This window comes from Arachis ipaensis, chromosome B07 (assembly GCF_000816755.2).
Source record: "Arachis ipaensis cultivar K30076 chromosome B07, Araip1.1, whole genome shotgun sequence".
NCBI lineage: Eukaryota > Viridiplantae > Streptophyta > Magnoliopsida > Fabales > Fabaceae > Arachis > Arachis ipaensis.
The window spans coordinates 27,735,108-27,799,577 of record NC_029791.2 but is presented as its reverse complement, the minus strand read 5'-3'; the positions used below and the strand labels follow the sequence as shown (position 1 = coordinate 27,799,577).

At 37.9% G+C, this 64,470-nt stretch overlaps 1 long non-coding RNA gene across 1 annotated transcript; it reads right to left on the bottom strand.

Moving 5' to 3' along the window:
- On the bottom strand, positions 32,369 to 51,767 carry LOC110264540. The gene is made up of 3 exons (XR_002350718.1): positions 51,758 to 51,767; positions 48,856 to 48,868; positions 32,369 to 32,444 (listed from the first exon to the last, which is right to left on the bottom strand). It is a non-coding gene; the product is annotated as an uncharacterized LOC110264540 (long non-coding RNA).

Below are 64,470 nucleotides of genomic sequence, written 5' to 3'. Positions count from 1 at the left end.
TATGCTGACTTGGAACGCCGGTTTGGGCCATCTAAACTTGGGCAAAGTATGGACTATTATATATTGCTAGAAAGCCTAGGATGTCTACTTTTCAACGCAATTGAGAGAGCACTAATTGAGATTTTATAGCTCCTGAAAATCCACTTCGAATGCAGGGAGGTCAGAATCCAACAGCATCTGCAGTCCTTTTTCAGCCTCTAAATCATATTTTTGCTCAGGTCCCTCAATTTCAGCCAGAAAATACCTGAAATCACAGAAAAACACACAAACTCATAGTAAAGTCCAGAAATGTGATTTTTAAATAAAAACTAATAAAAACATAATAAAAACTAACTAAAATATACTAAAAACAATGCCAAAAAGCATATAAATTATCCGCTCATCACAACACCAAACTTAAATTGTTGCTTGTCCCCAAGCAACTGAAAATCAAATAGGATAAAAAGATGAGAATATACTATAAATTCCAAATTATCAATGAAACTTAGCTCCAATTAGATGAGCGGGACTAGTAGCTTTTTGCCTCTGAACAGTTTTGGCATCTTACTTTATCCCTTGAAGTTTAGAATGATTGGCATCTTTAGGAATTCATAATTTAGATAGTGTTATTGATTCTCCTAGTTCAGTATTGTTGATTATTGAACACAGTTACTTTATGAGTCTTGGCCGTGACCCTAAGCATTTTGTTTTCCAGTGTTACCACCGGATACATAAATGCCACAGACACATAACTGGGTGAACCTCTTCAGATTGTGACTCAGCTTTGCTAGAGTCCCCAATTAGAGGTGTCCAGAGCTCTTAAGCACACTCTTTTTGCTTTGGACCACGACTTTAACCGCTCAGTCTCAAGTTTTTTTACTTGACACCTTCACGCCACAAGCACATGGTTAAGGACAGCTTGGTTTAGCCGCTTAGGCCAGGATTTTATTCCTGTGGGCCCTCCTTTCCACTGATGCTCAAAGCCTTGGATCCTTTTTATTACCCTTTCCTTTTGGTTTAAAGGGCTATTGCTAGAGTCCCCAATTAGAGGTGTCCAGAGCTCTTAAGCACACTCTTTTTGCTTTGGACCACGACTTTAACCGCTCAGTCTCAAGTTTTTTTACTTGACACCTTCACGCCACAAGCACATGATTAGGGACAGCTTGGTTTAGCCGCTTGGGCCAGGAGTTTATTCCTGTGGGCCCTCCTTTCCACTGATGCTCAAAGCCTTGGATCCTTTTTATTACCCTTGCCTTTTGGTTTAAAGGGTTATTGGCTTTTTCTGCTTGCTTTTTTCCTTTTTCTTTCTTTTTCTTTTATTTTTTTCGCCATTTTTTCCGCAAGCTTTTCACTGCTTTTTCTTGCTTCAAGAATCAATTTTATGATTTTTCAGATTATCAATAACATTTCTCCTTTTCCATCATTCTTTCAAGAGCCAACAATTTTAACATTCATAAACAACAAATTCAAAAGACACATGCACTATTCAAGCATTCATTAAGAAAACAAAAAGTATTGTCACCACATCAAAATAATTAAACTAATTTCAAGGATGAATTCAAAATCATGTACTTCTTGTTCTTTTGTGATTTAAAACATTTTTCCTTTAAGAAAGGTGATGGATTTATAGGACATTCATAGCTTTAAGACATAAACTTTAAATTTTATTAATCATGGAATAAAAATAAGACTAAAAAATAAATATAAGAGCAAACCAATAATAATAGAAGACAGAAAATTAAAAACAGAAAAATAAATGACTCTTAAAATAGATTCCTAATAATAAAGGTTATCAAAGAGTTAGGACTCAACAACCTTGATTTTGAGAAGTGGATGCTCCTTCAATCTGTGGGGTGTTTGGTCCTTCAAGGGAGAGCTTCTGGCGCTTCAGCTCCTGTAGCTCACGCCCCTGCTTCTCCTGTTCCTTAAGCAGCTTGCAGAGCATGCAGTTTTGATTCTGCTGTTCTTCCTTAAGTTGATCCACAGCTTCTTGCAGCTTGGTGACAGATGCTTTTAGGCGGGTCCAGTAGTCAATTTTAGAGATTTCTGGGAGGAACTCCTACGCCCTCCTTTTGATGGAGTTATCTTGCACTTGTGTTCCTTCCATTGACTTCTTGGTGATTGGGTGTTCGATTGGGATGAATTCATCTACTCCCATCCTCACCCCAGCATCTTTACATAGCAGAGAAATTAAGATTAGGTATGCCAGTTTGGCTTCAGTGTAGTTCTTGTTTGCAATTGTGTAAATCTCACAAGAAATCAGATGATGAATCTCCACTTTGTTTTCCAGCATAATACAATGAATCATCGCTGCTCTTTTGACAGTGACCTCAGAGCGGTTGCTAGTGGGCAGTATAGAACGCCCAATGAAGTCCAACCAGCCTCTTGCGACTGGTTTGAGATCTCCTTTCTTGAGTTGGTTTGGGACACCTTTTGAATTGGTTATCCACTTAGTTTCAGGGAGGCATATGTCCTCTAGAACTTGGTCCAACCCCTTATCTACTCTCACCATTCTCCTATTAAAAGATTCTGGATCATCTTGTAGTTGAGGCAGTTTGAAGACCTCTCTTATTTTGTCCAGGTGGAAGTAAATAATCCTCCCTCTGACCATAGTTCGGTAGGTATGAAAGGCGGTTCCAGTTATTCTCTGCTTATCTGTCAGCCATAGATTTAAGTAGAATTCCTGAACCATGTTTCTTCCAACCTTTGTCTCAGGATTAGCTAGAATTTTCCATCATCTATTTCGAATTTGCTCTTGGATCTCCGGATATTCGTCTTCTTTCAGATCGAATTTAACTTCTAGGATTATTGACCTCAGACCCATTATTTTGTGGTAATGGTCTGCATGTTCTTTGGTGAAGAACCTCTCTTGATTCCAAAGACTCTTTGGAGTATTCTCTTTCTTGCCTCTTGAATTGGTTTGTTTTCCCTTAGGGGCCATGATCTTAATGAGTCTTAGCTTGGTGATCATGGAAAAACACACCAAACTTAGAGGTTTGCTTGCCCTCAAGCAAAAGAAAGGAAATGAGAGAGATAGGAGGAGAGGTAAATTTGAATGGTGGAGAGGTGGGGATGGCCGAATGTGTATTTATAAGTGGAGGGGAGGGATTTTGAAAATTTGAAAAAGATATGACATAAAGATATGATTGGTGAAAAAATAGAACCATGATATGAAAAAGATGAGATTTTTAAATGGAGAAGATATAAAGAGGTTAAATCTGAAAATTTGTTGATGCATCTAAGAATTAAGAGATGATATGATGAGTTTGGAAAAGATTTGGAAAGAAATTGAGAAGATACTTGAGTTTTTGAAGAAGATTTGGGAAAGATTTGAAAGAAATTTGAAAAGGGATTTGGAAAATTGTTGAATTTTTGAAAATTGAAGGTGAATGATGAAAATTTGTAACATGTTTATGCAGAAAATTATGAGTCAAAACATGAAAATTTGAAAAATTTTGAAGTGGAAAACAAAATCCTCTCCCCCTACCTTTCTGGCGTTTAACGCCCATATATTGGCCATTGTGGGCATTTAACGCCCAGCCAGGGTACCTGGCTGGCATTAAACGTCAGAAATCTTTTGTTACTGGGCGTTTTTCTGAACGCCCAGGATGCTGCAATTCTGGCATTAAACGCCCAGAATGGTACCCATTCTGGCGTTTAACGCCCAAAATGGTATCTATACTGGCATTAAACGCCCAGAATGGTATCCATTTTGGTGTTTAATGCCCAAAATGCCCCTCACTAGCGTTTTCTTGGCAGTGAGCTCCTTTTCTCGGCTTTTTGCGCTGAATCCTTCTGTAACTCTGTGAATTCCTACAATTTGATGATTAATCTTGAAGAAAATTTACATCAAACTTCTATAAGTATTAATTAAAACAAATAACTTGCTAATGGCTGGGTTGCCTCCCAGCAAGCGCTTCTTTCTTGTCTTTAGCTGGACCTTGACTGAGCTTTATTCTAGTCTCAGTTTTGAGCATTCTTGCTCAAAATTGCTTTTAAGATAATGTTTGATTCTCTGTCCATTAACAATGAACTTTTTGTCAGAGTCAATATCCTGAAGCTCAATATATCCATATGGTGACACACTTGTAATCACATATGGTCCCCTCCATCGGGATTTTAATTTCCCGGGGAATAGTCTGAGCCTAGAGTTAAACAGCAGAACCTTCTGTCCTGGTTCAAAGACTCTAGATGACAGTTTCTTGTCATGCCACCTTTTTGCTTTCTCCTTATAAATTTTTGCATTTTCAAAAGCATTGAGTCTGAATTCCTCTAGCTCATTCAGCTGGAGCAATCTTTTCTCTCTAGCTAACTTAGCATCCAGATTTAGGAATTTGGTTGCCCAGTAGGCCTTATGTTCCAGTTCCACAGGCAGATGATAGGCCTTGCCATACACAAGCTGGTATGGAGAGGTTCCTATAGGAGTCTTGAATGCTGTTCTGTATGCCCACAGAGCATCATCCAAGCTTTTTGCCCAATCCCTTCTACGGGCAATTACAGTCCGTTCCAGGATTCTTTTTAGTTCTCTATTAGAGACCTCAGCCTGCCCATTTGTCTGTGGATGATATGGAGTTGCTACTTTATGGCTAATTCCATATCGGACCATAGCAGAGTAGAGCTGTTTATTGCAGAAATGAGTGCCTCCGTCACTGATCAGTACTCTGGGGACACCAAATCTGCTGAAAATATGTTTCTAGAGGAACTTTAGCACTGTCTTAGTATCATTAGTGGATGTGGCAATTGCTTCCACCCATTTAGATACGTAGTCTACTGCCACCAGAATGTAAGTGTTTGAGTATGATGGTGGGAAAAGACCCATGAAGTCAATGCCCCATACATCAAACAACTCAATCTCTAAGATCCCTTGTTGAGGCATGGCATAACCATGAGGTAAGTTACCAGCTCTCTGGCAACTGTCACAGTTACGCACAAACTCTTGGGCATCTCTATAGAGAGTAGGCCAGTAGAAGCCACATTGGAAGACCTTAGTGGCTGTTCACTCACCTCCGAAATGTCCTCCATACTGTGATCCATGGCAATACCATAGGATCTTTTGTGCCTCTTCTCTGGGCACACATCTGCGGATCATTCCATCTTCACATCTCTTAAAGAGATATGGTTCATCCCATAAGTAGTACTTTGCATCAGAAATTAGTTTTTTCGTTTGCACTCTGCTGTACTTCTTGGGTATGAACCTCACAGCTTTATAATTTGCGATGTCTGCAAACCATGGAGCTTCCTGAATGGCGAAGAGTTGCTCATTCGGAAAGGTCTCAGAGATCTCAGTAGGAGGGAGGGACGCCCCTGCTACTGGTTCTATCCGGGACAGGTGATCAGCTACCTGGTTTTCTGTCCATTTTCTGTCTCTTATTTCTATATCAAACTCTTGCAGAAGCAACACCCATCTTATGAGCCTGGGTTTTGAATCCTGATTTGTGAGTAGGTATTTAAGAGCAGCATGGTCAGTGTACACAATCACCTTTGAACCTACTAAATAGGATCTAAACTTGTCAATGGCATAAACCACTGCAAGCAACTCTTTCTCTATGGTTGTGTAGTTTTTTTTGCGTCATTTAGAACATGGCTAGCATAGTAAATGATGTGCAGAAGCTTGTTATGCCTCTATTCCAGCACTGCACTAATGGCATGGTCACTGGCATCACACATTAGTTCGAATGGTAATGTCTAGTCTGGTGCAGAGATGATTGGTGCTGTGACCAGCTTAGCTTTCAGGGTTTCAAATGCCTGCAGACACTCTGTGTCAAAGACAAATGGCATGTCAGCAGCTAGCAGGTTGCTTAGAGGTTTTGCAATTTTTGAAAAATCTTTTATAAACCTCCTATAGAATCCTGCATGCCCCAGAAAGCTTCTGATTGCTTTAACATTGGCAGGTGGTGGTAATTTTTTAATTACCTCCACTTGAGCTTGATCCACCTCTATTCCCTTGTTTGAAATTTTATGCCCAAGGCCAATTCCTTTAGTCACCATAAAGTGACATTTTCCCCAGTTTAGAACTAGGTTGGTCTCTTGGCGTCTTTTCAGAACAAGTGCTAAATGGTCAAGGCAGGAGTTGAATGAGTCTCCAAATACTGAAAAGTCATCCATGAAGACTTCCAAAAATTTATCTACCATATCAGAGAAGATAGAGAGCATGCACCTCTGAAAGGTTGCAGGTGCATTGCACAGACCAAAAGGCATCCTTCTGTAGGCAAATACTCCAGAAGGACATGTGAATGCCATTTTCTCTTGGTCCTGAGGATCTACTGCAATTTGGTTATAACTTGAATAGCCATCCAAAAAGCAGTAATAGTCATGACCTGCTAGTCTCTCTAGCATCTGGTATATGAATGGTAAAGGAAGATGATCCTTTCTGGTGGCTGTATTGAGCCTTCTGTAGTCGATACATATACGCCACCCTGTAAATGTTCTTGTAGGAACCAGTTCATTCTTTTCATTGTGAACCACTGTCATGCCTCCCTTTTTGGGTACAACTTGGACAGGACTTACCCAGGGGCTATCAGAAATAGGATAAATAATTCCAGCCTCTAGTAACTTAGTGACCTCTTTCTGCACTACCTCCTTCATGGCTGGATTTAGCCGCCTCTATGGTTGAACTACTGGCTTAGCATCATCCTCTAATAGGATCTTGTGCATGCATCTTGCTGGGCTAATGCCCTTAAGATCACTTATGGACCACCCAAGAGCTGTCTTGTGTGTCCTTAGCACTTGAATTAGTGCTTTCTCTTCCTGTGGATTTAAAGCAGAGCTTATGATCATTGGAAAAGTGTCACCCTCTCCTAGAAATGCATATTACAGGGATGGTGGTAGTGGTTTGAGCTCGGGTTTAGGAGGTTTCTCCTTTTCCTGAGGAATTTTCAGAGGTTCTTTTATTTCCTCTGATTCCTCCAGATAAGGCTGAACATCTTTAAAGATGTCCTCTAGCTCTGATTCGAGACTTTCAGTCATATTGATCTCTTCCACCAAGGACTCAATAACATCAGCGCTCATGCAGTCATTTGATGTATCTGGATGCTGCATAGCTTTGACAGCATTTAACTTGAACTCATCCTCATTGACTCTCAGGGTCACTTCCTCTTTTTGCACATCAATAAGAGTTCGTCCAGTTGCTAAGAAAGGTCTTCCTAGAATGAGAGTTGCACTCTTGTGCTCCTCCATTTCCAGCACTACAAAGTCAGTAGGAAAGGCAAATGGCCCAACCTTGACAATCATGTGCTCAATTATGCCTGATGGATATTTAATGGAGCCATCAGTAAGTTAAAGACATATCCGGGTTGGTTTGACTTCTTCAATCAAGCCAAGCTTTCTGATAATGGATGCAGATATTAGGTTGATACTTGCTCCAAGGTCACACAGAGTTGTCTTGGTGCAAGCACCCTCTAATGTGCATGGTATCATAAAGCTTCCTGGATCTTTAAGCTTCTCTGGTAAGCTTTTCAGAATGACTGCACTGCATTCTTCAGTAAGAAACACTTTTTCAGTTTCTCTCCAATCCTTCTTATGACTTAAGATCTCTTTCATGAACTTAGCATAAGAGGGTATTTGCTCAAGTGCCTCTGCAAACGGGATCTTTATCTCAAGAGTCCTGAGATAGTCTGCAAAGCGGGCAAACTGTTTATCCTGTTCTGCTTGGCGGAGTTTCTGAGGATAAGGCATCTTGGCTTTATATTCTTCAACCTTAGTTGCTGCAGTTTTATTCCCTACAGAGGTGGTTGGAGAAGCCTTCTTAGAGGGGTTGCTATCAGCACTTGCAGGTGTCTGATCCCTCATTGGTGTTTGAACGCCAGGATTGGGTGCTGGATAGGCATTTAACACCAGTTTCCCACCTTTTTCTGGCGTTTGAACGCCAGAACTGGGCAAGGAATGGGCGTTTAACGCCAACTTTTCTCCCTTTTCTGGCGTTTGAACGCCAGAAGTGGGCATCCACTGGGCGTTTGACGCCAATCTTTCACCCCTTTCTGGCGTTTGAACGCTAGAATTATTCCTCTCTGGGCTCTTGCTATCCTCAGAGGGATTTTGGGCAGTGGTTTGGTCATCCTCTGTCAGTTGTTCCTTTCTTGGCTTTCTGTTACTTTGAGCTGAATTATTCAATGTCTTCCCGCTCCTTAGTTGAACAGCTTGGCATTCTTCTGTTATCTGTTTAGATAGCTACTGTCTTGTCTGATTCAATTGTGCTTCTATATTCTTGTTAGCATTTTTAGTGTCTTAGAGCATCTCTTTAAATTCTGCTAATTGTTTTTTCATAAGGAGTAATTGCTGATTAAGTTCAATAATCTGTTCTTGAGGATTAGGATCAGTAGTTACTGCCATAGCATCTTCTTTTATAGAGGACTCACTGCTTGAGTACAGATGTTGATTTCTAGCAACCGTATCTATGAGTTCTTGAGCCTCTTCAATCGTCTTTTTCATGTGTATAGATCCACCAGCTGAGTAGTCTAGGTACATTTGAGCTCTTTCTGTAAGCCCATAGTAGAAGATGTCTAACTGTACCCACTCTGAAAATATTTCAGAGGGGCATTTCCTTAGCATCCCTCTGTACCTCTCCCAGGCATTATAAAGGGATTCATGATCCTCTTGTTTAAAGCCTAGGATGTCCAGCCTCAGCTGTGTCATCCTTCTTGAAGGGTAAAATTGATTCAGAAATTTGTCTGATAACTGTTTCCATGTTTTTATGCTTGCTGTGGGTTGGTTATTTAACCACCTCTTAGCTTGATCTTTTACAGCAAATGGAAACAGTAATAATCTGTAGACATTCTGATCCACTTCTTTAACACGTACTGTGTCAGCAATTTGTAAGAACTGTGCCAGAAACTCAGTAGGTTCTTCTTGTGGCAGATCGGAATACTGAAAATTTTGTTGCACCATGATAATGAGCTGAGGATTTAGCTCAAAACTGCTTGCTTTGATGGGAGGTATACAGATGCTACTCCCATATGCAGCTGTAATGAGGTTAGCATATGACCCCAGAGTCCTTCTGGACTGTTTATTTCCATTTATGTCCATGATGGAGAAAAGGAAATTGATATGAATTGCAATTAAATTATATTTTTAATTTTTACTTTATTTTATTTAATTTAAAGTAACCGAAAAAATAAAACAAAATAAATAGAAGATAAAATAAAACTTTCAAAAATTAGAAGAAAATGAAATAAAAGCAAATTGAAAACTAAATTAATTAATTAATTAAAAAGATTTTGGAAAAAGAATGCTTAGTTAATTTCGAAATATGAAAGAGAAAAGTAGTTAGGTGATTTTTTTGAAAAAGATTTTGAAATTAGCTATAAAAAAGATATGATTGAAAATTATTTTGAAAAAGATATGATTGAAGAAATTAAAAAGATTTAATTTTTGAAAAAGATTTGAAAAGATCAAGTTTTGAAATTAGAATTTTGACTTGACTAAAAAAAGATATGATTTTGAAAATCTTTGACTAATTTAATGCAAAATTTCGAAATTTATGAGTAAAATAAGGAAAAGATATTTTTTTTTATTTTTGAATTTTAATGAGGAAAGAGAAAAACAACAAAATGATACTAAACTTAGAAATTTTAAATCAAAACAAGAGAACAAACAAGAAAACTTTGAATGTCAAGATGAACACCAAGGACAAATTTTTTTGAAAAATTTTTAAGTAAGTAAAAGCACAAGGGACACCAAACTTAAAATTTTTAGAAAATCAAACACAAATTTTCGAAAATTTAAAGGAAAACACAAAGAGGACACCAAACTTAGAATTTTTAAAGATCAAGAAAGAACTAAGAACATGCAAATTCGAAAAATTGAAAGAAAATAAAAGCATGCAATGGACACCAAACTTAAAATATGAAACTAAACTCAGATAAAAAGACTCAAATTTAGTGACTCTAAACCAACAAAAATAAATTATTCCTAATCTAAGCAATAAGATAAACCGTCAGTTGTCCAAACTCGAACAATCCCCGGCAACGGCACCAAAAACTTGGTGCATGAAATCACAATCACACTTTTACAATTCCGCACAACTAACCAGCAAGTGCACTGGGTCGTCCAAGTAATACCTTACGTGAGAAAGGGTCGATCCCACGGAGATTGTCGGCTTGAAGCAAGCTATGGTTATCTTGTAACTCTTAGTGAGGATATCAATAATTCTCAGATTTAATTGTAAAAAGTAAAAGAACATGAAATAAATACTTGTTATGCAGTAATGGAGAACAGGTTGAGGTTTTGGAGATGCTTTGTCTTCTGAATCTCTGCTTTCTTACTGTCTTCTTCTTCACGCACGCAAGACTCCTTCCATGGCAAGCTGTATGTTGGTGGAACACCGTTGTCAATGGCTACCATCCGTCCTCTCAGTGAAAATGGTCCAAATGCATTGTCACCGTACGGCTAATTATCTGTCGGTTCTCACTCATGTTGGAATAGAATCTATTGATCCTTTTGCGTCTGTCACTACGCCCAGCACTCGCGAGTTTGAAGCTCGTCATAGTCATCCCTTCCCAGATCCTACTCGGAATACCACAGACAAGGTTTAGACTTTCCAGATCTCAAGGATGGCTACCAATAATTCTAGCCTATACCACGAAGACTCTGATCTGAATCAGGAGGCTAAGAGATATGCACTCAGTCTAAGGTAGAACGGAGGTGGTTGTCAGGCACGCGTTCATAGGTTGAGAATGGTGACGAGTGTCATGGATCATCACATTCATCAAGTTGAAGTGCGAGTGAATATCTTAGAATAGAGACAAGCGTGATTGAATGGAAAACAGTAGTAATTGCATTAATTCATCAAAACACAGCAGAGTTCCTCACCCCCAACCATAGGGTTTAGAGACTCATGCCGTAGAAGATACAAAATATAGATGTAAGAATGTCATGAGGTACCCAATGAATTACTAAAAGTAGTTTTTATAATAAACTAGTGACCTAGGGTTACAGAAAATGAGTAAGCTAGAATAGTTAGTGTAGAAATCCACTTCCAGGGCCCACTTGATGTGTGTTTGGGCTGAGCATTGAAGCTTTCACATGTAGATACTTTTCTTGGACTTAAACGCCAACTTTTGTGCCAGTTTGGGCGTTTAACTCTAGCTTTTATGCCAGTTCTGGCGTTTTGACGCCAGAATTTTTATGCTGACTTGAAACGCCAGTTTAGGCCATCAAATCTAGGACAAAGTATGGACTATTATATATTTCTGGAAAGCCCAGGATGTCTACTTTCCAACGCAATTGAGAGAGTGCCAATTGGGCTTTTGTAGCTCCAGAAAATCCACTTTGAATGCAGGGAGGTCAGAATCCAACAGCATCTGCAGTCCTTTTTCAGCCTCTAAATAAGATTTTTGCTCAGGTCCCTCAATTTCAGCCAGAAAATACCTGAAATCATAGAAAAATAGAAAAACTCATAGTAAAGTCCAAAAATGTGATTTTTAAATAAAAACTAATAAAAACTAACTAAAATATACTAAAAACATACTAAAAACAATGCCAAAAAGCGTATAAATTATCCGCTCATTAGTCACCTTATGATCCAACCACTTAGACTACATATATTGAAATCAACTAATTAAATAAATCAAGAAACAACTAATTCAAGTAATAATTAACAAACATAGTGAACTACTTGCTAGCCTGCTCTTAGTCTTCTTGAAGGTCGCCGACCCACCCATATACTTTGACGACCTCGGCAAAGCCCTATTAGTGACGTTCGTTACACGGCGATGCTTGAACCCTCATTAGTTTTAAAATGGGCTTCAAGTTCCTTTTTGATAGATGGACGGATCCAGGTCGTTAGGTGGTTGTGCCCCTGATGTACGTCGCTCATCATCTGTTGAAGTCGTTTAGCTGCTCAGTGGTTGTAGATATTCCTGATCATGAGATTATGTTCCGTATCCCATATGAATTTAAACTGCACAAAGTAATTCAACAACATTAGTTAGTTGAAATAAAATACAGTTCAAATACAGTTAATTCAACAACATTGAATTCTTACCGCCTAGTTCTGAAACCATTTCTCTCTTGTCTTAGCAGGGATCTTCGTGTAACTCGGCCATGAGTGGTCGTACATTCACTTAATCACCTCGGACATCTCCTGTATATATGCATTATTGTTCGGTGCAAACCTATCAAGAAAAAAATTTAAGATTAATAAACACATAAAAACACATAAACCTTATCCGTATAAAAGACATTAAAATATTAATAACTCACGCCTACATACCATCAGGCCAAATCCAAATCCGTATGACGGGCGTTGGTAGAGGGGCATCTTGTTGGGACACATTAGAAAAATCACCCACCGCGGACTCTATCGCTGGATCTGTAGGGGGTGTAGCTGAAGGAGACACGTAGTTTGAGTTCGGGACCATGATGAACTATTGGTCCACTGGACCCACCTGTGACATCATAGGGGTCGACGGAGTAGTCGGGGTAGAAGACAATGACTGAGCAATCCCGGAGGATTTGGTGGAAACCCTCCCTCTACCATGACCACGAGACCCACTCGATCTACCTCTGCTACCTGTCATCATGTCTGTATATTATTAAAAATAATCAGCATATATACTGCACAAATCCTTCAACATTTATATTATTTTAAAAAACATTTGACACAACCTCTCCTAAAATTAGACATGTATCCACCTTTATGTTTTCCACAAATCCAACCAACCTTATTCCACAGCATCACTCAACAAAAATTAATTAAGTTCACAACATATCCAGCAAAATATATTAACTTGTTTATACATTGAAAAGGCAACATTCTCATTAATTCATAGAAGTTATTACATATAAATAAGAGTATACAATATAGCACACATTTTTACTTAGCATATACATATATCTATCTCTATTTGGAACCATAGTGCTAAATTTGAAGTTCGATTAATGGTCATGCAAATTTACTTGAAAGTGTATCTTAATTATTGATATCAAGCTTAACTTACTCCTAGATCCTAAAGTAGCATATGATAATCAAATCCTAAATCCTAAATTAATAGATAACTAAATCCTAAATTAGCAATTAACTTAACCCTAAATCCTAAATTAGCATATAATAATCAAATCCTAAATCCTAAACTAACATATAACTAAATCCTAAATTAACTTAAACAAAGAAAAAGAGTGACCATGGAACCTGATGCGGGATTTTTGAATACCCACAAACTAACCGACAAGTACACCGGGTCGTATCAAGTAATACCTCAGGTGAGTGTGGATCGATCCCACGAGGATTGAAGGACTGAGCAACAATGGTCGAATGACTCACTTAGTTAGGCAAGTAGAAAGTTGTGTTTTGAGAGTTGTAAAACACATTAAACAGTAAATCAGAAAGTAAGAAAGCAAACAATAAAAGTGATGTGAAATATATGGGAGGAAAAAGTTAGCATTTCAGAGTTGTTTATTCCTCTGGTTTAAGTTTTCTTACCAGCTATTTTAATCATGCAAGATTCATTTCACAGAAAATTGTAATTGACTAAACCCTAATGTCTTATCACTCCTCTAACCCAAATCAACCGTCAATGTCTTGGTCACTTAATTTAGATTAGAGGGTTAAGAGCAATTCTAGTTTATGGCCATAGAAACCCTAATTACCAAAGCTAAACAGATTATATGTCACATATCCATATTATTTCAAGTAATCATCAATTTAGGAGGAATTTTCTTTCAAGCTGTTGTTCAAGTGAGATAACTTTGTTGAGAATCACAAGAACACATGTAGAAAAAGGATTATACTATCGTTCTACCCAGATTCATAAGATGAAGAATGAAAGCAATCCTTGAAACTGAATCAATACATTAATTAAAATAAAAATCAATAGTCTTAATTCATAGAAATAAACAGAGCTCATAACCTTAACCGAGGAGGTTTAGTGGCTCATGACTTATAGAGAAAATAAGGGTTGAGAAATTATTGAAACATGTGGAAGTGAGAAGATCCCCTTAAAGGGTGAATCTTTTCCTTTTTATATCTTACCTAATTATATTTGAAACTAAAATAAAATAATAAATTCAAAACTTAACATATTTTGTTTGTAAATAAAAATTACAAAAATAAAAGATAAGATAATAACTAAAAGCTAACTCCAACTAAAGATGCTCCAAGAATGTGATTGTGGTCCGAATTGCTGGCGCTAAATGCCAGCTTGGCGTTTAGCACCCAAAGTAGCAGAAACGCTCCAATCCAGTCTGAGTTGCTAGCGCTAAACGCCAAGCGCCCAAAGGGGTAACTTCAATTCTTCTCGTTTTTGCTCAAAACTCTGCCAAATTGATCCAAATTTCACCTGAAATAATAAAAACACCAGAAAAACTCAAAGTAGCATCCAAAGAGGATTTTAACACTAAAATATAATTAAACTTACTAAATTCCAACTAAATTTAACCAGAAAATAAGCAAAAAATGGGTATAAGATATTCACGTATCAGAACACCAAAATTGAATTGTTGCTTGTCCTCAAGCAACTAAAACAATATAGGACTGAGAAGAGAAATGCCTAAGACTTGAGTGTTCATTTAAGCTCTTGTCTAATCACTGAGTGGGGCTAATAACACTGTAATTTTGAACAGGTTTGGCATCTCACTTTCCTTTAAAGCTCAGAAATATTAATGTCCCTCAGAACTAGATCTCGGATGATATTATGGATTCTCTTTTATTCTTTTAAAGCTTTGATCGGTTCTTGAAAACAACTTTTTCTTTTCTTTTCTTTGGTGTTTTGCACCTTCAGCCTAGTCGGGACTCTAAGTGTTTTGTCCTCAAGCTTAACTTGGCACAGCAAACACCACAAGCACTTAACTGGAGAACTTTTTGAGTTTTAATTTTTCTTTTTTTTTTCTCCCAAACAGTGGTGCTCAGAGCCTTTGGCATACTCTGTACTTGCACTTAGTCTCAACTCTTAGTGCTCTATCTCAAGGAATACTTGACACATTCACACCACAAGCATGTAGTTAGGAAAACAACTCATTTGAACTTTTAATCATTTTAGACCTTCCTAACCATTGATGCTCATAGCCATGGACCTTGCTCTTTATTTTCTTTTTCTTTTTGTTGTTTGTTTTGCTTCAAGGATCAATTTCTTACTTACTTTTAAACAATCCATAATACTTCTCTAAGTTTCCATACCTCAGGAATCAATATTCTTAACTTCACTATCAAACATGCATTATTTAGTTCATATATTCAGAATTATAAATAATACAACCACATCAAAGTAATAAGAGCAACTCATAATATATAACTCAAGTTTCATGCATTTTACTACCTCTTTATTTTTCTTTTTGATTGTTCAAGTTCAGTGAGTAATACATGAGATAAATTTTCAAAATAAATAAAAAAACTAGAAAAGTAATAAAATACTACTACTATTCATGCAAAGGCTTTCAAATAGAAAATAAGAAATAAGATAAAATACTAGGAATAGAAAATAAAAATAAGAAAAGCAGAAGATAAAGAAACTCAACCACCTCAGTCATCGTGGCTGCTGCTCCCTGCTGGGAATGCTCTCTGGTGCTTCAGCTCATCCAAGTCGCGCCTCTGCCTTAGCTGCTCCTCCACTAGCTGATGGAGGAGGGATGAGTGGTCCTGATGCTCAATCCTCAACTGATCAACAGATGATGTCAGCTCCCCAATGAATGTGGTCAACTGATTCCAATAGTCACAAGGAGGGAAATAGAATTCATAAGGCATCTCAGGCTGCTCATGCTGATGAGGGGGAACTGGCTCCTGTGCCGGTGCATGCCCAAGCTCTCTAGCATGCTCCATACCCCTTCTAGTGATAGGTCTATCAATAGCAATGGGGGTATCTCCATCAATATGGACTCGGGCATCCTCATACAAGTGGCAAATAAGGTGGGAAAAGGCCAATCTAGCAGGGGTGGAGGCTTTATCAGCTAGTCTGTATATCTCTTATGGGATCACCTGATGTACCTCCACCTCATTACCGAGCATGATGTAGTGAATCATCATAGCTCGATCGACAGTAACCTTGGACTGGTTACTCGTAGGAATGATGGAGCGCTGAGTAAACTCCAACCACCCCCGAGTAACTGGCCTCAGATTGTGCCTGCCCAACGGGTACGGCTGACCTCTAGCATTCCTCCTCCACTGTGCTCTGGGGAGGCAAATATCAGTAAGGACTTGGTCCAGTCTCTGGTCAGTGTTGAAGCTCTTGAGTGTAAGAGTGAGGGTCGTCTCTAGTTGGTGGCCGGTGAAGTATCTCCCTCACCCTCTATGGACTGAACTCCATAATCGCTCCTCGGACCATAGTGCGCCAATTCTTGGTGTCTGGGTTCACACTAGTGACATGCTTATAAGTCACCCAAGCTTTGGCGTAAAATTCTCTGACCATCAGCATGCCCACGTCAGTCACGGGGTTGGTTAGAACTTCCCAACCCCTCCTCAAAATCTGTACCCAGATCTCCGGGTACTCCTTCGACTCAAGATCAAAGCGGACCTTAGGGATCACTTTCTTTTTGCTCACAATTTTATTGAAGTGATCCTCGTGAGTCTTGGAAAAAAATTGGGTGAAGTCATAAGGACCGAATACAAGGGCCTTCTCTTTTCTCTTCTTTGAAGAGGGGTCTCCGATTTTTGGTGCCATATGGATGATGAAAATGAAGAAAAGCGGAGCACCCTGACACTAAACTTAAATTTTTGCTCGTCCCTGAGCAAAGAAAAAAAATAGAAATAATGGTAAAAAGAGCTAAAAAGAGGTGAGGGATAGTGAAAATAAAATGAAAAGAAAGATTTATGGATGGAGGGGTGTTAGGCTACGACTATGAGGGTACAAGAGAGGGGAGAGATGGAAAGGAAAAAGAGGAATACGGGAATTGGAAATACGAAGAAGAAAATGTGGAAGGAGTAGGTAATCGTGTGGTAAAAGTGAAAGGGGAGTGGGGTATTTATAGATGGGGTAGAAGGGTGGACGATTATAGTGGGAAAGGTGGGGGGGGGTTAAATGGAATTGAATGTAGTTAATGGGGAAGAGAGATTGATGGGATTGATGAGGGTTGATTAGGTGATGTGGGAGGTGATGTGAAGGTTGGTTGGTAAATGGGGAGATGAATATGGATGGTAAAGGGGATAGGGGGTAAGAGTGTGTTTGAATGGTCAAAGTGGAAGGGCAGAAGGGTAGTTACCGTTGGTCACTTGGAGCTCTCCTTTAAAAATCTAAAACTAGCATTCCTGGCGCTAAATGCTAGCCTCGGCGTTTAGCGCCAGTATTGGCACTTTTTTTTGGGACGAGTCACTTGGCGCTAAACGCCCAGCTGGCGTTTAGTGCCCAATATGGCATGGTTTGGCTTGAAGTTGAGCTCCCTTGTGGGCGTTAAACGTCCACCTGGCATTTAATGCTAGCTGCTGCTTGTCCATCGTGGAAGTTAAACGCTTTCCTGGCATTTAACGCCAGCACCCTTGCTGCCTTGTCAAGCGTTAAATGCCCACCTGGAGTTTAGCGCCCGAACACTTCAAATTGAATGCTCTCCAGGGTGTTCTGTTCTTCCTCCTGAGTCCACCTGTCCCTATTCTAAGCACTTTGCATGATCACAATTAAAATTAAAATAAAAACTATTTGCTTGCTCAACTGACCCACTTGTACTTCTAAGTTCCTAATTGATGCTCTGGTTTCCTATATGAAACTATGAGTGGTCTTGGAGAGGTCGGCAACTACAGAGGCTAGGTCAGGAGTGCTTTGAGGTTGGGCAATCACTTGCTGCTGCTAAGAGGAATGGAACTGACGGTTGTTGTACTTATTCTGATTAAAACCGCCTTGAAAGTTGTTATTGAAATTCAGCTGAGGCTTCTGGGGTTTTTCTCTCCACCCAAAATTTGGGTGATTCCTCCATCCTTGATTAAATGTGTTAGAATAAGGATTATTATTAGGATTTTTAGAGGAATTTTCCACATAGTTGACTTGTTCAGGAGTGGGTTGAGCATAGCCATAAATCTCCCTTTGGCTAAAACCACTACTCATGTCATATGATGCATCTTGAGTATTAATAGTTGAGACTTGCATCCCACTCAAGTGTTGAGAAATCATGTTGATTTGTTGAGAGATGGCCTTATTATGGGCAGGAATGGCATCCAAAGTATCTAGCTCCATGACTCCTTTCTTCACAGAATTTCTCTCAGAGGTGTACAGATATTGATTGTTAGCAACCATCTTAATCAGCTCAGTAGCCTCTTCAGGAGTCCATTTTATTGGCGAAGAGCCACCTGCAAAATTGTGTAGAGACATTTTGGCCATTTCAGAGAGGCCATCATAAAAGATCTACAGCCTAATCTAGTCTGAGAGCATGTCAGGAGGGCACTTCCTGATCATTGACTTGTATCTCTCCCAGGCTTCATAGAGAGACTCACCATCTCTCTGCTTGAAAGTCTGAACATCTATCCTCAACTTAGTTAGCTTCTGAAGAGGAAAGAACTTGGTTAGAAATCTATTGACCACCTTTTCCCAAGTGTCCAAGCTTTTCTTAGGCTGAGTGTTAAGCTGCTGCTTTACCCTGTCCCTCATAGAAAATGGGAAGAGCATCAGCTTATAGACATCCGGATTCACTCCATTAGTTTTTACAGTATCATAGATCTGCAGGAAGTTAGAGATGAACAAGTTTGGGTCTTCTTGTAGGAGTCCATGAAACTAGCAGTTCTGCTACACCAGAGTGATCAACTGAGGCTTTAGCTGAAAGTTGCTTGCACCTATAGGAGGTACCACAATACTGTTCCCATAGAAATCAGGGGTGGGAGCAGTGTATGAGCCAAGCATCCTTCTAGGCTACTCATTACCATTCAGATTCTCAACATTAGCATTAACTATATTGTTGGGATCCATTGTAGCCTCTTCAACTTCCTTCTCAAAAGTGTCTCTGAGATTCTCTCCGGCTTTATAAGCTCTAGCTTGTTACAAATTCCGCCTCTAGCTTGTTGCAAATGCCGCCTTAAGGTCCTCTCAGGTTCAGGATCGAAATCAAGAAGGGGTTCTTTGTCCCTGTTCCTGCTCATAAACAAATAGAAAACAAAGAGAAGATGGGAATCTCTACGTCAGAGTGTAGAGAATTCCCAGTGAGGTATCTTGTGTAAAAGAAATAAAATAAATAATTAATACTAAAAATTCGAAAATCAATAAAGAAAAATGAACCACTAATTTTGAAAAATAAAGAAAAGAAAATTAATCAGGAAAAACAGAATAAAATTACTAAAGAGGGACACCAAACTTAATTTCAAAAATTAAAGAGAAAATTTTAAACAAAATAAAGCTAAGAATTCAAAAATTTAGGAACAAAAACAAATAAGACTAAAAATTAAAAAACCAAACATAATTTCAAAAATTAAGGAAAAAAATTTAACTACAATAACACTCAACTTTCGAAAATAAAAAAATGAGAAGAAAAGAACACAGAATTAAAACAAATCAAAAACTAAAAATGCCTAATCTAAGCAATCAGACAACTAGTAGTTGTCAATCACAGTCAATCCCGGGCAACGGTGCCAAAAACTTGATGCAGGATTTTTAAATACCCACAAACTAACCGGTAAGTGCACCAGGTCGTATAAAGTAATACCTCAGGTGAGTGAGGGTCGATCCCACGAGGATTGATGGACTGTGCAACGATGGTCGAATGACTCACTTAGTCAGGAAATTAGAAAGTTGTGTTTTGAGAGTTGTAAAATGCATTAAACAGTAAATCAGAAAGTAAGAAAGCAAACAATAAAACTGATGTGAAATATATGGTAGAAAAAAGTTAAGGTTTCAGAGTTGTTTATTCATCCGAATTAAGTTTTCATAGCATCTATTTTAATCATGCAAGATTTGTTTCACAACAAACTATAATTGACTAAACCCTAATGTCTTAGTGATTTAGTCTCCTCTAACCGAAATCAACCGCCAATGTCTTGGTCACTTAATTTAGATTAGAGGGTTAAGAGCAATTCTAGTTTATAGCCACAGAAATCCTAATTATCCAAAGCTAAACAGATTATATATCATGTATCTAAATTAGTTCAAGTAATTAGAAATTTAGGAGGAATTTGCTTTCAATCTGTTGTTCAAGCGAGATAACTCTGTCGAGAATCACAAGACACATGTAGAAAAAGGGTTATACTATTGTTCTACCCAGATTCATATGATGAAGAACTAAAGCATCCTTGAAACTGAATCAATACGTTAATTAAAATAGAAAATCAATAGTCTTAATTCATAGAAATAAACAGAGCTCCTAACCTTAACCGAGGAGGTTTAGTGGCTCATGAATTGAATGGTAAAAATTTATGCCGGTCTAGAATTCCTCAATAAAAAGAATCACTTCATTGCAAACATAGTCTAGACCAACAATGGATTCACACATAGTTTAATTTTGTTTGTCACAATACAAACCAATAAAAATATTGAGAGTATTAGATCTCGGGTCATCTCTCAAAGGAATTACAGTGAGGTATGCGTATTATCAGTTATGAGATTCATGGGGGTGGTTTGCAGGGTGGTTCAATAATGGTGGTGAAGGAAGGTGTGGAGGGAGAGAAAGAAACGTTGAGGGAGAAGACGAGTGGTTCCGCGAATGGCAAGGGCACTCGCGTCAGGGTTATTGAATTTGATTCCACGCATGAGCATGACTTGGAAAATTGGCAGTCGACACGTATGCATCTAGTATGTGTAAGCGTGACAAGAGAAAACAGAAGGTGACGCGTACTTGTGGATCACGCGTATGCATGCGTTGGAATTGTGTTAGACGCACAGTTTCCACACACTTCTTGCACAACTCACTGTCTGGACCGTGCAATAGCACAATGCTCGCACGATCCTGGCGCGTTACAATTCTCTTCAGAATAGGGGGTCACGCGTACGCGGAAGCCGCGCATACGCATGAGTTTTTTTTTTTACTCAAAGAGAACAAGATTCTTCACCCACTATTTACATCTTTAAAACCAATCAAAATTAAAAAATTAACAACATCCTTAACTTTTTTTTAAAAAACTATTCAAATACTCAACTATGAAATTCAAACAAAAATACAATTCAAAACAAGTTTTTCAACTATTCTAACCTACAACTTAAAACATAAATCTAACCAATCAAACTAATATCCAAGGGCAATATATACAAGAGTTCTATAAAGAAAGAAAGTACCTAACAACGGAAACTCAATTCATTCACCAACTATATATACAAGAGAATAGAAAGAGTTTACCATGGTAGGGTGTCTCTTACCTAACACTTTTATTTAATATCCTTAAGTTGGATAATTGGGGATGCCCTTGCTATGGCGGCTTATGCTTATATTCTTCTTTGAATCTCCACCAATGTTTACATATCCAATGTCCACCGGAATTCCAAAGTTGTTGATTGTTGAAGTGAATTCCGGGGTCCCAAACCTTGTTTTTGCACCTGTCCTCTTGTTGATTACCATAGTTCAATCCGGGTGACAAAATTTGTGAATTCTCATTTAAGCACCAAACTCTCCTAGATCTTCTCAATTGAGTACTACACCAACTCTTGCACTTAAACTTTGATGACTCAACCATAATGAACCTTGAATTGTGTTGCAAATCACTAGCCAAAGATCTCTAAGTTGACCATCCATTTCAAGCAAACCATATTCAAGTGGAATAAGAAAGTTTAGAAATATGTATTTTACCCACTTGAATGATGTAATGGATGATGGTGACTTAGGAAGGGATGTTTCCAATGATCTTGCAAGTTCCACTCCTTTGTGCTCTTCTTTGATTACCTCCACCTCTTGACAAGCATCTTCCATTTTCACTTCTTGACAAGGTTTTTCATATTCAATCACTTCCTCACCAACCTCTTCTAACTCTTCTCTATCCTTCATGTCATAGCTCAGAGGTAATGTAGAACCTATCTCAACATTAACCTCAATTTCAATAGAAGAAGACTTCTCAAACTCAAAAGGATCATGCGTTAGTGTGGAATCATCATCAAGAGGAGGATTTGTTACTTGCTCAACTTCTTCAAATTCTTCATTATTCATCATATGCTTTGGAGGTTGCGCATCCTCCTTAAAATCACTCTTAAGCTCAACGGAAGAAGGTTTGACAAAATCATCGATGTGATTAGTTAGTGTGAACAAAAACTCATCAACCTCTCCTAATTCTTCAACCGCTCCTTCAGGCTCAATTATCTCAACTTCCTCCTTTTGTTGTGATTCTTGATTTGGCTCCTCTTCTTCACCTAGAAGCTCCAAGTTCTTCTCCTCAATACGCTCTTTAGTTGACCCTCCACATTCGTCAATGGGAGTGTCTTGATTGCTGATGGGAAAATTTGTGGAAAAACGAATTTCCAAAACACCTAAATCTAACCGGCAAGTATACCGGTCGCATCAAGTAGTAAAACTCACTTAGAGTGAGGTCGATCCCACAGAGATTGATGGATCAAGCAACTTTAGTGGGTGATTAGTTTAGTCAAGCTAACATTGAAGTGAATTGTGTGAAATTGTAACCAACAGAATTTTAAATGACAGGAAATTAAAGTTGCAGAATGTAAATGGGCAAAAACTTAAAGAACAAGCAATGTAAATTACAGAAACTTAAATGACAAGAAATGTAAATTGCATGAAAAGTAAAGGGGGACTGGGTGCTGGAAATTAAAGAAAGCAATGGATCTAAGGCAAGAAAAGTAAATTCAGATTTGCAGCAAGCTCAAAGTTAAAGTGTAGAATGTGAATGTGTAGGAAATGTAAATTGGAAGCAATGCAGTAGAAAGTAAAAATTGCAGAGAAGAAAATTGTAGCAGAAAAGTAAATCAGCAAGAAAACTCAAATCAATTGTGAAATCTATAAAGACAAGTGAAGATCTCAGGGGCTCAATGAGACTAGAAAACAAGTCTAGATCTCAAGTCCTTCCTTAATGCAATAAAGAACAATTTGCAAAAGAAATGAAGATGAAAGCAGCAAATAGAGTGTTGATTCAAATCCTTAATTCACTGAAATTTTGTAGAAGAAGAACAAGAGAAATCTCAAAGTGAGAATGAAATATAATTCCTTCAATTCTCAACCCAAGATTCAAAACAAAGAGAAAAACTAAAGAGAGAGAGTTCTCTATTCCTAATGCTCCCTCGTGGAGCCAGCCTCCTGATAAAGATGATAAGGATGCCTTATATAGGCTTTTTCAAATGAAAATGAAAATGAAAATGAAATTGAAATTAAAAACAAATTACAATTGAATAAAATTCCTAATCTAGCTTCTCTGTGTGCCTTTGAGTGATGGTAATGGGCTTAGCTTGCTTTGAATTTGAGGAAGAATGGATCTGGATGGCCTTGATGGAATTGGGATCATTCACGTTTGAGTCAACGTTTGAGGCAAACGTTGACTCAAACGTCTTGTAATGGCATGATGTAGAATGGGGGTTTGCTGTCACTCACGTTTGAGTTCACGTTTGAGGTCAAACGTGAGCTCAAACGTTAAGTCCTCCTGGATGTGTTTTTAAAGTTCAAGTCTTGGGACGCTTCTTTGTCCTCTTGTCAACGTTGCCAATTTCATGCCCACTATAGACTATTATATATGGTTGAAAAGCTCTGAATGTCAGCTTTCCAACACAACTGGAATCTCCTCAATTAGACATCTACAACTCAAGTTATGCTCCATTGAAGGGGACAGGGTCGCTGGCTTTGGTGTGCAACGTTTGAGGCGACGTTTACCTCAAACGTGGACGAAAACGTCTGGTTTTGGAGGCTCAAATGCATTGTCCACCCCATACTATTATATATTGTTGGAAAGCCCTGAATGTCTACTTTCCAATGGCATTGAAAGCGCATCATTTGGAGCTCCACAGCTCGAGTTATACTCCGTCGAAGGTGTAGAGGTCAGTTGGCCTCACTGCAGGTTGCCACCATGTTCATTTATGCACATTTCGGGGCAGTTTTCTCCCTCAATTTTAGTGTCCATCATGCAGTTCCATATATGCTTGGAAAGCTCTCAATTCCTACTTTCCATTGCTTTTTGAATCACCTTATTTGGAGCTCTGTAGCTCAAGTTATTCATGTTGGAAGTATACCCCTTCAGGCTTTGAGGAGCAACGTTTAACCTCAAGTTTGAGGCAAACGTTGGCGCAAGCTTTTTGCTTCCCTGGGTGAGATTTTGCTTTTCCTCACGTTTGAGCTTAAGTTTGAGGCAAACTTTAGCTCAAACGTGAGTCCTCCTTCTTGCCCTTGCCATCTTCTTTTCTTCAACCTCCTTCAAGGCTTTTTCACCTATCATCAATCAATCAAAAGTATCAAAGCTATGCTCAAAATCATGAGATTGTTTCTCTTTCATAATATATGACAATTATAGCACAAAATCTCATGAAAATGCATCAATTTATCCATGATTGATTGAATCAAAGGAAACATAAAATTCTACCCAATTGGCTTACTTATGGCTCAAGAAAGTGCATAAAACCTATAAAAAAACAAAGAAAAAGCATAGAAAAACATGACATGGTGACATGTCATCACAACACCAAACTTAAACCTTGCTTATCCCTAAGCAAGAAAAGAATCATGCATTAAAGATTGACAATCCAAGGTAAGAAGAGTAGCAACTCAATTTTCATGGTAAGCTAGTTTTCTAAGCATGCTACAATCACAAAAGAGATGTAAATGACTGATGCTTCCATCTAGCTCAATTTATGAAATCTTTTTCTTATATTTCTTCCTTGAAACAAGCTTTTGATTTTCTTATTAGCTTCTCCTTTTGGGTGCTTTGCCCCATGAGTTAATAAAAAAGCTACGAGTCTAAATGCTTTGTTTTCAAGTATTACCACTTGATACATAAGCACCACAAGCATTTGAATTAGAGGACTTCATTAAGCTCATTTGTTTCTTTTCTTTACTCTCTAATCATTGATGCTCAGAACCTTGAGCTTTGAGGGAGTGCTTTTGCACTTGAGCCTAGCCTTGACTTCTAAGTGTTTTGTTTTCAAGCATTTGGCTTGATACATAAACACCACAAGCACTTAACAAATAAATTTCCATTGGTACTCAGAGCCTTCAGCTTTCTCATTCTTTCCCTTTTTCTTTTCTTGCCCTTTTTTGCTTTTTCTTTCAAGATTTTCATGATTTTTAAAAGATTTCACAAAACGTGCTAGATGAAAACTTCAATTAAATAAAATCTAATGCAATTAAGCAACAATCAAATATACTAGCTTTCCAATACTTTTATGCATATGCTAAAATCTTCTTTAATGTCTTGTTTGTTTATGATCATGATACTTTATTGCTTTTGAATTCACAAAACTCAAGTTGGTAATCATAATGTCACAGCACCATATTGCAATTTAGAAATCAAACTGTGCCTTTTCATACACACATGCATACAGAGAAGGTAAAGACAATCATGTAGTTTATAATGCTTAAAACAAATGAGAGGAAAAGGAACTTTACAATCTTGTAGTTCATCTTCTCTATTGTTGTCATTTTCCTCCCATTCTCCTCCTTCCCATACCAACTCAGAATGCTTGCTCATCCTCAAGCAACTATTAGAACCGTGGCTATGGGGCTAAGATGGATTATGAATGTCTTACACAATGAAATGTTAGTAACACATGTGTTTCAAGCAAGCAAAATTAAAGATATGAGGGCACAGAGAAACAGAGACATTATTTTTGCAAATATAAGTTGGTGTACATGATACATTGCATAAAAGTATAAGTGGCACACCAAACTTAGTGTGACATTTTCTCTTGAAATTGATGCAAATATCCAGTAAAGATTGGAAGGAAATTTTGTTGCATAGCAACACCAAACTTAGAATGCAACCATATGCCAATTTATTGAATTTAAACAAAGCAAAGAAAAAGAAAACAAAACAGAGAAGAAATGTTACCTATGGTTGGGTTACCTCCCAACAAGTGCTCTTTTAGTGTCATTAGCTTGACATGTTGTTCTTCACTTTCTTCCTCTTCTTCCAGTTTGTTAAGAGGAATGACCTCAAAGGAGGGAAAGATTCTGCTAGTGTCCCTTGTCTTGGCCTTTCCTCAGCAAGCTTCCTTTTGCAAATGGATTGATTGATCTTGCTTGCTGGATTAGGGACAGAGTTGGTGTTCTTGCTAGTTTCCTTCACCTCTTTGGATTCAAGACTTGGTTGCTGTGTGATTATTGGAGTTTTGTATTCATCCAGAGCCTTTTGAATTGGTGGTTCCATGTACTTCTCTGCTTCACTTGAGTTTGAAATTCTTTGGTTGTCTTTCTCACTTTCTTGCTCTTCCACTTCCTTCGCATCCATCAATTGGTCTTCATCCTTACTGTTTGATGGTTCTAAGTTTTTCCTTGTTTGTTCTAATGGCCCATTCATCTTCTTGAAGACGATTTCTTTCCAGGATGGGGATTTTGTGTATCTTTCCACTAGTTTTCTATGTATTTTAATGGCTTGAAGGTAATCCTCATCTGTTGGTTCAAGAGATGAAGGTTGAGAATAATTTTGGTGACATGGATGTATTGTGGTGAAGTTGTGTTGAGGGGTGTGGAATGAGTTGGAAAATTGAAATTACTCATATCAGAGATGAGAATTTCTTAGTGAGGCAAAAACTCAAACACCTTGGTTTCAATCTAAAACAGAGAACAAAAATAAAGAAAATGCTTGATCTAGACTTCTCACCCACTTAATCATTGTTGATCTAAATCAATCCCCAGAAACGGCGCCAAAAACTTGATGGGAAAATTTGTGTAAAAACGAATTTCCAAAACACCTAAATCTAACCGGCAAGTATACCGGGTCGCATCAAGTAGTAAAACTCACTTAGAGTGAGGTCGATCCCATAGGGATTGATGGATCAAGCAACTTTAGTGGGTGATTAGTTTAGTCAAGCTAACATTGAAGTGAATTGTGTGAAATTGTAACCAACAGAATTTTAAATGACAGGAAATTAAAGTTGCAGAATGTAAATGGGCAAAAACTTAAAGAACAAGCAATGTAAATTGCAGAAACTTAAATGACAAGAAATGTAAATTGCATGAAAAGTAAAGGGGGACTGGGTGCTGAAAATTAAAGAAAGCAATGGATCTAAGGCAAGAAAAGTAAATTCAGATTTGCAGCAAGCTCAAAGTTAAAGTGTAGAATGTGAATGTGCAGGAAATGTAAATTGGAAGCAATGCAGTAGAAAGTAAAAATTGCAGAGAAGGAAATTGTAGCAGAAAAGTAAATCAGCAAGAAAACTTAAATCAATTATGAAATCTAGAAAGACAAGTGAAGATCTCAGGGGCTCAATGAGACTAGAAAACAAGTCTAGATCTCAAGTCCTTCCTTGATCCAATAAAGAACAATTTGCAAAAGAAATGAAGATGAAAGCAGTAAACACAGTGTTGATTCAAATCCTTAATTCACTGAAATTTTGTAGAAGAAGAACAAGAGAAATCTCAAAGTGAGAATGAAACAAAATTCCTTCAATTCTCAACCCAAGATTCAAAACAAAGAGAAAAACTAAAGAGAGAGAGTTCTCTATTCCTAATGCTCCCTCGTGGAGCCAGCCTCCTGATAAAGATGATAAGGATGCCTTATATAGGCTTTTCCAAATGAAAATGAAAATGAAATTGAAATTAAAAACAAATTACAATTGAATAAAATTCCTAATCTACGTTTGAGTGATGGTAATGGGCTTAGCTTGCTTTGAATTTGAGGAAGAATGGATCTGGATGGCCTTGATGGAATTGGGATCATTCACGTTTGAGTCAACGTTTGAGGAAAACATTGACTCAAACGTCTTGTAATGGCATGATGCAGAATGGGGGTTTGCTGTCACTCACGTTTGAGTTCACGTTTGAGGTCAAACGTGAGCTCAAACGTTAAGTCCTCCTGGATGTGTTTTTAAAGTTCAAGTCTTGGGATGCTTCTTTGTCCTCTTGTCAACGTTGCCAATTTCATGCGCACTATAGACTATTATATATGGTTAGAAAGCTCTGAATGTCAGTTTTCCAATACAACTGGAATCACCTCAATTGGACATCTACAACTCAAGTTATGCTCCATTGAAGGAGACAGGGTCGCTGGCTTTGGTGTGCAACGTTTGAGGCGAAGTTTGCCTCAAACGTGGACGAAAACATCAGGTTTTGGAGGCTCAAATGCATTATCCACCCCATACTATTATATATTGTTGGAAAGCCCTGAATGTCTACTTTCCAATGGCATTGGAAGTGCATCATTTGAAGCTCCACAGCTCGAGTTATACTCCGTCGAGAGGTCAGTTGGCCTCACTGCAGGTTGCCACCATGTTCGTTTATGCACATTTCGGGGCAGTTTTCTCCCTCAATTTTAGTGTCCACCATGCAGTGACATATATTCTTGGAAAGCTCTCGATTCCTACTTTCTATTGCTTTTTGAATCACCTCATTTGGAGCTCTGTAGCTCAAGTTATTCATGTTGGAAGTATACCTCTTCAGGCTGTGAGGAGCAACGTTTAACCTCAAGTTTGAGGCAAACGTTGGTGAAAGCTTTTTGCTTCCCTGGGTGAGATTTTGCTTTTCCTCACGTTTGAGCTTAAGTTTGAGGCAAACTTTAGCTCAAACGTGAGTCCCCCTTCTTGCCCTTTCCATCTTCTTTTCTTCAACCTCCTTCAAGGCTTTTTCACCTATCATCAATCAATCAAAAGTATCAAAGCTATGCTCAAAATCATGAGATTGTTTCTCTTTCATAATATATGACAATTATAGCACAAAATCTCATGAAAATGCATCAATTTATCCATGATTGATTGAATCAAAGGAAACATGAAATTTTACCCAATTGGCTTACTTATGGCTCAAGAAAGTGCATAAAACCTATAAAAAAAACAAAGAAAAAGCATAGAAAAACATGACATGGTGACATGTCATCAATTGCATGAGCGTAGGTGGGAGGCTATGCGGCTAACAACTTCAGTCATGGTAGCCACCATGGTTTCTATCCCCTTTTGCTCCTCTTCTTGCTTTTGCAGAAGAGAGTGAAGATCTCTTTGTTCTTGCATGAAAGGTTGGAAAACTTTATTTATTGATGGCGATGGTGAGGAAGAGGGTTCATTGTTTGGGAGAAAGGGTTTATAATTAGAAGGTGGTTCATATTGGTGAGAGTCTTGAGGTGGTGTATATGGAATTGGTGGTTCTTGAGAGTATTGATGTTGGAATGGTGGTGGCTCTGAGTATGGTTCATATGGTTGTTAGTATGGTGGATATGGGTTAGGATCATATAGAGGTGAATGGTGGTATGGGGCTTGTGAGTAAGGTTGATAACAATATTGAAGAGCGGGTTCATATGTATATGGTGGTTATGATTGATAACCACAAGGAGGTCCACTACATCTATTAGCTTGGTATGCATTAGGAGTTGGATTGTAACCATAAGAAACCAAAGGAGGTTGTTGCCAAGAAGATTGTCTATATGATTGAGGCTCCTTCCACCTTTGATTACCAAATCCTTGATGCAAACCCTCGTTGAAACTTCCATTTCCTACAACACAGTTAGAACCAAACTCATAGCCAAAATAGTGAGAATTCATAGTGAAAAGATAGAATAAAAATAAGAGCTAATAAGAAACAAAGAAAACAAACTCCTAAACTAAAGCTAGCAAACAAGCAAAACTCAAACTATTCACAATATTCACATATAAACAATAACCAATAACAAGCACACATTGCAATCCTCCAGCAACGGCACCAAAAACTTAATGGGAGAATTTATGCTAGTCTAGAATTCCTCAATAAAAAGAATCACTTCGTCGCAAGCATAGTCTAGACCAACAATGGATTCTCCATCAAAGTTTAGTTTGGTTGTCACAAGTTCAACCTAATAAAAATAACCGAGAGTATTATTCCCGGGTCGTTCTCCCTAGGAATTACAATCGAATGCTCAATTATTGGTTATGAGATTCACGAGGGTTGGGCTGATAAGAAGGCAAGAATTTAAATGACAATAAAATAACGAAAACAACTAAAGATAACAAATACTAAAGAGCCATTCATGGCAAGAATTGAGAATCAAAATTTTCTATCCTAGTCATTAATCAGAACACAATAATTACCAAGAGTTAAGCCTATTACGTTATCTCCACATTGAGAGAAGATCAAGTAGGCCTAGTTAATCCCAATCCATAAGTAGAATCAATGGAAACAAGATTAACTAACAACTTTAGATCACCAACATAAATTGGTATTAATGACTCAAGATTACCGAGCTTCTCTTTTCAAGCCAAGAATGCTCAAAATCTACTCTAAATCTAAGCCAAGAATTTTATCAAATACTTGGTGTGCATAAAAAGAAAAGCATATTAAATTGCAATAATAATAAAATCTACTACTACCAAATGCAAGAAAATAACAATAACTCAAACAAGCATGAAGAGAACATAAAACATCAAATTGCATTAAATAAAATTGAAATTAACAATAGTATTCATAAACTAAAAAGTGGCATAAAAGAGAAATTAACAAGAAGAACTAAGAGAACAAAGATGTAAGAACAAGAAATTTCAAGGAAAACTAATTGAAAACAAGAATTAAAACCTAAATTTAAGAGAGATTAACCTAAATCTACCCTAATTCTAGAGAGAAGAGAGAGCTTCTCTCTCTAGAAAATAACCTAAAGCATGGTTCCTAAGTTACACTAATTGCTCCCCCTTGTTCCTTCTTGAATTTGGCCTTAAATACTTCAGAAATGAGTTGAATTTGGGCTTGGATGAGCTCAGAAATCGCCAGCCACATTTTCTTTAATGAAGTCACGTGACGAGTGTCACGCATACTCGGGAAGTCACGCATACGCGTGGCCTGACGAAATTCCCACTCACGTGTACGCGTGAGTCATGTGTACGCGTGGCCATGATTTCCATCAAATCCTCATTTCTTCGTAAATTCTCCACTTTGCATGCTTTTTCTTCACTTCTTCAATCCAATCTTTGCCTCCTAAGCCTGAAATCACTAAACAAACATATAAAGGCATCCAGTGAAATCAAAGTGAATTAAATTTAGCAAACTAAGGGCCTCAAAAGCATGTTTTCACTCTTAAGCATAAAATTAGGAGAAATTCACAAAACCATGCTATTTCATTGAATAAATGTGGGATAAGTTGATAAAATTCACTAAATTCAACACAAGATAAACCCTAAAATTGGAGTTTATCACTTATAGAGAAAACAAGGGTTCAGAAATTGTTGAAACGTGCAGAAATGAGAAGATCTCCTTAAAGGTGAATCTTTTCCTTTTATATCTAACCTAATTTGATTGAAACTAAAATAAAATAATAAATTCTAAACCTAAAAGTTTTTGTTTGTAAATAAAAATTACAAAAATAAAAGATAAGATAATAAATAAAAGCTAAATCCAACTAAAGATGCTCCAAGAGTGTGATTGTGGTATGGATTGTTGGCGCTAAACTGATAAGTGGATATTTTATACGCTTTTTGGCATCATTTTCATATAGTTTTTAGCATGTTTTGTTTAAGTTTTATTATGTTTTCATAGGTTTTAGTGTAAAACTCACATTTTTGGTTTCTACTATGAGTTTGTGTGTTTTTATGCAATTTCAGGTATTTTCTGGCTGAAATTGAGGAGCTGGAGCAAAAGTCTGATTCAGAGGCGGAGAAAGCACTGCAGATGCTGTCAGGTTCTGACCTCTGTGCACTCGAAGGTGCTTTTCTGGAGCTAAAAATATCCAAATGGAGTGTTCTCAACAGATATGGAAAGCTAAGATCCAGGGCTTTTCAGCAATATATAATTGTTCATACTTGTCTTTGGAGATGAAAGCCCAAAACTGGCATTCAACGCCAGCCACGTTCAACGCCAGCCACCTACCCCCTTCCTGGCGTTGGACGCCCAAAAGGGAGCAGCTGGTGTCCAACGCCCACAAAGGTGTCCCAAGTAGGCGTTCAACGCCCAAGAAGCCTTGTAGCACATGGGAGACACTAAAGCTCAGCCTAAACACTCACCAAGTGGGCCCCAAAGGTGGATTTTCGCACTACAAGCCTAAGCCTATCATATTTCTGTAATCCTTAGTGATTAGATTAGTATATATAGACAAGGGTCCATCCTTGTTAGGGACTTGATGAATCCACATTTCATGGTATTTATTTGCTCTATTTGGGTGGATTTCATCAACTTTTCTTGCACTTATCCATTGAAATAGCTTAGTTTTGTGATTTCTTCCTAAGTTGTGCTTGAAAGTAAAAAAACATGCTTTTTAAGCCTTTTAACTGCTAAATTTTATTCACTTTAATCCCATTTGATGCCTTGATGTGTTTGCTAAGTGATTTCAGGTTTTCAAGGCAAGTATGGATTGAAGAAGTGAGAAAAAGAGCATGCAAAAGGGAAGAAACCATGAAGAAATGGAGTTTGGAAGTTCAGCAATCCGTGCGTGCGACACACAAGTCACGCATACGCGTGGAAGTGAATTTTTCTTAGTGACGCGTGCGCGTGACAGAAGCGTACTAGTGACCCGAGTCACGTGAGCTCATTAATACAAATCGCTGGGGCCAATTTTGGGCCTCCAAAACTCAATCCAACTCATTTCTGAAGCTATTTCAACCCCAATTCAACTGGAAACAGGGGGGCAATTAGGTTTAGCTTTTACATGCTTTTCTCTTAGTTTTCTAGAGAGAAGCTCCCCCCTCTCTCTAGAATTTAGGTTTTCTTAGTTTAATTTCCTTTAATTTCAGCTTTTAATTCTTGTTCTAGTGTAGTTTCCTTTATGTTTTTATGCTCTTTTGTCTTTATCTTCTTCATCTCTTTTGTTATTTCCTTTATTTTGTCACTTTTATGTTATGAACACTATTTGTTTATTTTAATTTCATTTAATGCAAATTTATGTTTTCATCTTATTATTGCTTTCTTTAGTTGTTATTATGATTTTCCTTGCCTTTGGTAGTTAGATTTTATTTTTAATACAATTTAATATTATTTTATTTTCATGCACACCAAATGTTTGATAAAATGCTTGGCTTAGTTTTTACTTAGTTTTTTTCCTTCACTTTTGGCTTGGTATTGAGGACTTTGGTGCTCCTTGAGTCATTGATGTCCATTCTTGTTTGATACATTAGAGTAGTTAGTTGATTTGGTTTTCCTTGACTCTAAGTGACCCACTAGTGTTGACTAGGACTTAGGGATTGAAATCAACTATGCCTATTTGACTTATTCTCGATGTAAGGCTGACTAAGTAGGATTAACTCTTCATAATCATCATGTGTCTGTGGTTAATGTCTAGGATAGGTAACCTTAGCTCTCAATTACTTTCCAAGAGGTTTCTTGCATTTTAAGTTTCCTTCCCTTGCACTTAATTGCTTTGACTTTTAATTCCTTGCATGATCATTTAATTGCTTTCATTTAATTTCTTGCATGTTAAGTTACTTTCTTGCTATTTATATTTCTTGCTTCTCTTGCAATCAATCATAGCCAATAATCTTAGCACTTCATTTGCAACTCCTAGAGAAGACGACCCGGGACTTCAAACTCCCAGTTATTTTGTTTTTGCATTGTGACATCTTTTGATTTAGATTTGATTGTTGGCCAATTGTTGGGTTGGGAACTATACTTACAACGCCAATCTTATTTTGATAAAATTCCTAACCCGCTTTGGGCTAACATTAGGACTCTTGCCCACTTTTACGTTTCATTTTGTATTTCTTCCATCAGCATGAGTCGCTAAACCTCCTAGGTTAAGGTTAGGAGCTTTGTTGAGTTTTATGGATTAATAAAAGCACTGTTGTTCTATTTCAATTCGCGTTTTATTCTCTCTTAAGATGTATCTTCGTTCTTCAACTTTATGAATGAGTTGAACCGTCAAAAGTTATCTCTATTCTAAATGGGTTCAGCGAGTGTCTTTCGTCGGATATCAATGAACCACTAGCTTGAGGATACATCTCTTAGACAGCTAATCCACGACTTCGTTAGGGGCTTCTCGAGACATCAGTTTAGCCGAGGTACGGGGAGATTAGAGTCTTTGTGGTAAAGGCTAGAACCAAGGCACAACATTCTCTGATCCGAAAGATTCAACCTTGTTTGTGGTGTTTTGAGTAGGATCACCAAGGGAATGAACTGCAGGAGCTTCACCCTCATTCATACTGGATGCGCACTAAACCTAGTGTTCAGCCTAGAGGAAGATTGGTGGCTACTCAAACCAGCGTTGATCACATACAGCCTGTTATAGAAGAAATCATTCACAGTTGGAGTAGACAGTAAGAAAGTATTGATCTAGAAGAACAAAGCATCTTTGAAGCCTTAACCATCTTCTTATCATTCGATTCACAATTACTGAGTAACATTATCTTTATTTTACTTTTATGCATTTAAACAACTACACAACTTTTCTATCCACCTAACTAAGATTTACAAGATAACCATTGTTTGATCCAAGCCAACAATCCTCGTGGGATCGACCCTGACTCACCTCAGGTATTACTTGGACGACCCAGTGCACTTGCTGGTTCAGTTGTACGGAGTGTGGGAATCCATGCACCAAGTTTTTGGCACCGTTGCCAGGGATTGTTCGAGTTTGAACAAACTAACGGATTATTTTATTGCTTAGATTAGGTACTTTTAAATTTTGTTTGAGTTTTTTGTGTCTCTTTTCGAAAATTTTCTTTTTCAAAAATCTTTGTTTTCTTTTTTAATCTTTATCTTTTGTTTGAGTCTTTGTTCTTGTTATTGGTAAAAGTTTCGAACTCCTTGGTGTCTTTTTCTAAAAAAATTTTCAAAAATAGTGTCTTTTGTTTGAGTCTAGTGTCAATCTTTAAGTTTGGTGTCCTTTAGTTGTTCTTTATTTGCTTTGAATTTTCGAAAATCATCTTTGTGTTCTTTATTGGTGTTCAAGTTGTTCTTTTTTTTCTTTTTGTTTTGATCTTTAAAATTTTAAGTTTGGTGTCTTTGGGTGTTTTTCTTTAAAATTTTCGAAAACTTTGCGTCTTAGATCTAAAAATTTTAAGTTTGGTGTTATTTAGTTGTTTTCTCTTTCTTCATTAATTCAAAAAATAAAAATAAATATCTTTTCTATCTTTTTACTTTAATTTTCGAAAATTCTAGCAAGCTTTTCAAATTTTAATTTCAAAATCATTATCTAATCTTATTTTAATTTTAAATCTTTTCAAAAATCATATTTTTTCAAATATTTTCTTTTAATTGTGATTTTATCTTATCTTATCTTGCTTTTAAAATTTAAAATTCAAATCTTTTTCAAATCTTATCTTATCTTATTCAAATTTTAAAATTCAATTTCAAAATTAAAATTTTAAAATTTCAAATTTCAAATTTCAAAATCAAATCTTTTTCAAAAATCAAATTTAAAATCTTATCCCTCTTTTAAATCTTTTTCAAATCTTTTCAAATTCTTATCTTATCTTTTCTAGTTTCAAAATTTAAAGTCAAATATTTTTCAAATCTTTTCAATTTCTATCTTATCTTATCTAATTTTGAATTTTAAATTCAAATATTTTCTAATCTATCTTATCTTGTTTTCAAATCTTTCTTAATTAGTTACTTGTTTTCTCTTTCTTCTTTTTCAAGACTTCCCAATTAATTCTTCTCTCTTCTAATTTTCGAAAATATCTTCTCTATTTCTCTCTCTTCTTTTTCAAAATTTATCATTCAGTTTTTAATTCTTTTTTGTTAATTAGCTTTAATTTTTGAATTTTATTAATAAATAAAAATAAAAATAAAAATATCTTAATTCTAGCTTCTCTTCTCTTCTTAATTTTTGAAGTATTCCTCTCTCTTTTCTATCTCTATTCTTCTTTCTTCTTCACATCTCACTGAGGAGTCCTCTGTTCTTGAACATAGAGCTCCCATTCTTCTTTCTTCTTGTTTTTATTTTCTTATTTATGAGCAAGAGCAGGGATAAAGAACCTCTCTTAAATCCTGATCCTGAACATGAGAGGACTTTAAGGAGGCATTTACAACAAGTTAAAGAACAACACTCCGAAAGAAACCGCACAGAGATTTTTGAACAAGAAGCTGAAAACGTGGCAGCCGAGCCTAATAATGAAGGAGATGCAAGAAAGGTTCTTGGTAACCACACCATACTAACTTTTGATTTTTATGGAAGAAGTATCTCCGTACCTACCATTAGAGCAAACAACTTTGAGCTTAAGCCTCAATTAGTCTCTCTAATGCAACAGAATTACAAATTCCATGGACTTCCACTGGAAGATCCACATTAGTTTCTATCTGAATTCTTGGAAATCTGTGACACTATTAAAACCAATGGAGTGGATCCTGATGTCTACAGACTTATGCTCTTTCCTTTTGCTGTAAGAGACAGAGCTAGAACATGGTTGGAAGAGACAGAGCTAGGATATGGTTGGACTCTCAACCTAAAGAAAGTCTAGACTCTTAGAAAAAATTGGTCAATGCTTTCTTGTCCAAGTTCTTTCCACCTCAGAAGATGAGCAAAATCAGAGTGGAAGTTCAAACCTTCAAACAAAAAGAAGATGAATCCCTCTATGAAGTTTGTGAAAGATACAAGCAACTGATCAGGAGATGTCGTTCTGACATGCTCTCATAATTGTTTATCTTAGGAATCTTCTATGATGGTCTCTTTGAGATGTCCAAAATATCATTGGACAGCTCTGCAGGTGGATCACTCCACTTGAAGAAAATGCCTACAGAAGTAAGAGAACTCATTGAGATGGTCACAAACAACCAATTCATGTACACTTATGATAGAAACTCTGTGAATAATGGGGTAGCTCAGAAGAAAGGAGTTCTTGAAGTAGACACTCTGAATGCCATATTGGCTCAGAACAAGATCTTGACCCAACAGGTCAATATAAAATCTCAGCATTTGACTAGAATGCAAGTTGCAACTGGCAGCACTCAAGAAGCTTCCTCTGAAGGAGAAGCTTATGATCCTGAACAACCCATGATGGAGGAGGTGAATTACCTGGGGGAACCTTATGGAAACACCTATAACCCTTCATGGAAAAACCATCCTAACCTTTCATGGAAGGATCAACAGAAGCCTCAGCAAGGCTTTAATAATAATCAAGGTGGAAGAACCCAGAATAGGTTCAACAACAGGCCACCATTCCCATCTTCTTAGGAACATATGGAGACTACTAGGCAGAGCCTTTCTGACTTAGTCAGTATAGTCTCTAACCTCTCTAAGACCACTCATAGTTTCATAACTGAAAGAAGATCCTCCATCAGAAATTTGGAGGTACTAATTAGTCAACTGAGCAAGAGAATCCTTGAGACTCTTCCTAACACTCTTCCTAGTAACACTGAAGTAAATCCAAGAGAAGAGTACAAGACCATCACTACTGAAGCTGAGGCTGAATCTGAAGGGAGTAATCTGGCATTGAACACCAATGATGAAATCCTTAATGGGCGTTCAACACCCAAACTGGCAGAGAAGCCAGCGTTGAACGCTAGTGAAGATGTCTCCACTGGGCGTTCAACGCCCAAAAGGCCACAAGAGGTGGCGTTGAACGCCAGTAAAGGTATTCCTACTGAGCATTCAACACCCACTGATGAAGCCCCTGTCCAAGAATTAAAGGAAGCCAAGGCTCATGTAGAGACCATAGAGGTCCCCTTGCATGCACTCTTGCAATGCATCAGTTTTGATGAGTACTCATCCTCTGATGAGGATGAAAAAACTAGGGAAGAGCAAGTTGCTCGGTACCTAGGAGCTCTTATGAAGCTAAACGCCAAGTTATTTGGAGTAAAGGCATTGGAGGAAGAATCTCCAGTGCTTACCAAAGAACTAAATGCTTTGGTTCAGCAACAAGCTTTCGGATCCCGGACGCTTCCTAATTCCTTGCACCATAGGCACCATGACCTTTGAGAAGGCTCTGTGTGACCTAGGGTCAAGTATAAACCTCATGCCACTCTCTGTGATGGAGAAGTTGGGAATCTTTGAGGTACAAGCTGCAAATATCTCACTAGAGATGACAGACAAGTCAATGAAAAAAGCATATGGCTTAGTAGAGGACTTTTATATCCCTGCCAACTTCATAATCTTACAGAGTTATACCTTCTTCTCCTTCATAGTTTTCAATAAAACATTATATTTTCTCAATTTAATCTTTCTTTAATTCAATGGAAAAGGGCAGAGAGAGTTAGACTTGGAGAAAAGCCAAATGTTTATTTCAGAAATTCTTTGTATGTATTTCTGTTTTGTTATCATGATCCTCAGGGAATTCTCTTACAAAGTTGGGTGAGCAATTAGTGGTTGTAAATCTAGGTTGAGTTCCTAGTCAAATCTGGTTTGGGTAGAAGCTGGGTTTGTCCTAGATAGGATTGGATTGAATCCAAGAAAAATTAGTGAATGTAACCTTGGTTAAAGACAGTGAAATTTCATCGTAGTTGTGATGGAGACTGGATGTAGGCTACATTGTACAAGGTAGCTGAACCAGGATATATCGTCGTGTTACTTCTCTCTCTTTGTTTTGATTCTGGTTTTCTTCTCTAAGAGACAAAACAAAATTTTCTCATGCTTTTTATAATCAGAAATACTTCACAGCATCTATCCCTTCACACAATTCTGTTTTGGCTCCTCCATCGACAAGAGACAAATTAAAAGTATATCCTGCTTTTCAACTCAATGTGACTCAACAGATACTACAAGATCCATCCAGTTTAAAGAAAAAGCAAGAAAAGTTAAAAGAGGCATAGATTCCTCTTCTCTAAGCCACTGATATCCATCAATTGGTATAAGAATTTAGTCTCAAAGGGATCAAGCTTTATAGCTTGGAGTAAAGATCTAAATGGCCAATAATATGGGATCTAATACAACGGCTTACACTTTGACAGAAGGGCAATCCAACAATAGACCTCCATTCTTCAATGAAAAAAATTACAACTACTAGAAAGGTGAATACTGATTGTTGCAGGCAATGTCAACGAAAAGAAGGAGTATGAGAAGCAAGGTGGAAAGGCAAATGCAGATCGTCGTGGGAAATGTGAACGAAAGGAAGGAGTATGAGAAGAAAGGTGGAACTTAATGCTAAAGCTGTCAACATGCTAAACTGTGCCATTATCTTCGAGAAATACTAGAAGGTATCTATATGTAAAACAACAAAAGAAATTTGGGATAAGCTCCAAGTTACACATGAGGGCACTAAGAAAGTAAAAGAAACAGGGATTGACATGCTGAGCAAGGAATATGAAATGTTTGCTATGAAGGAAGGAGAATCAATAGATAAAATGTTTGAGATATTCTCTATCATCGTAAATAGCTTGGATGCTTTGGGGATTACTCATTCCGAACAAGTACTGATGAGAAAAATTTTGAGAAGCCTAACAAAAGAGTGGAAAACCAAGGCCACTATTTTCTCAGAAAGCAGTAACCTGAACAAAATGACCTATGATGAGCTTAGAGGAAAGTTACTTGCTTACGAAACCACTCTCATGAAAAGTGATACAAAAAAGGAAATGAGTGGCCTTTAAGTCTTATGCTGAATCATTTGAAGATGATTCCAGCGACTGTTTATCAAATGACGAGATTATATTTTTTGCTAGGAAAGTTAGAAGGCTGATGAGGCAAAAGGAAGGAACAGAAGAGGCAACTCAAAGGAACCAAAGAAAGGCATCAACAAAGTCATTTGCCATAACTGCAAGGAAGCTGGACATTTCAAATATGATTGTCTCAAAATCAAGAGAGAAGACAAGACTAGGAAGGACAAGAAAAAGGTGCTCATGGCTTCATGGGAAGATCTGAAAAATGATTCTGAAGAGGATGAAGAATCTGATCACAACTCTCAAGCGTGCTTAATGGCCGATCACAATCAACATGATGAGGTAACATATTTTCAACCCACTAATGATAAACTCCATCAAATGATTGATGATCTCACTGAGAAAATTAGAAAATTTTTGAATCAATGCTATGACCTTGAATCTGAAAATGATATTTTGAAGGCTGAAAATGCTTACCTAAGAGAAAAATTAAAAGAAACAAAAAATACTATTGATCTTGTTGAAGAAAACAAACGACTTAAATCTAAAATTAAAAGTCTTAATGGAAAGCATTCTATCACTGCCTTCTTGAATTGCATTGAAGAAAATGAAAGGTTGCATAATGTGATTAAAGGTTTAAATCAAGACATAGCAAAATTTGTCCAAAGTTCTAAAAACTTGGACAAATTTTTAGCTAGTCAAAGACTTCTTTTTGCAAAGGCTGGCTTGGGGTATCATGACAAATATAAAATTATTTTTGAAAAACAATATTTTAAAAATGAAGCCTCAATGTCCAAAAACAAAAGCTTTCAACCCTCAAATCATTTTGAAAAATCAGCAAGCAAAAACTCTTGTCATACATGCAACCGGTTTGGTCATTTACCTATTCAATTCTTCATCTTTGAAAGAAGGATTGGTAACAAAGTCTACAAGGTAATTAGCAAATATAATGCTCTTGGACAACCAAGAAGGTTTAACATTAAAGGATCCAAAATGATTTGGATATATAAGGTCACTTAAGAGTATTATGCAGATTTGCATAGCATCTAAAAAGAAGAAGGACGTGTGGTTCTTGGATAGTGGATGCTCTAGGCACATGACTGGAAATTATATATGGATAAAAAGAAGGAAAGAATCATGTCTGGCCTAAAACAAACTTAAAGCCCAAACTGGTGATCTGAGTCCATTCACTTAACTTGGTTTATAACTAAGATTGGCAACTCCATTTGCATCTGAACTAAACATAAGCCAGCGAACGAAACTCTCTCTTCTCTCTTTTCTCTCACCCATGTGAAGTTAAGAAAGAAAACAAGAATGAAAAAATCTGATTAGGGCTCAAATCAGAAGTGAAAAAAGGGGGTTACCATTTTCAAGCAAAGAAGAAAAACGTCAAAGAAGCTAGGACTTCAAGCAAATATCATATCTCAATGTTACAGCAAAGAAAGGTTTCCTCATTTGTGCTTCATTGAAGATTGTTGAAGAAATTTTTCTTTTGCATGCACAAAATAGGAAATTTGATTCAAATGGAGGTTATGTAGCTTTGCAAGAAATCAATGGTCAGAAAAAAAACTTAGAGCCAAAGTTTTGGTACACGACTCAGATTTAAGAAGCAATATGAAAAAGGATTAAAGAGAAGATGAAAGGTATGAATGCATATACTGTTAAATCATCGCTACTATCCTATCTTTCTTCTGCGCTACCGCTGCTGCTGATATTAGGGAAGACGAAGTCAAACAAGTTGCTGAAAACAAGTTTCAAGCTTTGGAAGCTTTACTCCATTAAAAGGGATAAATGGCCAAGGATTGGAGCAAGGAGTGGAGCAAGGAGTGGTGCAAGGAGTGAGAGCGCAAAGTTTGAGTTTACATAGCTTACAGAGCTGTACCTTCTTCTCCTTCATGGTTCTCAATTGAATATTCTATTTTCTCAGTTTAAATTTTCTTTATTTCAATGAAAAAAGGCATTTCAGTGGGGAATGTTAGAAAAAGCCATTGAGTAAAAAAAGGCAGAGAGAGTTAGACTTAGAGAAAAGCCAAATGTTTATTTTATAAATATTTTGTATGTATTTCTGTTTTGTTATCATGATCCTGAGGGAATTTTCTTGCTAAGTTGGGTGAGCACTTAGTGGTTGTAAATCTAGGTTGAGTTCCTAGTCAAATCTGGCTTGGGTAGAAGCTAGATTTGTCCCGGATTGGATTAGGTTGAATCCTAGAAAAATTGGTGAATGTAATCTTAGTTAAAGATAGTAAAATTCCATCATAGTTATGATGGAGACTGGATGTAGGCTACATTGAACAAGGTAGTTAAACCAGGATATATCATCGTGTTACTTCTCATTCTTTCTTTTGATTCTGGTTTTCATCTCTAAGAGACAAAACAAAATTGTCTCCTGCTTTTCATAATCAGAAATACTTCACAGCATCTATCCCGTCACACAATTATGTTTTGGCTCCTCCACCGACAAGAGATAAATTAAAAGTATATCCTACTTTTTAACTCGAGGTGACTCAACAAATACTAAATGATCCATCTAGTTTGAAGAAAAAACAAGCAAAGTTAAAAGAGGCCTAGATTTAAACCCCCATCTCTAAGCCACTAATATCCTTCAAGATAGAATTTGAAAATTTTGACTGTCCTTATTATACGGGAGATTGCAGTGAAATTTTTAAAAAAACTTAGAAAAAAACACCTAAATAATTAAAATGCAAAACTTTTTTGTTTAAAAAAATATAAGCAGGGAGGAATTGTAGAACGGAATATTGTTGTTAGTAATAAACAAATATAAAATTAAATTTTCTAATAGTACACTTGTTTTTAAAAATAGTATTACCAATTGTTAGACCATGTATAATATTTAAATATTTTTTTATTTTCTTACAGACTGATGAGCGGATATTTTATACGCTTTTTGGCATCATTTTCATATAGTTTTCAGTATGTTTTGTTTAAGTTTTATTAAGTTTTCATAGGTTTTAGCGCAAAATTCACATTTTTTTATTCTACTTTGAGTTTGTATTTTTATGTAATTTCAGGTATTTTCTAGCTGAAATTGAGGAGTCGGAGCAAAAGTCTGATTCAGAGGCAGTGCTTTACTGCAGATGCTGTCTGGATCTGACCTCCTTGCATTCGAAAGTGCTTTTCTAGAGCTACAGAAGTCCAAATGAAGCTTTCTCAACGGCTATGGAAAGATAACATCAAGCACTTTCCAGAAATATATAATAGTCTATACATTACTTCAGAATTGAAGGCCTAAAACAGGCGTCCAACGCCAGCCTCCTGCCCTATTCTAGCGTCTAACGCCCAAAGGAGAAAAGACCAGCGTCCAACGCCCATAAAGGACCCCCTAGCTAGCGTTCAATGCCCTAGACGCCTCCTAGTACATCATCAAAGCTCAGCCCAAACACTCACCAAGTGGCCCCCGAAAGTGGATTTTAGTGCTAAAAGACTGTTTTACCTTTTTTATGTAATCCTTAGTCATTAGTTTAGTATTTAAGGGAGAAGATCACATAGCTAGAGAAAAACTTCCAGCATATTTTGAATTTTACATTGTATTTTCTATCAGTATGAGTTTCTAAGCCTCCTAGGTTGAGCGGATGAGCTCTGCTGAAATTTATGGATCAATAAAAGTATTACTGTTTCTTTTCAATCTGTGTTTAATTCTCGATTCTAAAATGTATCTTCATTCTTCATCATTATGAATGCGTTGAACTGGAACAAGGTTTTCTCATTCTACATGGATTCAGAGTGCGTCTTTCATCGATCAATGATGAACCACTAGCTTGATTATACATCTCTTAGACGGCTAATCCACGACTTCGTTGGGAACTTCTCGAAACATCAGTTCAGCCGAGGTATGGGGAGATTAGAGTCTTTGTGGTAGAGGCTAGAACCCAAAGGCACAGCATTCTCTAATCCGGAACATTTGACCTTGTCTGTGACATTTTGAGTAGGATCATTAAGGAGAACAGACTGTAGGAGCTTCACCCTCAATCAGAATGGATCCACACTGACCCTAGGGTTCAGATCTGGAGGAGCATTGGCAACCTTTCAACCGGTGTTGATCACATACAGCCTGCCATAGAAAAAATCATTCACAGTTGAAGAAGACAGTAAAACCAGAGTTATCCAGAAGAACAAAGCATCTCCAAGCCTTAACCATTTTCTTATCATTATAAACATATCAACCTAATTAAATTCTCTTTATTTTCTTTTATGCATTTAAACAACAATCCTACCTCTTCTATTCGCCTGACTAAGATCTATAAGATAACGATAGCTTGCTTCAAACCACAATCCTCGTGGGATCGACCCTGACTCGCTCAGGTATTACTTGGACGACCCAGTGCACTTGCTGGTTCAGTTGTAGGAAGTGTGGGAATTCGTGCCACAAGTTTTTGGCGCCGTTGCTGGGGATTGTTTGAGTTTGGACAACTGATGGATTATCTTGTTGCATAGATTAGGTATTGTCTTTAATTTTGTTAGAGTCTTTTATTTTATTTTCTTTTTTTTTCGAAAAATAAAAAAATTCAAAAACCTTTTCTTTTCTTTATTTAATCTTTGTTTTTGGTTTGAGTCTTTTGTTTTTGTTCTTGTTGAATTTCGAATTTCTTGAGTCTTTTTCTAAAAATTTTCAAAAATAGCGTTTTTTGTTTGAGTCTTGTGTCAATCTTTAAGTTTGGTGTCTTCTTGAGTCTTTTCTTTTAATTTTTCAAAAATTGTGTCTTTAGTTTTCAAAATTTTTAAGTTTGGTGTCTTTTGCATGTTCTTGTTTTCCTTGAATTCTTTGAGTTTTGTTCTTGGTGTTCTTCTTGGTCTTCAAAGTGTTCTTCTTTTTCTTGTTATTTTGATCTTAAAATTTTTAAGTTTGGTGTCTCTTTGTATTTTTCTTAGCAATTTTTGAATTCTAGGTGTCTTAGATCTAAAAATTTTAAGTTTGGTGTCTTTTTGTTGTTTTTCTCTTTCTTCATTAAATTCAAAAAATAAAAAAAATAAAATATCTTTTCTTATCTTTAATTGCAATTTTCGAAAATTACAACCAAAAATTCAAATTTTAATTTTAAAATAATTATCTTATCTTATCTTAGTTTTAAATTTCAAAAATCAATTTTTTTCAAAAATCATATCTTTTTCAAAATCTTATCTTATCTTTTTATCTTTCTTTAAAATTCAAAAAAATCTTATCTTATCTTTTTTTTCAAATTCAAATTTTAAAATTCAAATAAAAAATTCAATTTCAAAATTCAAAATTTAAATTTCAAATTTAAAATTTCAAACTAAAACCTTTTCAAAAATCAAATCTTTTTCAAATCTTTATCTTATCTTGTTTCAAATTCAAAATTCAAAATTTAAAATTTAAAATTCAAATTTCAAATTTCAAAATTCAATTTCAAAATTCAAAATTTAAAATTCAAAGTTCAAATTTTAAATTCAAATCTTTTCTAATCTTTTATCTTATCTTATTTTCAAATCTTTCTTAATTGGTTACTTGTTTTCTCTTTCTTCTTTTTCAAAACTTCCTAACTAATTCTTCTCTCTCCTATTTTCGAAAATTCTCTTCCATCTCTCTCTTCTATTTTCGAAAATTCATCAATTAATTTTCAAATCTTTTTAGTTAATTAGCTTCTATTTTCGAATTGCATTAATAAATAAAATAAAAATAAAAATATTTTAATTCTTGTTTATCTTTTCACTTCTAATTTTTGAATTCTTCTTTTCCTTCTTCTATCTTCATTCTTCTTTTCTTTTTTCTTCACATCTCACAGGGAGTCCTCTGTTCTTGAACATAGAGCTCCCATTATTCTTTTTCCTTGGTTTTCTTTTCTTGTTTATGACTAGGAACAGGGACAAAGAGCCTCTCTTTAGTCTTGATCTTGAACCTAAGAGGACTTTAAGGAGAAGCTTACAACAAGTTAAAGTACAACATTCCAAAAGAATCCTCTTAGAAAATTTCGAACAAGAGGCAGAGAACATGGCAGCCGAACCTAATCATGAAGGAGAGGCAAGAAAGGTTCTTGGTGACTTCACCATGCCTATCTCTGATTTCTATGGTAGAAGCATCTCTGTACCTACCATTAGAGCTAACAACTTTGAGCTTAAGTCTCAGTTAGTCTCTCTTCTACAACAGAATTGCAAGTTCCATAGACTTCCACTAGAAGATCCACACCAATTCTTGTTAGAATTCTTGCAAATCTGTGACACTGTTAAGACCAATGGAGTGGATCCTGAGGTCTACAGACTTATGCTCTTTCCGAGCTAAGATATGGTTGGATTCTCAACCAAAAGAGAGTCTAGACTCTTGGGAGAAGTTGGTCAATGCTTTCTTGGCCAAATTCTTTCCTAGTCAAAAGATGAGCAAAATCAGAGTGGAAGTTCAAACCTTCAGACAAAAAGAAGGTGAATCCCTTTATGAAGCTCGGGAAAGATACAAGCAACTGATCAGGAGGTGTCCTCCTGACATGCTCTCAGAATGATCTATCCTAGGTATCTTCTATGATGGTCTGTCTGAGATGTCCAAAATATCATTGAACATCCCTGCAGGTGGATCACTCCACCTAAAAAAAATGCCTGCAGAAGCTAGAGAACTCATTGAGATGGTTGCAAACAACCAATTCATGTACATTTCTGAGAGAAACCCTGTGAACAATGGGGTAACTCAGAGGAAAGGAGTTCTTGAAGTTGACCCTCTGAATGCCATATTGGCTCAGAACAAGATCTTGACCTAGCAGGCCAATATGATCTCTCAGCATTTGACTGGAATGCAAGCTGCAGCTGGCAGCACTCAAGAAGCTTCTTCTGAAGTAGAAGCTTATGATCCTGATCAACCCACTATGGAGGAGGTGAATTACATAGGAGAAACCTATGGAAATACCTACAACCCTTCATGGAGGAATCATCCTAACCTTTCATGGAAGGATCAACAGAAGCCTCAGCAAGGTTTCAATAATAATCAAGGTGAAAGGAACCAAAATAGGTTCAACAACAGGCCACCATTCCCATCTTCTCAAGGGAATATGGAGACTCCAAAGTAGAGCCTTTTTGACTTAGCCATTCTAGTCTCCAGCCTCTCTAAGACCACTCATAGTTTTATAACTGAAACAAGATCCTCCATCAGAAATTTGGAGGTACAAATTGGTCAACTGAGCAAGAGAATCCCTGAGACTCCTCCTGACACTCTTCCTAGTAACACTGAAGTAAATCCAAGAGAAGAGTGCAAGGCCATCACCATAGAGGTAGAGGCCGAATCTGAAGAGAATGGGATGGAATTGAACGCCAGTTAGGAAGACCTCATTGGGTGTTCAATGCCCAAACTGGCCAAGAGCCTGGCACTGAACGCCAGTGAGGAAGCCCTCACTAGGCGTTCAACGCCTAAATGGGCAGGGACTCTGGCATTGAACGCCAGCAAGGATAGCCCTGCTGGGCATTTAACGCCCAACTTGGTAAGGAACCTGGCATTTAATGCCAGTGAAGGGGTGCATGATAGGCGTTCAACACCCAAAGAGCCACAAGAGTTGGTGTTAAACGCCAGTAGATCGGGAGTTCTGTGAAAAGTTTAGGAGGTTCCACAAGGTGTGTGAGAATAGGAAAGAGTAAAAAACTATGAGTTGGTTGCCCCCGACCCTGAGGAGAGGGTGTGCTACCCCTCTTTAAGTCGTTCCGAGCGCTCCTTTTTTTACGTTTATGATTGTTTTTTCACCAAGTTGGGTATTACCCTTCCCTTTACTTCCTTTGAAACTGATATCCTCTGGACCTGTAACCTTGCCCCTACTCAACTCCATCCTAACTCCTGGGCCTTTATAAAGATCTTTCAGCTTCTATGTCGTGAGCTAGGTGTCCGACCTTCTATTCAACTTTTCTTATTTCTGTTTGTTTTGACTAAGGCTGGGGTGACCAAGAAAAAGGCTTCTTGGATCTCTTTTAGGGCCACCCAAGGTAGGAAGGCGTTTGCCATTTTCGATGACTCCTTTCATGACTTTAAGTATTTTTATTTTAAGATCCGAGCTGTAGAGAATGTCCATCCTTTTTTCTTAGATGTGAATGACGAGCTTGCCTTTCCCCTTTGGTGGCAAGAGAACCCTGTAGTGGCTAAGTATACCCTAGAGAGTCTGGATGAGGTGGAGCAGCCCTTCGTGGGCGTGTTGAAGGAGCATTGGGGTCGGGCTCCTCAGCTGGACATGAAGAAGTTCTTAGGGGATCCCAGCCTTCTCCGGTCTGAGTTAGGTAGAATCCGACCTCTTGCTCTACTTTTGAAACTATTTTGTTACGTTTCTAATAATGTTTGTGTTTTCTTTGTTTTCAGAGATGGCTTCAGCTTTTGACTCCATGAAATTTTTGCATAAGACCAAAAAGATTGTGGCCGCCCAGAACCACCAGAGGAAGGTGGCCGAGGAGGGTTCCTCTCAGCTTCCTCCGAAGAAGCCGGTCACCGGCTCTCAAGGTGCCAGGAAGGTCATCCTTACTCCTCAAGTTAATTTGGTTTCTCCTGATCCGTCTTTAGAGGAACATCTTCCTTCTTCTCCTCTGGGTCCTACTACTAAGAAGCAGAAGACGTATAGTTTGGTTGATATTACCGATGCAAACTTTGATGGCTGGCCTGGAGTGAGGATTACGTTGTGCACTATGCCTCTGCTCCTACTGACGACGTATCTATCCGCAAGTACTTTCAATGTATGGCTCGCAGTTGTGTTAATATGGCTGGTCTGCACGCCGTTTTGGCGAGGGAGTCTGAGAAATCTAGTTTGAGATAGTTAGCAAGCTGAAGGCTGAGCTGGAGGAGAGGGTTACTGCTTTAAAGTCCTCTTTAGAGAAGAAGAAGGCCCGAGCCACTAAGGCGGAGGCCGCTTCCAAGCTGGCGGAGGAGATGGCGAAGAAGGCCAAAGAGAGCTATACTTGGGCTTATGGTAAACTTTTGGATGCGAAGGAGAGACTTCAATCGACGCATGATGATTATACCGAGTTGCAAGGTCATGTGGTGGGTGGGATGGCTCAGATGTATGAGAACTTGAAGGACCAAGTCCACGTTCTGGCACCCGACCTCGACCTCACCTTATTTAACATGGATAACGTAGTTGTAGATGGGAAGATCGTCCCTGCCGTGGATGAGGATGAGGTCCTTGTTCCTGACCTTCAGGCGAAGGCTGCCCCGGTGGTAGCAGAAATCCCTACACTTTCGTATTGTTGTACCAGCAAGTGTACTAAGTTGTCCAAGTAATACCTGAGTGAGTCAGGGTCGATCCCACGAGGATTGTGGTTTGAAGCAAGCTATGGTTATCTTGCAGGTCTTAGTCATGCAGATCAGAAAGTTGTTGATTTTATGTAATATATAGAGTTGTATTAGGATTAAAATTAGTAATAAGAATAAAGCAAAAGGGGTAGAAAATACTAATAGAAATAGGGTTAAGGATTGGAGTTGCTTTGTCTTTCTGAATTAACCATGGTAGTACTGTCTTCTTTGCTTATGAATGATCTCTTCTATGGCAGGATGTATGTGATCAACGCCATGGGTCGTAGTCATTGATCTCCTCTGCTACAGATTGAACGCCATTGGCCGTGGTCATCCAATCTGACGAAGGGTGAAGCGCTTAGTAGTCCATTCTCTTGGCGATCCTACTCAAAATGCCACAGACAAGGTCGAATCTTCCGGATCAGAGGATGCTGCTTCTTTGGATTCTAGCCTATACCACGGAGACCCTAATCTCCCTGAAAATTAGCTGAACTGGTGTCTCAAGAATTCTCCAACGAAGTCGTGGTTTAGCCGTCTGAGAGATGTATAAATATAGTTGTTGGCTCGTGCTTTCCAGTCACGTATTCACACGAACCCAAGTAGATGCGGGTGTTTGTCAGGCACGTTTGTCTTAATGTGATGAGAAGAGCTGATTGTCTGATCATCCTATTCACCACGATGATGATCGAGTATACATCTTAGGAATAAATCAAAGACGGATCGAAGAAGAAACAGTAATACTTTTATTAATTCATTGGACTCAGCAGGGATCCTCCCTCAACCTAGGAGGTTTAGAAACTCATACTGATGTAAAATACAAAGTGAAAAAAAAAATATGCTATTCTCTAGTCTGTTGTTTGAATGATTATGTAAAATACACTTTAAATACTAAACAGATGACTAGTAAGGGTAAAACAGTCTATCAAGTGCTAAAATTCACTTCTGGGGCCTACTTGGTGAGTGTTTAGGCTGAGATTTGATGAGATCCACTTGCTATGAGGTCTCTGGGCATGGAACGCCAGCTAGGGGGTTCTCTTTGGGTGTTCGGACGCTGGTCTCTGCTCTTTGGGCGCTGGACGCCTGGAAGGGGCAGGTAGCTGGCGTTGAACTCCAGTTTTGGGCCTTCAAATCCGAAGCAAAGTATGAACTATTATATATTGCTGGAAAGCTCTGGAAGTCAGATTTCTATAGCCTTTAAGAGTGCTCCATTTGGACTTCTATAGCTCCAGAAAAGCTCTTCCAAATGCAAGGAGGTCAAATCCGGACAACATCTGCAGTGCTTTCTCTGTCTCTGAATCAGACTTCTGCTCCAGCTCCTCAATTTCATCCAGAAAATACCTAAAATTGTACAAAAACACAAAAACTCATAGTAAAATCCAAAAATATGAATTTAATTCTAAAACCTATAAACACTTAATAAAAAATAAACAAAAACTACTAAAAACTATATGAAAGTGATGCCAGAAAGCGTATAAAATATTCGCTCATCACAATACAAAACTTAAACTGTTGCTTGTCCCCAAGCAACCAAAAACACAGTAGGATAAAAAGAAAATTAAGATACAAATAAATTTTTAAGTTTCAAATGAAGCTCATTTACAATTAGATGAGCGAGACTTAGTAGCTTTTTGCTTCTGAATAGTCTTGGCATCTCACTATCCATTGAGACTCAGAATAGTTGGCATCTATAAAAATTTAGAATCCAGATAATATTATTGATTCTCCTAGTTCAACTCTTTTTGAATCTTGAACACAGCTTTCAAAGTCTTGGCCGTGACCCTAAGCATCTTGTTTTCCAATATTACCACCGGATACAATAATGCCACAGACACTTTAACTGGGTGAACCTTTTCAGATTGTGACTCAGCTTTGCTAGAGTCCCCAGATAGAGGTGTCCAGAGTTCTTAAGTACACTCTTTTGCTTTGGACCTCGACTTTAACCGCTCAGTCTCAAGCTTTTCACTTGACACCTTCATGCCACAAGCACAAGGTTAGGGACAGCTTGGTTGTGCCGCTTAGGCCAGGATTTTATTCCTGTAGGCCCTCCTATCCATTAATGCTCAAAGCCTTGGATCCTTTTACCCTTGCCTTTTGGTTTAAAGGGTTATTGGCTTTTTCAATCTGCCCTCCTTTTCCTGCATTTTTGGGCAGTAATGGATTTTTCTGCTTTTTATTATTTTTTTTCTCGCTATTTTTTTTCTTTTTTGCATGCATATAATTTTTTTTGCAACATGCTTTTTCTTTTTCTTTTTGCTGCTTTTTCTTACTTCAAGAATCAATTTTTATTGATTTTTCATATTACCAATTGTACTTTTCCTTTTTCCTTATTCTTTCAAGAGCCAACATTCTAAAATTTCAACTTCAAACATGCACTGTTTAATCATACATTCAGAAATAAAAGCAATATCACCACATCAACATAATTAAACTATTCTTATTTTAAACTTAAAATTCATGTATCTCTCAATTCTTTTCAATAAAAAATTTTATTTTAAGTAAGGTGAGAGATATATGGGACATTTTACAACTTAAAGACATCAATGCAAATGATCATTGTTGCATGTACGCAAAACCCACACTTTCGTACAGCAGTACCAGCAAGTGCATTGGGTCGTCCAAGTAATACCTGAGCGAATCAAGGTTGATCCCACGAGGATTATGGTTTGAAGCAAGCTATGATTATCTTGCAGGTCTTAGTCAGGGGGATCAGAAGGTTGTTGGTTGTGAAACTATGAAGACATATAACTAATAAAGATATTTAACAGGAATAGAGTTGAGAGTCGGAGTTGCTTTGTCTTTCTGAATTAACTCTGGTACTATTGTCTTCTCTGCTTGTGAATGATCTTCTTCTATGGCAGGCTGTATGTGATCAACGCCATGGGACGTGGTCATTGATCTCCTCTGCTACAGATTGAACACCATTGGCCGTGGTCATTCAATCTGACGAAGGGTGAAGCACTTAGCAAGTCATTCTCCTGGCGATCCTACTCAAAGCGCCACAGACAAGGTCAAATCTTCCGGATTAGAGAATGCTGCTTCTATGAATTCTAGCCTATACCACAGAGACCCTAATCTCCCTAAAAATCGGCTAAACTGGTGTCTCGAGAAGTCTCCAACGAAGTCATGGATTAACCGTCTGAGAGATGTATAAACATAGTTGTTGGCTCGTGCTTTCCAGTCACGTGTTCACATGAACCCAAGTAGACGCAAGTGTTTGTCAGGAACGTTTGTCTTAATGTGATGAACAGAGCTAATTGGTTAGATCATCCTATTCACCACGATGAAGATCGGAATATACATTTTAGAAACAGATCAAACACGGATCGGAGAAGAAATAATAATACTTTTATTAATTGATAGGACTCAATAGGGCTCTTCCCCTCAACCTAGGAGGTTTAGAAACTCATACTGATGGTAAAAACACAATGTAAAACGTGAATAATGCTGAATGGTAGTATCTTCCTTTAATGATAATGTAAAATACACTTTAAATACTAAACAGATGACTAGTAAGGGTAAAATAGTCTATTTAGTGCTAAAATCCACTTCTGGCGCCCACTTGGTGAGTGTTTGGGCTAAGCTTTGATGAGATACAGGTGCTATGAGGTCTCTGGGGCGTGAAACGCCAGCTAGGGGGTCCTCTTTGGGCGTTTGTACATTGGTGTATGCTCTTTGGGCGCTGGACGCTTGGAAGGGGGCAGGTAGCTGGCGTTGGACGCCAGTTTTGGGCCTTCTAATCCGAAGCAAAGTATAGACTATTATATATTGCTGGAAAGCTCTGGAAGTCAGCTTTCCATAGTCGTTGAGAACGCGCCTTTCGATCTTCTATAGCTCCAGAAAAGCTCTTTCAAATGCACGCAGGTCAGATTTGGACAGCATCTGCGGTGCTCTCTCTATCTCTGAATCAAACTTCTGCTCCACCTCCTCAATTTAATCCAGAAAATACATGAAATTGTCCAAAAATAAAAAACTCATAGTTTAATCCAAAAATATAAATTTAACACTAAAACCTATGAAAACTTAATAAAAACTAAATAAAAACTTCTAAAAACTATATGAAAATGATGTCAAAAAGCATATAAAATATCCGCTCATCACAACACCAAATTTAAACTGTTGCTTGTCTCCAAGCAACTAAAAACATAGTAGGATAAAAAAGAAAATTAAGATACAATAAATTTCTAAGTTTCAAATGAAGCTTAGTTAAAATCAGATGAGTGGGACGTAGTACTTTTTTGCTTCTGAATACTTTTGGCATCTCACTATCCATTGAAACTCAGAGATGTTGGCATCCTTGGGAACTTAAAATCCAAATGATATTATTGACTTTCCTAGTTAAGCTTATTTTGATTCTTGAACACAGCTTTCTGAGTCTTGGCCGTGACCCTAAGCACTCTGTTTTCCAGTATTACCACCGGATACATTCATGCTACAGACACTTTAACTGGGTGAACCTTCTCAGATTGTGACTCAGCTTTGCTAGAGTTCCCAGATAGAGGTGTCCAGAGTTCTTAAGCACACTCTTTTTGCTTTGGACCACGACTTTAACCACTCAGTCTCAAGCTTTTCACTTGACACCTTCACGCCACAAGCACATGGTTAGGGACAACTTGATTTAGCCGCTTAGGCCAGGATTTTATTCCTTTGGGCCCTCCTATCCATTGATGCTCAAAGCCTTGGATCATTTTACCCTTGCCTTTTGGTTTAAAGTGTTATTGGCTTTTTCAATCTGTCCTCTTTTTCCTCCATTTTTGGGCAATAATGGATTTTTCTGCTTTTTATATTTTTCTCTTCGCCATTTTTTCTTTCTTTTTTTTTGCATGCATAATAATTTTTTTTCTTTTGCCACGTGCTTTTTTTTTCTTTTTGCTGCTTTTTCTTTCTTCAATAATCAATTTTTAGATTTTTCAGATTATCAAATACTTTTCCTTTTTCCTTATTCTTTCAAGAGCCAACATTCTAAAATTCCAACTTCAAATATGCACTGTTTAAATCATACATTGAGAAAACAAAAGCAAATGACACCACATCAACATAATTAAACTAATCTTATTTTAAACTTGAATTCATGCATCTCTCAGTTTTTTTCAATTAAAAATTTTATTTTAAGCATGATGAGAGATATATGGAAAATTTTACAACTTTAAGACATCAATGCAAATGATCATGCAACTAGGACAAGAAAACAGATAAATAAACAGACAGAAAATAAAAAAATAACAGGAAAGGGGTGTAAAGAGAACGAATCCACCTTTAAGGGTGGCGTCTGGTACTCCTCCTTGAAGATCCAATGTGCTGCTTGATCTCTTCTATATCATCCATTTGCCTTTGTTGCTCTTCCCTCATAGCCCTTTGGTCTTTCCTAATGGCTCTTTGATCTTCTCTTATTTCATTGAGGGTGGTGGTATGTCCTTGATGCTCCATACTCAATTGCCCTATGTTAGTACTCAATTCTCCAAGAGAAGTTTGCCATTGATCCCAATAGCTTTGGGGGAGGAAAGTACATCCCTTGAGGTATATCATGGATCTCATACTGAGGCGGCTGCACAGGCTCTTGTGTATGCTCTCTAGTTTACTCCATTCGCTTCTTAGTGATGGACTTATCCTCCCCAATAGAGACATCTCCATTTATGACAATTCCAGCTGAATTGCATAGGTGACAAATGAGGTATGGGAATGCCAACCTGGCATTGGTGTGAGGCTTCTCAGCTACCTTGTATAGTTCTTGAAGAATTACCTCATGAACTTCCATCTCAGTTCCAATCATGATGCAATGAATCATGATGGCTCTGTCAACAGTCACTTCTGACTAGTTGCTAGTAGGGATGATGGATCTTTGGATGAACACCAACCATCCTCTACCTATGGGCTTGAGGTCAACCCTTCTTAGCTGAATGGGCTTGTCTTGGAAATCCCTTTTCCACTGTGCGCCTTCTACACAGATATCTGAGAATACTTGATCCAATCTCTGATCATGGTTGACTCTCCTAGTGTAAGGGTGAGGATCTCCTTGCAATAGAGGCAAGTTGAATGCCAACCTCAAACTTTCTGGGCTGAAATATAAGATTCTTCCTCGGACCATGGTGATCCAATTCCTTGGATTTGGGTTAACACTGGTGTCATAGTTTTTGATAACTCATGCATTAGCATAAAACTCTTGCACCATGAGAATTCCAACCTCTTGAATGGGATTGGTTAGGACTTCCCAACCTCTTCTCTGGATCTCTCTTCGAATTTCCGAATACTCATTCTTCTTGAGCATGAAAGGGACCTCCGGGATCACTTTCTTCTCAGCCACTACTTCATAGAAGTGGTCTTGGTGAGCTTTGGTAATGAATCTCTCCATCTTCCAAGATTCAGAGGGATTGGCTACTGCCTTTCCTTTCCTCTTTCTAGAGGAGTATCCAACCTTGGATGCTATGAATGGTAATGGAAAGAAAAATGCTATACTTTTCCAACACCAAACTTAAAACTTTGTTCGTCTTTGAGCAAAAATAGAAGAATGGAGAAGAAGAAGAAGAAAATAGAGAGAGGGAGAGAGAAGGCTCAGCCGTGTGGGAGTATTAGTGTATAGAGCTGTGTGTGTATGAAGGGTGATGGAGAGGGGTATTTATAGGAATGGGGAAGGTTAGGTTTTGGCCATTGGGGGGTTTTGGGTGGGAAATTCAATTTTGAAGTGGGTGGGGGTAGGTGGGAGTTATGATGGTCATGGAGAAGTGATATGGATGTGATTGGGCTAGGGTTTATAGAGAAGTGTGTATGGAAAAGTGTGAAAGTAGGTGGGGTTAAGTGGGGTAGCTGAAGATGCTGTGGGATCCACTAGTCCTGAGAGGCTAGGGAATCCAGATTCCTTGCTTCTCTGCACTAGCGTTTGAACGCCCAAGGGCTGCTCCCTGGCTGGCGTTCAATGCTAGCAATGCTCCCCTCTTGAGGCGTTGAACGCCCAGTGAAGGCTTTCTCACTGGCATTCAACTTTGACACTCCATCCAGAGTGCACTGTTTTCACTGTTGTGAAATTCTATCTCTTGACTGATGCATATGATCATGACTCTGACAACTGAAAGAAAAACAAAATGAAAGAAAGTAAATATGGTTGAGTAAGTTTGGGTTGCCTCCCAACAAGCGCTCTTTTAAAGTCACTAGCTTGACCTTTAGCTCCTTTATGGAGGAGAGTATGGGCTCAGATTTTTGCCCTTTACAGTGAATTTCCTTTCTGTCCTCTCATGAATGAGCTCTACATGCTCTAGAGATAGGACACGACTCACTGTATGTGGTAGGACTGGATTCTTAGTGAAGACAACTCTCATGCCAGGTGAGAGGCCTTGAGTAGGAACTTTCTCGTCCTTCCAGCCTTTAGGTACTTTCTTCTTAGTACCTTTGTGCTTAGAGCTTGTTGAGGGCTGCCCAACACTAAACTTAGAATTGATGTCTGGGGGCTCTGTAAAGCTCTGCATAGAAAGAGAGGGTTGGCACACTAGGTGTTGCACAGTTCTCTCTTTCTTATTAGAGGGAAAATTAAGATTGGACATTTTAAATAAGATGTAGTCCTCTCCTAATTGGAAAACCATTTCTCCCTTAGCTACATTAATCAAAGCTTTTGCAGTAGCTAAGAAAGGTCTTCCAAGGATGACACAGTCATCCTCATCCTCTCCAATGTCCAAGACAATGAAGTTTGCAGGGATGTAGTGGTTTTCAACTTTAACCAAGACATCCTCTACTAAGCTATATGGCTTTTTCATGGTCTTGTCTGCCATCTCTAATGAGATGTGTGCAGCTTGTACCTTAAGGATTTCCAACTTCTCCATTACTGAGAGTGGCATGAGGTTAATACTTTACCCTAGGTTACACAGAGCCTTTTCAAAGGTCATAGTGCCTATGGTGCAAGGAATCAGGGAGCGTCCAAGATCTGGAAGCTTCTGAGGTAGCTCTTGCTGAACCAAAGCATGGAGTTCTTTGGTGAGCAGTGGAGGTTCTTCCTCCAAAGGCTTTGTACCAAATAACTTGGTATTCAGCTTCATTAGAGCTCCTAGGAAACGAGCAACTTGCTCTACCTAGTGTCTTCATCCTCACTTGACGATGAGTAGTCATCAGAACTCATGCACTACAGAAGTGTATTCAAAGGAACCTCAATTGTCTTTATAGATTCCTTTGGTTCTGGGCTAGATAGTTCTTGAGTGGGCTTTAAGCACTCAAAGGGTGTGATTTGACTGGCGTTCAACGCCAGCTCTGTCAGCTTATTAGGCGTTGAACGCCTTTGTTGTCCACCCTGACTGGTATTGAACGCCAGTCCCTCTAACATTTTGGGCATTGAACGCCCAGCAGGGATCTGCTTGCTGGCATTCAATGCCAACTTCCCTGGGCTGGTGGGCATTAAACGCCCAGTGAGGGGTTCCTTACTGGCGTTCAATGCCAGAAAGCCTTCCTATTTGGGCATTGAACGCCCAGCCAGTGCTCCCTAGCTGGCGTTCATCGCTAGCTTTTCTGCCAGGATGGGTGTTAAACACGCAGTAAGGGCTTCCTCACTAGCGTTTAATGCCAGGCTTGCTGCCATTGTGGGCGTTGACCGCCCAGTGAAGGCTTCTTCACTGGCGTTCAACACCTTCCCAATCTCCTATGTTTCGGCCTCAACCTCTATGGTTATGGCTTTGCACTCTTCTCTAGGATTAACCTCAATGTTACTGAGAAGAGTGTCTGGAGGAGTCTCAGGGATCCTCTTGCTTAGTTGACCAACCTGTACCTCCAAATTTCTAATGGAGGATCTTGATTTATTAATGAAACTGTGAGTGGTCTTCGGGAGGCTGGAGACTAGAATGGCTAAGTCATAAAGGCTCTGCTTAGAGGTCTCCATATTCCATTGAGAAGATTGGAATGGTGGTTTGTTATTGAACCTATTCTGGTTTCTACCACCTTGGTTGTTATTGAAACCTTGCTGAGGTTTCTGTTGGTCCTTCCGTGAGAGGTTAAGATGATTCCTCCATGAAGGGTTGTAAGTGCTTCTATAGGGTTCTCCCATATAATTCACCTCCTCTATGGTGGGTTGATCAGGATCATAAGCTTCTTCTTCAAGAGAAGCTTCCTGATTACTGCCAGCAGCATTTTGCATCCCAGTCAGACCCTAAACCCTAACCCCTAAACCCTAAACCTGCAGAGTTATCCAAAGAAATCTTGGATATATCAGACAAGCCATCATAGAACATGACTATGATGGACCATTCTGAGGGCATATTAGGAGGACATCTCCTGATCAGCTGTTTGTATCTTTCCCAAGCTTCATAGAGGGATTCACCTTCTCTTTGTTTGAAGGTTTAAACTTCCACTCTAATCTTGCTCATCTTTTGAGGAGGAAAGAACTTAGCCAAAAAAGCATTAACTAGCTTTTTTCAAGAGTCAATACTCTCTCTAGGTTAGGCATCCAACCAGAATTTAACTCTGTCTCTTACTGCAAAGGGAAAGAGCATCAGCTTGTAGACTTCAGGATTAACTCCATTAGTCTTTACAGTATCACAGATCTGTAAGAACTCAGCTAGCAAAGGGAAAAAGTATCAGCTTGTAGACTTCAGGATCAACTCCATTAGTCTTTACTATATCACAGATCTGTAAGAATTCTGCTAAGAACTAATGTGGATCTTCCATTGGAAGTCCATGGAATTTGCAGTTCTGCTGTAGAAGAGAGACTAACTAAGGCTTAAACTCAAAATTGTTAGCTCCAATGGCAAGTACAGCAAAGCTTCTACCATAAAAGTCAGAGGTAGGCATGGTGAAGTCACCAAGGACCTTTCTAGGCTCCTCTTGTGGTTGGGCCATGTCCTCCAGTTCTTGTTCAAAACTTTCTGAAAGGTCTCTTCTAAAGTGTTGTGCTCTAGCTTGATGTAGGCGCCTCCTCAGAGTCTTCTCAGGTTCAGGATCAGGAGTCAAGAGGGGTTCTTTATCCCTATTCCTGGTCATAAACAAGAAGAAAAGAAAAAAAGAAGAAAAGAAGAAGACTCTCTATGCCAATAGGCAAGAAGCTCCTCCTTAGAGTTAGAATAGAAGAAAGAAAAAGATGGGAAAAAAATCACAATAAAGCTTTTTGTGTCACTTGGATCAAAGAGCTTCCAGTGAGATGTGAAGAAAGAAGAAGAAGACAGAAAAGAAATAAAAGAAGTAAAAGAAAAATACCTTGGAAATAGTAGACAAGAGTAAATAAGAGAGGATAAAAGTTGAGAAGAGAGAATAGAGAGGGGGAGTAGAGTTGAATAATATAGATGTGAGAAGAGGAGCAGTATAAATAAAAAGAGTAAATAAGAATTAAAATATTTTTGTTTTTTATTCTATTTATTTAATTAATTGATTTTTGAAAATTAGGTTATTAATTTAAAAATAATTTAAAATTTAAATGTTAAATTTCAAAAATAGAAGAGAGAGTGGAGGAAGAAGTTTTCAAAAATTAAGAGAGATGAGAGTTAGTTAGGTTGTTTTAAAAAAGATATGAGAGAAGAAGAGCGATATTTTCAAAAAATTAAGGAAGAGAAGAGTTAGTTAGGAAGTTTTGAAATAGAAGAGAGAGAAGAAGAGAGATGATTTTCGAAAATTAAGGAGGGAAAAGTTAGTTAGGAGGTTTTGCAAAACAAGAGAGAGAAGATAAGATATTAATTAAGAAAAGATAAAAATAAAAATAAAAGATAAGATAAGAAAATATTTGAATTTTAAAAATAAGATAAGATAAGAAATTAAAATGATTTGAAAAATATTTGAAAAAGATAAGATTTTCAAATTTGATTTTGAAAAAGATATAATTTTAAAATTTTGAAATTTGAAAAAGATAAGGTAAAATTTTTAAATTTTGAAAAAGATATGATAAGATTTTGAAAAAGATAAGATTTTTGAAAAAGATATGATTTTTATTTTTGAAAAATTTGATTTTTGAAAACTTGACAACTAAGATATGATAAGATAAAATTTTAAAAATTGAAATCTAAATTTTTTTTATTGTTATTTTCAAAATTTATGGTTAGGATTTAGTTAGAAAAGATATTTTTTATTTTTGAATTTATTGATTAAAGAGAAAAATACAAAAAAGACACAAGACTTAAAATTTTTAGATCTAGCACCCCTTTATTTTCGAAAATTTGGAGGGAAATACAAAGGGACACCAAACTTAAAAATTTTAAGATCAAAACACATACAAGACTCAAGAACACTTTGAAGACTCACAAGAACACAAAGAACAAAATTTAAAGACTCAAAGAACCCAAGAACATAAAAAGAACACCAAACTTAAAATTTTTAGAAAACCAAGACAAAATTTTCGAAAATTGAAAGAAAAATAAAAAAAACACCAAACTTAAAGACTTGACACAAGAATTAAACAAAGAAACTATTTTTAAAAAACTTTTTGAAAGAAAGACTCCAAGAACACGAAAAATTCAACAAGAACAACAATATAAGACTCAAACAAAGAACAAAAATTAAACAAAGAAAATAAAAATATTTTTTAAAAAATTTTTGAATTTTTCAAAAAATTGAAGAAGAAAATAAAAATAGAAGACTCAAATCAAAGTTATACTCTTGCAAAAATCACAGACTCAACAAGAACATAAATTGAACAAAGAAAAGAAAAATATTTTTGAAAAAGATTTTTAATTTTTTTTGAAAAGTAGGAAGAAGAAAATAAAAGTAGAAAAGCTAACAAAATAAAAAATTACCTGATCTAGGGAGCAACACAATCCGTCAGTTTGTCCAAACTCAACAATCCCCGGCAACGACGCCAAAAATTTGGTGCGTGTACGCAAACCCCACACTCTCGTACAGCAGTACCTGAGCGAGTTAGGGTCGATCCCACGAGGATTGTGGTTTAAAGCAAGCTATGGTCATCTTGCAGGTCTTAGTTAGGCAGATCAGAAGGTTTTTTTATTGTGAAACTATAAAGACATATAACAAATAAAGATATTTAATAGGAATAGAGTTGAGAGTCGGAGTTGCTTTGTCTTTCTGAATTAACTCTGGTACTACTGTCTTTTCTGCTTGTAAATGACGTTCTTCTATGGGAGGCTGTATATGATCAACGCCATGGGCCGTGGTCATTGATCTCCTCTGCTACAGATTGAACGCCATTGGCCGTGGTCATTCAATCTGACGAAGGGTGAAGCGCTTAGCAAGTCATTCTCCTGGCGATCCTACTCAAAGTGCCACAGACAAGGTTGAATCTTCTGTATCAGAGAATGCTGCTTCTATGGATTCTAGCATATACCACGGAGACCCTAATCTCCCTGGAAATCGGCTGAACTGGTGTCTCGAGAAGTCCCCAACAAAGTCATGGATTAACCGTCTGAGAGATGTATAAACATAACTGTTGGCTTGTGCTTTCTAGTCACGTATTCACACGAACCCGAGTAGACGCGGGTGTTTGTCAGGCACATTCATCTTAATGTGATGAACAGAGCTAATTAGTTAGATCATCCTATTCACCACGAGGAAGATCGGATTACACATCTTAGAAACAGATCAAACACGGATCGGAGAAGAAATAGTAATACTTTTATTAATTCATAGGACTTAGCAGGGCTCCTCCTCTCAACCTAGGAGGTTTAGAAACTCATACTGATGGTAAAAACACAATGTAAAACGTGAATAATGCTGAATGGTAGTATCCTCCTTTAATGATTATGTAAAATACACTTTAAATACTAAACAGATGACTAGTAAGGGTAAAATAGTCTATTTAGTGCTAAAATTCACTTTTGGGGCCCACTTGGTGAGTGTTTGGGCTGAGTTTTGATGAGATCCACGTGTTATGAGGTCTATGGGGCGTGGAACGCAAGCTAGGGGGTCCTCTTTGGGTGTTTGTACATTGGTCTCTGCTCTTTGGGCGCTGGACGCCTAGAGGGGCCAAGTAGCTGACGTTGGATGCCAGTTTCGGCCCTTCTAATTCGAAGCAAAGTGTAGACTATTATATATTTCTGGAAAGCTCTGGAAGTCATCTTTCTATAGCCATTGAGAGTGCTCCATTTGAACTTCTGTAGCTCCAGAAAAGCTCTTTCGAATGCAGGCAGGTCAGATCTATAGTACTTTCTCTATCTCTGAATCAGACTTCTGCTCCATCTCCTCAATTTTAGCCAAAAAATACCTAAAATTGTCTAAAAACACATAAACTCATAGTAGAATCCAAAAATATGAATTTAACACTAAAACCTATAAAAACTTAATAAAAACTAAATAAAAACTACTAAAACTATATGAAAATGATGTCAAAAAGCGTATAAAATATCCGCCAATCAATCATGAAACTAGAATAAGAAAACAAATAACATAACAGAAAAACAGAAAAGGAAAAGAAGTAAAAGAGAATGAGTCCACCTTTAATGGTGGCGGCTAGTGCTCCTCCTTGAGGATCCAATGTGATGCTTGATCTCTTCAATATCACTCCTTTGCCTTTGTTGCTCTTCCCTTATAGCCCTTTGATCTTCCCTTATGGCTCTTTGATCTTCTCTTATTTCATTGAGGGTGATGGAGTGCTCTTGATGCTCCACCCTTAATAGCTCCATGTTAGTGCTCAGTTATCCAAGAGAATTCTGCCATTGATCCAAATAGCTTTGGGGAGGAAAATACATCCCTTGAGGCATCTCAGGGATCTCATAATGAGGCGGTTGCACGTGCTCTTATGCATGCTCTCTGATTTGCTCCATCCTCTTCTTAGTGATGGGCTTATCCTCCCCAATGGAGATATCTCCTTCTATGACAATTCCAGCTGAATTGCATAGACGACAGATGAGGTGTGGGAATGCCAACCTTGTGTTGGTGTGAGGCTTCTCAGCTACCTTGTACAATTCTTAAGGAATTACCTCATGTACTTCCACCTCACTTCCAATCATGGTGCAATGAATCATGATGGCTCTGTCAACAGTCACTTCTGCTAGTGGGGATGATAGATCTTTGGATGAATTCCAACCATCCTCTAACTATGGGCTTAAGATCAACCCTTCTTAGTTGAATAAGTTTGCCTTGGGTATCCCTTTTCCACTGTGCTCCTTCCATACAGATGTTTGAGAGCACTTGATCCAATCTCTGATAAAAGTTGACTCTCCTAGTGTAAGGATGAGGATCTCTTTGCATTAGAGGCAAGTTGAACGCCAACCTCACACTTTTCGAGCTGAAATCTAAGATTCTTCCTCAGACCATCGTGATCCAGTTCCTTGGATTTAGGTTCACACTAGTGTCATGGTTTTTAGTAACCCATGCATTAGCATAGAACTCTTGCACCATGAGAATCCCAACATCCTGAATGGGATTGGTTAGGACATCCCAACCTCTTCTTCGGATCTCTCTTTGGATTTTCGGATACTCATTCTTCTTGAGCATGAAAGGGACCTCAGGATCACTTTCTTTTCTGCCACTACTTCATAGAAGTGGTCTTGATGAGGTTTGGTGATGAATCTCTCCATCTCTCAAGGTTCAGAGGAGGCTATTGCCTTTCTTTTCCTCTTTCTAGAGGGTTCTCCAACCTTGGGTGCCATGAATGGTAATGGAAAGAAAAAAAAGCTATGCTTTTCCAACACCAAACTTAAAACTTTGCTCGTCCTCGAGAAAAAATAAAGAAAAAAGAAGAATGGAGTAGAAGAAGAAGAAAATGGAGGAAGAAAGAGGAAGAGAGAGGGCTCGGCCTTGTGGGTTTATGAGTGTATGAGAGGTATGTGTATGAAGAGTTATAAAGTTGGGTATTTATAGGAAAGAAGAGTGGTATGGTTCGGCCAAAGAGTGGGTTTGGGTGGAAAATTTGATTTTTGAAGTGGGTGGGGGTTGGTGGGAGTTATAATGTGATTGGGCTAGGGTTTATAGGGAAGTGTGTATGCGGAAGTATGAAAGTAAGTGGGGTAGGTAAGGTAGGTGAAGATGATGTGGGACCCACAAGTCCTGAGAGGCTAGGGAATCCAGATTCTCTGCTTCTCTGCACTGGCGTTTGAATGCTCAGGGGCTGCTCCGTGGCTGTCGTTCAACTTTAACACTTCATCCAGAGTGTTCTGTTTTCACTGCTGTGAAATTCTCCCTTTGTTTCTGAATGCTGCATATGATCATGACTCTAAAATGCAAGAAAAATGAAATAAAAGAAAATAATAATTAATTAAGGTTGGGTTGCCTCCCAACAAGCGCTCCTTTAACGTCACTAGCTTGACGGTTAGTTCCTTACGGAGGTGAGTATGGGCTCAAATTTTTGCCCCTTACAGTGAACTTTCTTCCTGTCTTCTCATGAATGAGCTCTACATGCTCTAGAGACAGGACACGACTCACTGTATATGGTAAGACTGGATTCTTGGTGAAGACAACTCTCATGCCAGGTGAGAGTCCTTCAGTTAGAACTTTCTTGTTCCTCCAGTCTTTAGGTACTTTTTTCTTAGTACCATTGTGCTTAGAGCTTGTTGAAGGTTGCCCAACACCAAACTTCGAATTGATGTTTGGGGGCTCTGTAAAGCTCTGCACAGAAAGAGAGGGTTGGAACACTAGGTGTTGCACAGTTATCTCTCTTTTAGAGGGAGAATTGGGATTGTACATTTTGAATAAGATATAGTCCTCTTCTAGTTGGAGAACCATTTCTCCCTTAGCCACATTAATGATAGCATTGGCAATGGCTAGGAAAGGTCTTTCAAGGATGACAGAGTCATCCTCATCCTCTCCAATATCCAAGACTATGAAGTTAGCAGGAATGTAGTGGTTTTCAACTTTCACCAATACATCCTCTACTAAGCCATATGACTTCTTCATTGTCTTGTTTGCCATCTCTAATGAGATGTTTGCAGCTTGTACCTCAAGGATTTCCAGCTTCTCCACTACAGAGAGTGGCATGAGGTTGATGCTTGAACCTAGGTCACACAGAGCCTTATCAAAGGTCATGGTGCATATGGTGCAAGGAATCAGAAAGCGTCCAGGATCTGGAAGTTTTTGAGGTAGCCTCTGCTAAACCAAAGCATGGAGTTCTTTGGTAAGCA